This window comes from Lathamus discolor, chromosome 5 (assembly GCF_037157495.1).
Source record: "Lathamus discolor isolate bLatDis1 chromosome 5, bLatDis1.hap1, whole genome shotgun sequence".
NCBI lineage: Eukaryota > Metazoa > Chordata > Aves > Psittaciformes > Psittacidae > Lathamus > Lathamus discolor.
This window is the reverse complement of record NC_088888.1, coordinates 31,496,693-31,568,781: the sequence shown is the minus strand read 5'-3', so window position 1 is coordinate 31,568,781 and position 72,089 is coordinate 31,496,693. Positions and strand designations below refer to the sequence as shown.

The window sequence follows — 72,089 nt, the reverse complement described above, 5'->3', positions numbered from 1 at the left end:
GATGCAGCTACATACCTGTCCCCTGTACAGCCTCCCTTTTAGGCAGTCTAGCCTTCCACATCTCAAAGTGGTCCTCATTCAGCAGAGCAAAGCAACAGAACAGATTGACTGGCTCAATACCTATTTAGAAAAACCCAAGCTGATCTATTTATTTGTCATGAGCTTCAGTATCTGGATAGTTTTATCTTTTTAATGCTTCATTGACTTTCATATAGTAGCAAAACAATTTGCGAAAGAAATGCACCAAAAGCAGAATTTGGTACATAAGAAGAACAGAAAATATGGTCAAGGACTAAGATAGCTGAGGATACCACCTTAATTGATGACTGCTTTCAGCTGAGCCACATTAGCTTGAAAAACACTGAACTGAACAAAACACACTATCTACTTTTCATTTTGTCCAAATGCTCTTCAAGGTCTTACCCGCATTTCTACATTCTGACCAGGTACTAGAATAAATGAGAAATTACTCCGAAGAAATCAACAGATATTAACTGGAATAGGCAAAACAAGAACTAAGTTCCAAAAAAACAGTAGCTGTATATATCTTTAGAGCATCTCTGACACAAGAACCTACGGTGTCCTTCCAAACACTGCTCACGGGCAACAGTTCTATTCCCATTTCGTCACAGACCTGCAATCCAGCAAATACAGAAAAGCATTTTCCACTTCCAGTAAACTCCCTAGTTTGCGCAGGTTTGGGTACAATCTAAATCTGGCTTCTCCTTTAAATAACATTAGTAGGCCTAACATTGTAATTTTAAAAGATTCTAGAATGACAGTTTCATTCTGCACTGCGTAGAAGGGATCCGAGACCCTTTGTTATATTTGTTACTGCTTACCCAACCCATGTGCCTCAAAACTACCTGGAAAAGCATTGGCATCAGACATTATCTGGCCGAACTGGAAGAACTCCAAGTCATGTCAAACATACAGAACTGGCTGCACCTGGTATTTTGTGACTGTGTTTATAGAACAGGGATATGGAAATATTCAATAAAGGATAAAACACCCTCTTATTATGGGTGACCAAATCAGAAATTATAGAGTCTATACTCGCACTGCTTGAAGCATTGTCTGACGTGGCCTGTCTAGGGGAAGATGACTGGAGCTGAATTTCCCTGTAAGTCCCAGTTCTTTTAATTTTATTTCTTTTTTCTGCCTCTAGCTTGCTTCCTCAATGGAGAGGATGTAATGACATAGGACACTCGCCTGGGCTGGGCAGGGCATGCCAGGGATGATGGATGATGGGACTAGTTGCCAAAAGCTTGCATGCACTTCAGTAACCCCGTAGAAAAGCCCTGTGTGCAAATTCCATGGTGTGAGGCACTGCCTGGTTGAGGTTTTTCCAGAACAAAGTACAGCATCGTGCCCCCCCCCCTTGTTCAGGAAGAATGAATTCATGCTGGAAGGGGTGCAGAGAAAGACATGAGGAATCTCAAACTATCTCATAAGAGGCAACTAAAACAGCTAAGCTTGTTTCATCTAACAAAGTTTGGGAGGGCATTTCCAGCTTCTTGTAAAATCACTGGAAAGAAACACGAAGAAAGAAAAAGAGCAATTTAGACAGGAGTTAGAGAATTATTTCTACCCATCAATAAAGTGATGCTCTGGAGCAGACTTCCAGGCAGGAACAATGGCTGCAAGAGGCCTAATCAGTTTTAAGATGAGGCTTTATAAATCTGATAAAAGGATAATAAGACAAGGCTGCCTGCAACAGCAGACAACTAGACTGTCTGTTTTAGAAGATCCCTCCAAGCACTAAGCTCCCAGGCAAATGTGGCGGTAATTTCTCATGCTAGGAATACTTGCTATAAAATATATTGACTCCACTAAACTCTGTGCAGTATTTGGCCTGGAAATGTATACTTAATTCAGGTCTTGGCTTAAAACATTGCTATTTCAAAGTGCCATATATAAAAGGCCTTTTGTGTAGAGAAGAGAATTGAATGGCACATTAGTACTGACATAGAATTAGCTCAGATTTTCTCCATTTGTATCATCCCTTATTTTGAGATACTCAGATGACCCTATTACTGTAGTTTATCCTCCCATTATTATTTTGCAAGGTGCTTTTTGTGCCTTTAACACAAAACTTTCAGAACCTTTCCCACAAAGGGGTCAGTTTATTCATTAATTAATAAAGTATGCTGAAATGCACAAAATTACTCTGTAGGAAAGATCTTTGAAATCAGGAACAGAGTACTACACTCAGAATTTGGAACCTCTCCCTGAAACACTGGAGTGGAAAACAGCTAGGCCAGCTATCTCAGCACTGTTCATCTCTGGCCCAAGGACTGCTCTGGGGTGACCAAGTACTCCCTGCTTGACTGAAGCTGTGGAGCATGTTGGTAAGCCTGGCATGGCAGCTGATCCCAGCGGGCTGTCAGGCAGATGGACTGACTGACAGGTGGGAGAGTGTACTAGAAGAAAAATCAACCTATTGGGAGAATTAATATTTTCAAAACACATTGTTTCATTGGAACTTGTTTCCATAGGGAACTATTGCATGAGAAGATCGCTGACCAGCCCCAGTATTACTGCGGGCTATTGCCAGTACAGAGCAGAACGGAGGTTAATTCACAGCTTCTCTCTGCCTGCACTGTCTGAGTCCCTCAAACTGAACCTTAACATTGACTTTCATAATGCCTTAGTTCTAGAAAAACTACGTCAATTGCCAAGATATATATTACTGATAGAAATGAACTTAACTCTATTTCGGCTCAGCTTTTTGGGAGATTTGCTGTGAAGCATAGTACTGCCCAGGAACCCATAAACTAAAGATTGCCTAGGCCTAGGTGCTTTAATGCAGAGTCATCTCAGTAGCACGATAAGAGCTCTAAGACAGTTTAATGAAATTATAGCAGCTTCCTTAGAATAGCTGTTTTCCAGTAACCCAGAAAGTCTGTTTGGCACAGTGCCACCCCAAAGGGTCTGCCTCACCCTGTCTGGGCGGATTATGGTTTGTCTCTGCTTTTTCTGCTCTTTTATTTTAAATGGGAAGAACAGAAATCCACTCGCAGAGCTGTTTGCTTATCTTTTTTGTTCCGTTTTCTGCTAACATTTTATTGTCTGTACCTTCTGTACTTCCTGGTGCTACCGTTCAAGTCCCCAGTCACCACAGGCTTTGCAGGAAGGTGCAGTTACACCGCTTGGTAGTCTGGGCATCCCAGCTCTGCAGCTCCCAGCCTCGCCCAGCGTCTCCCTGAGTGCCCCTGCCTCAGCCCCGACAGGCTCAGAGCCGCGGAAAACCCATGCTGTGTTGGCACACTGCCACCTAGTGGCGAGGACTGCTCCCACCCGGGCCGCCGTGCGGGACGTTCCCCGTAGCGCGCTGGGCTCCCAGGCACCTGGCCTTTATCCCACGGTTTCAGGATTAAGTCCTGAGAAATACCATTGCTTATGCTGTGCCAGTCATTGCTTATGCAGCACCTTTGGGCTACTGATACTGCTCTCTCACTAAGCCACCATGAACAACAGCGTTGATTCTCACCATCACTTTATTGCAAACTGGCTGTCCACCCAGCAGTGAGCCCTGCCCAAACCATCAGTGCTTCCACTACGGACCTGCAGCACACAGGGCAAAAATCTGTGTGAGCAGAGGTGTTTTAAGTACTACCTCAATACTGTCTGAGGTACTACTTCTTTCTGTCTGGAGCTCAGGTCTCCCTCCCCAGGGTTAAGCAGGCAGCTGGGCTGGTGATTGTCCACATGGATCCAATGTTTCAAAGTAGCTCTGGTTCTTTTGGGCAAACTCCAGCTACCATCACCTGCTTCCCATACAGACAGCTTGTGCCTGCCCTCAGGAACAGGACCCTTCAGCCCCTGGCTCAAAACCAACACCACCCAGCTTCAGAGGGCAAAAGCAGACAGTAGGAAACACCTTCAGCTGAAGGAGGACTCTATCTAGCACAATACTCTCAAAAGCAGTTCTGCTTTTCTTCTCAGGCCTTGCTCCAGAGGGTGTGCAAAACCTATGAAGCTAAACACACTGTAACATTTTAACCATTGCCAGTTTTTGAAGATCTGAGAATGCTATGCCATACTCTGATGCTGTGAAGGCCCTGAGAAACCAGAGAGCAGGGGGTGTATAAAAACACCCTTCCAAAACACACAAGTTAAGAACATCCCACAAACCCCAAGGGCTGCAGACGACATCCTGCTCCCCTGGTTGATCAGTGTGAATATGCAGTTGCAGGGCAGTCACATTTGTTATTTGTTTGCTAGTTAGCAGATTTTAAAACTGAGCTGCAGACGCATTAACTCTCCCACTGGCTAAAATATGTGGTGAAAACATACAAGAGTGCAGAGCTCTAACCTCGGCATTCTTTGGAAGGAAAGTAGAGAATTCTTTGCAGAAGCCCTTGACATTTTGTTTCAGCTGATTTTGCAAGTTGGCAATTTTTCTTCATGCTTTATCCAAGGATCACAGTCACTACTTGAGAATTGTAGTGAAGTATGAGACAATTATTGTTTAGCAGCTCTCTATGTAAAATAGTCCTAAAACTGATGGACTGCCTTTTGACCATATAGGAAGGGTTCCTTTTGTGGAACCCTTTACAGAGGTGAATCCTTTTCCAGCTCCCAGAGTTTGGTTGCACAGAAGTGGAGGAGAAGAGAAACAGCACTTCACATTAGAAATTCTGTATTGACCTTATTTACAATGCATTCTAAACACATTAACAGGTAGCTTTCTCTGTCACTTATGATGGATTAAGTCAAATTACTTTGAATTCTAGATTGAACCTATTATTTATGTCTTTGTGCATGTTATCTTTCAAGCCTTTTGTTCTTCTTCTCATAGAAGAATTCCATTAACTTCCCTGACATGCTTATGTCATTTTTACTGTTGCATTCAGGTAATCTCACAATGCTTAGCCTTGCCTGCTATGAAAACCATGTCGGCAGACCTTCACACGAAGCACAAAACACTGGTTACAGAGATGTGTTAACCCCCTTCCACTTCGTCCTACAGGGTCAGACCACAACACCCAGCCTCCCTTCTGAAACCTTCCCCTTTTTCTGTCCAGACACTCCTTCCAGCCAGCCAAATCACCATTCAAGTCCATAATTAGTGCTGCTAAACTTGTCATTCAAACCTGTTAACCTCTTGCTTTGGCAGCTCACCTACTTGCTGATCCAGATGCCTCTTCCTCTGAGGCATCCAAACTGTCATGATTCTTCCTCTTAACATCCTCGACTTTAACCTTCTCCTGTTGTCTCCAGTACTGATTTCTTGTCCATTCTTCAAAAACTTTTACAGTCTAGCTCTACCCTAGCCAAAGGGTAGATTTTCTTCTTCTCTTCTTGCACTTTCACAGTGCCTGCTATGTTACCTCTGAAAAACCTTCCTCTTGCAAGTCACGGCAGAGGGTTTAGTACAGAGGGTACACTACACGGAGTTCTTCTTCAAAAGCATGCACTTCCCTAATGCAGCCTGGTAACTCTAGCATGGTAACAGAGGTAAGCAGTGTACTAAATTTTTACCTGTCTGTTTCTGTTCATTTACCCCAGATTCAGCCTGCTTTTTGGTCTCTGCTACCTAGCACATACCTTGTTTCAGCCTGTAAACCTCCATGGATGGGGCTGCCATTTTTCTGAATGCATTTGTTTTCTCTCACATGCATATACACATGGGACGGAATTTAAATCGAACCAAATCAGCAAAAGCTCCTCATTGCCTTAAGTCTGATACTCTCTTTATAGGCAGTAAATTTATGCTGACAAAGCATTTTCTCAATCTTTGCTTTAGAGAAGGTTTGTGAAGAGTTCCACTTGTTTAAAAATGCAAGTGGGCTCAGAATTTCCACCATCTGCTCCTCCCTCATCTCCATGAATCTGGCTTTACCGCTCATTTAAGATACCTTAATGAACAGCTCACACACAGGAACAAAAAGTCTCGCAGTGTGGTGTGAGGAACTCGGTGACTTACTGAGTGGGCAGCAGAGCTGTGACCTGCTACTGTCACTGCCAGTGGAGCAGTAAATATGGTCAGACCTACACAGCCTTTCTCCTCATCCATCTCCCCACATTAAACCAAGGCTGTATGTGCCCCAGTTCTGTCAAATGACAATTCTGTAGCTGGACCGATACTCATGGTTTAAAGCTGATCCTGACAGTAAAACCACAAGGTGAGAAGCTATTATCTCCTCTATTTTAAAGCAAAAAAAGTGAGCAAGCCATATTGTCTTTCTGTCATAAAACTGCCAACAGAAAAGGTTAGAACATAAAGCCTTGTGTCCAAGCTGGGAATATGAGATGTTCTGTGCTCCCTTCCACATCTGATTTACACAAGAACTAAGACATGTAATATTTCTGAAATTACCAGTTATCTCTTCTCAGGCCTGTTGAAGTTCTACCATGCACAGCTTGCCATTCTGCAGACTATTCAAGCAGAATGTGCACCCACAGAAGCAAAGCAGAGACATCAGACAGACCTCTCTACCAACCCCCAGCAAGTGCTACAAAACTTTAACCAACTCCACAACCACCCAACCTCTCACCTTTCCTGCTCTCTAACAACCTCTGCTCAGTAGCTGCCAAACACTCTTTTTAAATGCAGACTGGCGGCTTTTAATCTACAGTGAAGTATGTTACTTCTATTTCACACCTGTGCTTAAAACAAATTCCCCCCAGCTGTTTGCTGTAATAAATCACAGCTTCACACTAATCTGACTTCTTTCAAGCAACAGGGACGTCAGCAATTTCATTTCTGTATCAGATCAGCCTGTTCATTGAGTTCTTCAGCCAAAAGCAGCACCAAAGACAACTTGTTGGAGTTGTACAAAACCAGTCAGCTGCCAGTGAGACTTTGAAAAGAGGAGGCGTCTGGGGCAAGCTTCCTGATTTTAGACTAGGGAGAACGAGCTGATGGTTGCTGGGTAGGTGAAAACCTGCAGGTGTTGGGGCTGTGTAAGGCTGATCATGCATTGATGCTCAATTCTTAAGAAGGTAGAAAAGGTAATTCAAAGTGCTGTCAGCAAGTCTGGATGCAGTGTTGAAGTGGTTGTGTTCCCACAGGAAGTGGCTTTCATGGATGCCTCTTAGAAAAAAGAAAGAGACTGTGGTATCAGCATCGGGCTGTTTGCTACTTGATGCTTCAGACATTTTACCTAGTGGTAATGGGACTGATTAATAACAGGATTTAAGATATCCTATTCATGTTTCCTATATCAAAGAATTCAGAGTCGATATTGTAAGAGTTTTCCTAGTAAAAATATGCTTGAGCTTGAGGCTTTAAACTTACTCCGCTGTTTACATTGAACCCAGCTTTTCATGTGGTTCATTGGAGACACCAGATAAAGCAGGACTACATCTACAGGGTTTTCTCATATATGACTGTTAGTGCAAGATCTCTCATTTCTTCTGCCTTTTTGTGTACAACCTATATGTTTTAACACATTTACTTCAAGGCAGAAGTTCACCCCTCAAGTTTTCTGTGCACAGCCTAAAGCTCTGGTAAAATGTGAGTCTTTTCATAAAAGAGAATGAGACCCAGCTGCAAAGTTTCGAATTTCAGCCCCTCTCCAATTCCTAAACTCCGCTTTCCTCTTTGGATGCTGTAAAAACCCAGCTGGTTTGTTCTTGGGGACAGCTCTGTTTTGTTCTCAGCAGCTCATATTAGATGCCAGTTTAAGACTTTTGGGCTTCAAAACAGTGACCTTGTCTTCCACTTAGCTATTGAGGAGTGAATGATTGTCAAAAAATGAAGTGAAAGGAATTGAAATGCACCGCTAACAGGTGACATCTATTTGTGTTTGGAGACAGCTCCAGCGAGCAGGATGTAAACTCCATATCAGCTTCCTGTGCTTGAAAGAAATATGCATTTTAGAGGAGGGGATTAATTTCAAATTTGCAGTTCTTCAGAGATTTACCTTCTTTTGACAAATGTTCATTCCCACCTGAGAGGCCGTGCAGGCTTCAGGAAAAGAAAATACCTAGCACTGTTCTGAGGTTTAGTACCTCTAACAACATGCAACAGGCCTGTATTAACGTGGTTGAGACTTGTTCATTATTTTTCAAGTTGGCTTTATTCTGCTAAGAAAAGAATCTGTACTATCAGCTGAGAGCCTCCACAACTCATCCATCATGCTGTGCTTGCCAACACAAAATTAGTTACTCAACATCCTGTTTGCAGCACACAAGCAAGCAGAACTCAGAAAAAAGTAATACCTTATTTACAAAAAAACAACAAAAAAAGGGGCAAAACATGAAAGCCTTAACACGTTTGTTTGTAGAAACAGCATCCAAACCCAACACTGCATTGTCTTTCACATTTTTTACACTGCATTCTCCAGTTGAATGTGTGAAGTTTGACGCAAATATTAGGGAAAACCCATGTCACGACTATTAAGCAGTACTTTACTTGCAAAGTTGTTCTAAAGCACTGCGCTCAAGTAATTCATGCTTTTAAATCAGAGCAGAAAAAAAACCCTGAACAGCCAACTTGCAACCAAAGAAAAACCCATGCATGTCTAGGAACCAACGAGTTTCAAATGCATTACTGAATTTTATGTATCAGACTACTCCTAAACTGACTGATCATACTGGTTGGAAAATAACTTCAAATTATAAATACACTGGTGCTGTTTGCAAACTGGTAATAGATGATTTGACAAGAAGCTGACTTTTAATTTCCTGAGTATATGAATCACTACTACAAGTAAGGTTTTGGTCTGTGATCACAGAAAGATCTTAAGCGAGAAGACTCAACATATTGCCCACCGTAAGCTTTTGGATAAACCCCAGAGAATGGATCAACACATGATTGCAATCAGATTATTTCTGATCTTGTGCCACTAGATGGTGTCCAGTTACATGAGCTGTAACCACACCTGCATTAATCAAAACACAGCCTTCTGAACTGCTGAATGCTCACTCTTAACAGTTTTTGCTGATATTCTGGGAAAGTGATTTTCCAGGGAGCTTTGGCTTTTTAAGTCTTACTTTTGATCTCTGTGTAGTCCTTTAAACGGGGAATGATAAAGTCTTTGATGTGGATTCTTGCATAAACAGAAGCAATGAACTACAGAGCACCTAACTGCAACCAAAGAAATGTGAGCCAGAGTTGAAGTACTGCAAAATATCCTCTCTAAAAGTAGGAGGGAGGGTGGAGGGAACAGAAAAGAGAGATGGAAAGGGGAGTCCAGAGAGCAAACACTAACACCACTGTCCAACCAGCAAGGAAAAGAGATTATAAACGCCAGTCTGAAAACAAACTAAACCCTTCCTGTGTGTTGGGGAGCTTGGTATGTGGTCTTTCACCTCTCGTTTGAGAGCTGCTGTAGAACCATGCTGTTATGAGGCAAACTGCGAGAGAAAGAAAGGCTACGACAGCAGTAAAGAAATAGGAGCTCCAGACACGAATGTGTACTGAAAGTGCATTTTCTCCTCCGCCTTTATTCTACTTTTACCCGTATAATTAAACACAAGGACAAACGGAAAACTTAGTTACTGCAATGTTTCACTCTGTTCCCTGCCCTTCTGATAAATAAGGCACCAGGGGGCCTCAGTAATTCACTAGCAAGAAACCCAGGGCACATTAACTCTTTACTTGCTGAATTAGTACACCTAAGTTTTCATTTAGCAAGACTGAAAACAGCTTCTGCAAGGCAAAAGGGAAGGAGCAACAGAAAAGGAGCATTAAAACGCATTTATCCAGAGATTTGCAGTGAAATGACTAGAAAATGTGGCTTGAACTCACTTTTACTGTTTGCAGAGCAAGTCTCTGAAAGCATGGTTTCCTAGTGGAAAAGCAACAAACCCCCTTACTTACCAGTATCACAGTGGGGGATGGGGTGATTAAAAACTAAATAAAAGAATTCATTTGAGACCTTTTGATCAGCTCTAGCGATTGGTAATGAGAGATGTTTAGAGCTACCTATGCTGTTTATGGAGACAGCCAAGCCAGGGGAAGAACTCACAAATTGAGGGCTGTTTAGCTGTAATTTAAGAGAATTCTCTTTTTCAGCCTTTCCACAGAGTGATACCTGCACATACAATTGGACTCTTACTCTATAAGAGTGTTAGAAGCCAGTGCGTCCACCACACGCAGACATCACTGATGTCAGTCAGGTTACATGTAGTCTTTGTAACTGCTAGCTTACTCTAAACCATTCAATACCCATTTTCTATGGAATTACATTCATTTCACTTTTCCCCTTCCCCTACCCCTTCCCCCCCCCCCCCAGAACCCACTACAATTACAGCCATCTGAGTTGCTGTAAGAGGACTGCACAGCAAAATAATAGGCTCTGGGTTCCAGACAATTACAAGCAACCTAAAAAAAAGTCTCTAACGCTCAATCTATTTCCCATGTGAAGCAGCTGCAGCTGGATGCATCTCGGAGCTCCAGGCAGCACACAGATCCAAGATACAAAGAACAAAAGATCATTCTCTTGCACAACTTTGGGAAGCCTCTCATGGAAATAGACAAGCGCCTACCAAAACTACTTGTGAAGCTTCTTGCTTTGGAATTAGTGATTTACCTAGCCACCTGAAATGCTGAATTGGAAATTACTGTAACTTCAGTGATACTGGGCAATTTTGTGTTACGATAATGATACCTGATCCATATGCAATGCTATAGTTAACTTTAAAAAGATAAACTGTGCAGTTAGGTGGCTAAACATTGGTAGTTAGAGTGTTTAAAACATTGTGTTATGCAACTTATTGATATACCTTGACATCAAGTATTAAATTCTGTGACTTGCCTGAAAGTATATTGTACTCAGCTGTATTTGCTCCTGAATACTTTGGTATCTTGTGACTAGACTAACTGTCTTTTAAATATCTCATGAGCTCATGAAAGCACTGGCAACTCAGAGTGGAGCAAACGCAGAACCTGAAATACAGACAAATACAGAAAATAAGCGATCTCATAGCTTTCTGTGACACACAATTGTTTCACATTCTCCAAGCCCATTATTGTATTTCAGACTGTTATATTAGAACCATTATTTTGTTAGTAACTGAAGTAAAAAAATCTTTAATTAAAACGTGTTCCAGAAGGCTCCCTTTCCTATGACAGCATCTATCATGACTTCAGTATAATATGAATGAGTTAAATGAGGGTCCTTCTTGCCCTACTGATCTTTTGAGATAATACTTAGCTTCCTCCCGTCCTCATACACCTCCTCCCTCCCATTTGCAGCACATGTATCTTTGCAGATAAGTCTGAGGGCTGTGCTCCTGAACTTCATGGTTTAAGACTACAGTCTGATAGATAGGAATCATGTCAGCAGCTCTGACTATGTTCAGACATACATGTCAGCATGACATGTCAGCATGACAGTTCTGCTATGTTAATAATCTTTCTTTTACCCACCTACAGTTTGGAAATTTTCACATCCCACTAGTGAGTTTGAAGCAGTTGATATCACTTTGTGGCAAATACTTACAAGCAAACAGTAATTTGTTGCAGAAAACCCCTTGACACTGGAACACCACCAGTAGCCATCACTGCTCAGTGAATCACACGAAAAGAATGAGGAGCAGACCCAGAAGGGGTCATACTCATCATCATAGGTGCAGCACTGAGACCCTCACACCCCCTTCTGCACAGTCACTGTAAGATCAAAATTGTAGCTGGTGCGTATCCTGCCTTATAGCTTGAACCTGCCCAGTGCCTAGGCCCCAGCAGAACTTTAAATGAGATGTTTCTTTGCCTCATGCCACCCTTCCCAGTGAAGCTCCCTCCAAGCACTCCTGCCCTTCTATACCCCAAACTCTTCTGGCTGCATTTTGACAGAAGCCTCCTGTGTTTACACCAGTCCTTCTAAAATTGCAGTTTGATGGATTATCTCCTCTCAGACATGGAGAACATATAGAGCACTCCCATTTTCTGGGACTTCTGTCTGTTCCAGGGCTTTCAGTGAAGAGGGGTAGTGGCTCAGGCCCGTGTCCTGGTTTCAGCTGGGGTAGATTTAATTGTTTTTCTTAGCAGTTAGTACAGTGCTGTGTTTTGATTTCAGTATGAGAATAGTATTGATAGCACACTGATGTTTTCGTTATTGCCAAGTTGTGCTTCTGAAGTCAAAGACTTCTCAGTTTCCCATGCTCTGCCAGTGAGCAGCTGCACAAGGAGCTGGGAGGGAGCACAGCCAGCACAGCTGACCCAAAGTAGTCAAAGGGATATTCCATACCATGGAATGTCATGCTCCTTATAGAAATTGGGAGGAGTCGGCTGGGAGCCATCAATCGCTTCTCAGGGATTGGCTGGGCATCAGTCAGCAGCTGGCGAGCAATTCTATTGTGCATCACTTTGGTTTTATTCTGCCCGCCCTCTCTCTCCTTTTTGTTATTATCATTAGTATTACTAACAATTTTACTTTGTTTTGTTTCAATTCTTAAACCATTCTTATCTCAACCCACAAGTTTTACCTTTTCCCAATTCTCCCCCCCCTCCTGGGGGTGGCTATGTGGTACTTAGTTGCTGGCAGGGGTTAAACCATGGCACCCCTCCATGTTAGCTCTAAGAATTGAAAACAGAACCAACAAATGGCTAAATACCTATTCTGTGTGCTGGAATAAGGCTCCTACAAGACAGAAATACAGAGCCATGGAGATTAACCTGCTTTCAGAATGACCAGGGAAAACCAACCAGCATGACCAGCTCTCCCCCCCTCAAAGGTAAGCTTAGTGTAAGAAACCAAAGTCTCTACAGACAGTTCTTAAGAACTGCATTCACTATTGACACCCTAAGCATTAGAGTCAAAGCCCTGGTCAGGTACCAAGACAATTACATCCATCTACTCGGGACTCACAAGAGGATGTCTAGAGTATACATGTGTCATGCCTGCCCCTAAGCATGGGGGGCACAAACTGGAGAAGGTCCACTGAAGCCCACTAGGATGGTTTGAGGGCTAGACTATGTGGCATATGAGGAAAGGATGAAGCAACTGCTGTCTTTTGCTACCTAGAGAAAAAAGCTAGTGCCAAACCCTCCACAAAGGTATACAGGGAAAGGACAAGAAGCAATGTCCACTAATCGCATCAAAGGGAATTCCAATTGGACTTGAGGACTTCCAACACCAAAGTGGTTTGGTAGTGAGGGAGGATGTAACACCTCCATCTTTGGAGATTTCAAAAGTCGAGCAGACAAGGTCCTGAGCAATCCGCTCTTGCGTGGAAGCTGTCTCAGCTTTGAGCAGGACATTGGGCTTGACACATTCCAGAGGTTCCTTCCAATCTAAATTTCTCTATGAATTTTCTAAGAAGGCAGACAGTTAAAATACATTTGGGAAAAGCTAGCATCACGTTGTTAGCTTTTTTATTTGCTTTTTGCAGTCAGGGTTATTCAGGGTCATGCATAAGAGCTGAGGCTCCAGGAAAAAAAGCTTTTGATAAAAATCTGTGAACACACTCATATTGTGTATCTCTTTGCTGTTGTACATTTGTTGCTCATTAAAACAATGTCCTATGGAGTTGGCTTTTTTTTTATGCATAAGAAAACACTCCTCCTCCCTTTGTGATTCTTCATTCAAGTAAAAAAAATCAAGTTGAAATTGAAACAATAAAAAATAAAAACCCTGCATAATCGCAGGAACATAAATGTGTCACAGAACTAGAGAACAAAAACGAAGCTGCAGTTTCTTGCCCCATTAGTGATAAACCACTGTATCAGAACAAAAGTGTAATTTGCAGAGGTTTTCAGACTCTAATGTCATTTCTCACAAGGAGCCAATCTAGCACACAAACTAAGAAACAGTTAGACAAGTATGAGTACTGCCAACTGGTCCTCAAAGAACTCTGGGAACACCCAGAGTGGACTGAGCCTTCGCAGGGAGCACATAAATCTGTGGCAACATCTCCCCTGAGAGAAACAATTTCCTCCTCTCTGTCTTAATCAATGGGTAACATAAAAACCATCTTTACTGGCAAAGGCCAGACTCTCAAGTTCATAACTAATCAATCAGTAAGACCTACCAGGTAAAGGAATACAAGTCACAGACAGGTAAAGCACACAAAGACCACAGCCATCTAACACTGCTGGAAGTTGCTCCTGCCATGACAGAGCATGGACACATCTATCTGGAGAAGATACATCCCACATCAGACTTCATACTCTGCCTTACTGGTTGAGTGTAAAAGCACAGGATCTATCGCAGACATGTCAGGATTTAGGCTGAAACAAATATGAAGCAAAATTCTATGTTGTGCTGGTGAAGGTCAGCAGAAAATGTCTGTGTGGCACATCAGCATGCATACATTTGAGTTACAAAGCATATAAGCACAAAAGCCAGTTATCACCACATCAGGCTTTTACTGTTGTGAAGAAATCAGTGTCAGGGTTGCACTGTCACTTGGGAGCCAAGATCCTAGAAGGTTACGCTGCCTGGAAGAGAACGAAATTAGCTGTGTGGCTTGCCATTTCCCATATGTGTATGTCTGAAAGGACAACAGGCTTCTAGGATAAATCATTAATTACAGTGCAATCACTTAAAATTACATGAGATACATCTGCTCAAAGGTTAATAACCAGTAAGATAGCCTGTAATACAATGCAAGGAGAAAAAAAAAAATCTTATGCTTACAGATGTGTCAACAGGGACCTTTGGATTCAAGCTGCTGAATTAGGTTTAACATCTTGTTAGCAGACTAGTTTTTTGTCCTTGTTTATTATTAAAGAGCCCTGTGACACACTTTGAGCACTGTTAATGTGCACAGCAAGTCATAGCTAGATTATCCAGTCCTGAAAGGGGTGGTGCAAGTGGGGATTAGAAACCATTTGGGGAGTACCAATGTGGAAGAGCAGCTGCACCATGAAATGCCAGCAGTGGCTCACCGGAGTATTCCGGGGCAGTGTCAGAAATGAGGGAAGCCATGCTTGGCAGCATGCCCTCCCTCTGGTAGGAAGCTGGATGGACTGTATTTTTACTCTCTTCTGGCTTATCCGCTTGGGTTCCTCATCTGCATAAAGTAGGGAAGAGAGGTAGTAAGAACTTGTGCTCTTGGGTTTTGTCCTTAAACCGAATTGGATCTGGGATCCCACAGTTCATCTCACAGTGCCTGAAGACATGGCTGTAGTCAGTGCAATACTATGGTAGTACTGGGAAAAGAAGAGACTGGAAAGGTTTCCAAAACCTACTGTAGCTTAACAGCTCTGCATCTTGGTCTCCTTCACCCCTTCCCTGTATCATACTGCTGAACTAACTGAAGGCCACAAAAGCACAGTATCACCACCATCATGCTAGCTGCTTCCCCCACCTCCCAAACTTCACACACATCTGCAACCACTGCCATAAAATCTTGCCCTTCAGTTGCCTTCCAACACATTTCCCCTTTCTCCAAAATACTACACAGCTCCTGGAAAGATTTCCACTGTCATCCCCAATGCTCCTGTGCAAGTTACTGGGTCAGATCCACAGCTGCCACTTGGCATGCCCCACAAACATCTGTACACCACCCCATTTTCCTCAAGTTGAAGGCCCTGCACTAAGCAGCTGCTCTATGTGCTTCCTGTGTGTTCCAGACACCCCACTGGGTAGGAAACACTTCCTGCCCAGAGCAAGCAACACCACCACAGACTGAATGGACTCTGGTGAATACTTAAGACAAAGAAGCTAAAGGCTCAAATATACCATCCTGATTACTTTGCAGGAATGGCAGTCTGTCCCCATTCATCAACTCCAGAATCCTTCTGGAAAAAGAAGGACATTAAGTTACTGCTTTGCCACAAAGCAACAGGGAAGCCCACACACCACATTCAACTGGCAGCTGAACCTTTTGTTAGTGAAACAAAGCTCCGGAGTCAACAATATGCACATCTGTAGGATACAATATACTGACCTGTCACCTATAGTGGTGGCATGCTGTTCTAAACTTATCCTAAGATATAGGACAGATTTCAAGTAGAGTAGAATTTAACAAAGGAGGTGATTCAACCGCATTATGACCAGGCTGCTGCCAGATCCCCAGCTAGGGACTCAGATAGGAACGGGACTTTCTGGAGGTAATATTTAGTTCTTGCAGACTGGCCAAGCAGGGGGCTTCTCACAGCTGTATTCTGTATAGCCATGTGTGTTTCACATCCTGCCTTTTTTTTATTAATCCCCAGCAAGATGTCCAAGCAATACACTATGAAATACTACACAGAAAGGTTTGCATCTAACCATAGGTTCAACTGATGCATTGTGACACTACCATTGAAAGGCCATTATCCTCTAGCATTCATCTGTCATTCTTGATTATATGCCTGCAAGTTAAAAATCCAATATGTTGTGACAAAACTGTGCAATTGAAGAACTGCAGAGTAAGCAGTTTGCCAACTTGGAACAACACTGGTCGGGATGCTGTGTTTCAGAAAGCCACACTGAATTTCCACCATGAGGAAAGAATGCTTTACAGGTTAAAAAGTGGGTAAAGTAGGGGTTTTCTAACACGCTTTGGATGGAAAGGTAGCTGAACCACCCCATTAAGTCACCAGGAAGCCAGGTACTACTTTAAGTAATTTCACTGTTTTGCAACTTATTACATCGTTGTTAAACATCACCAATGGTCTTACCATCAAGTATTTCCATGTGTGCTGGAAGATCTGAATGGAGGCATTTAAGGAAACACTTAGCTTGCCTCTGGAATAAATCTAAGTTGTATTTTGTCTTTTGTTTAACCATGGAGGCTACTGTTCTCCTTTCCTGGAAATCTACTATTTTTTGTAGCAAAACAAGGGAGCTGTAGTCACACTGGATCTTTACTTCGACCAGAGACTGATGTGATTGCCAGTCCCAGCCTATTATAATACTAAAAGAAAATGTTAATAATGAAATAAAACACAACCCATTTTCCATTATGCTTTTAGACCAAAATACAATGTAAAAATATAACTGAAATATACTTGCTCCCAAACAAATCTACAATAGGCAGACACTAATAAGCAAGCCAGGAAAATGAGAGGGTAGATGAATTAGACATGTCAGCATGAAAAAACTCTGTATTATAAAAAGGTACCATTAACTCTTTAGGGGTGAAAGAAGGAACGAGAAAATTCACGTTTGCAGCATTCAAAACATTTCTGAACATTTAACTGAAAAAATACAATAGGCATAGGACAGATATCCTGGAATGGCTAATGCCATATCTCATCAAAGGATGAGATTCTTGCCCAAGCTGTAATAAAAATAAGGAACTCAACACCACAGATCATTTTGGAGAACAAAGATTGAGCAAGATTCAATGAGAAAGCAAATTTATACAGGAATAAAGAACTCCAGAGAGTCAAGACCTGGAGCACACTCCAACCACTAGCAGCTTAGCTGACTGTACAAGGCCAGCAGGTTGATAGAAGGTATGAAGAAAACTTGAAGGAACTTCAGCAGAGGCTCACCCTCAAACAGTCTGTTGGGTTGCCTCTATAAGGGCAGCGCTCTTTTGCTTAAAGGCTGCTATAAAGCTGAAGCTCTCACCCTGCTATTGCCTGAGCTGTGCTATGGCCATGCCCCTCATTTTGATCCAGATCCACACCACCTTCCCATCTTTGACTACAGGCCTGCCTCACCACTATGGACTTGTCTGGAAATCACTGATCCTGGTCACTCTGTCCAGACCTGATTGTGATCCTGACTCAATTTCCCAACTTGACTTTGGACCTACCCTGTCACTACAGAACTGCCTGATGTTCTGGCCCCTGGGCTTAACCAACTACTCTCATGGCATTGTCTGCCTCACTTGGGATACAGCGGGATTGGTTCCTTGCAGGTGAAGCCACTGCTTCTGCTGGTCTCCATTCCCTGAAGGAACAGCTTAGCCCTTGCTGCACTCAGACATAGAGCTACGACAGCTAAAGTGATCAACAAGTATTTGCTGAGAAACAAAACCTGTTGAAGCCTTTAAAAATGTTCCTTATTTTTAGGGACCAGAATGCTGAAGGTTGGATCAAAGTTGTGTAAACTGCCACATCTACACTGCTGACACAGATCTGCTGAAGTTTCCCCAATATAGGTGTTACCTACTGCCAGACGTGATACCAGAATTGAGTCACTCAGTTCAAAAACTGAGCCCATAGTAATATAATTTCTCTCCTTGTCCTACAGACTATGTAAGAGCTCACATATTAACGCTAGAAGTTCTGCTGAGGTGTATTTTCTTTGGCATCTGTCATTGTTCATTGATAAGCACAGAATTAGCCGACTGGGGTTTAGTAAATTAGCAATTGCCATAATGCACAAAAAGAAATATTGTGTTGGTCCCTATACAAAGCAGGCAATCATCAATTTTGAAGGATCAAAATAAAACAAAATAAAATCAAAGCACAGAGTGAATAATAAACTAAAGACCCAATTTCCACCAACCATGTGTAGTCCCCACTGTGGATAAACACCAATCTCCTCCTGTAATTCCACACACCACCCTTTAGATCTCAATAGCACTCTTTGTGACTCGCTGTCTGCCTTTCCAACAGCTCACTTGACAGGCATGCTCCAGCTGTCTATCTACACAGTACTACAGAGCCTTTTGCCACCCTCCTTGAGGCACAGACAGGCTGTAGCCATAAAAGTTGAGTTTAAATCTCAGCATCACCACCTCCAGCAGACCACGCTTCAATGAGCTTGCATCCAGTACACATGCTTAATGTAGTCCTTGCCCTATATTTCCACTAGCATGTAAGTCTGAAGTGTGATATAACTGAATTATGCTTACTTGAAAGTTCAACAACCATTAGCAATCAGTGTCCTGTGTCAGAGCAGAGGGAGCTGTCTGTTTAAGCACTCTCCCATACTTGTTTTGAATAAAAGTATCCTATGGGTTTCAACATACAAAAACCCCAACAGCAGTTTTTCCCCTATGGTGTTGCATCTTACAAGAGAAATATCATCACCAGATAAAAGAGTTAGCTAAAACTCAGAACTCAACAGGAAAAGAGATTTGAGGCACCACATATCACTTCCTTCTGCAGGCATAACTTTCTTTTTTACAGAAAATAAAACCCAAACATTTTTATTGACTGTACTGTAGATGCCTGTACAGAGTGTAAACTTTAATATTTCACCAGATATGTGAATAATTCTGGAGAAAGAATTATTAAGCACCTTCATTTCAACACATTTTTGATATTTACAGTAAAACATACCTGATTAAGTGTATGAATAAAATGAATTAAAAGTTATAAAAAGTTATTAAAAAATCTTTAAAATGTTTATATGCTTTGTTATTTTATGATAAATATACAATTAAAGAGGAAGTTGTCACACAGTTAAGACTCGCTTGGCTCTGTTTAAAACTGTTACTGTTGTGTCCGAAGAGGGAGTGAGGAAATGAGGATGTCAGCTTACTACTCTGATCATGACATTGTGAAATGTGCTCTGGCAGAAGCTTCACAAGCCCCATTCTGTTCTGCTGCTGCAGGCTGGCTTGTGGGTAAGCTTCCTTCCTTCACAGTGTGGAAGTCAAACTTCACTCCCAGATTTGTACTGCTAATTCAACATAAGAATGTGCATTTTGATGTTCCCTACCTGCTCTGAACTCACTGGTGATGATTACATCAACTTTGCTTTGATTTTCAGCACACTTTTTGCTGTTACTAAACACTGGCACACAAATAGCGGATTACTGTCTTTTTTTCTTTTAAGCACCAAGACATAGGTGACCTTTCTGGAAACCAGATTTTTAACTGCCATGTTTTCTCATGGTCTACAAAAAGGGATAGCACAGTTTGCAAAAGGAGGAAGACTTCTAGGCTAGAATTTAAAGACCACTTTCAGGCTAATAGAATCAAGCACAGAAATGTTATTTTAAAAGCTCTCAGGAAACAAATGTGACTGTGTGTCGCTAAAACCGAATGTCTCCAAATGAATCAACATCCATTCTTTGATGAGCTCTCAGCAACTGAGATCTGTATCTGAAGTTTGTTTAGTGGATTTTAGGAAACTGCTCAGGAATTCACCTCAGAAGAAAAATAAATCTCTTAAAGTCTAACAAAAACTTCAAATACATCCACTAAGCAGTGTTGATCACCTATAAATAATCACTGTGTGAAAGGATCACATGAGCTACTGTCTCCACATTTACCTTTAAGAGCAACTAGATAATATTACAAGGAACAAGATGATACAGTTGGACCCAACCTGGGCAGCTCGGTCTTGCTCAACTGCTACAAAACAGTTATTGCCTGTGTGTGTGCTTGCATATGTGCATCATGGCTTGCTCTCAGCAGCAGGAAGCACTCATCTTTAGGGCCTGATTGTGTTGATTGGAGTGAATTGTTTACAGCACATTTCCAAAAGGCGTCTGCTGCCCTAATATACTTTAATGCTCAGTTTCTTTCTATACAATCCACTCCCACTGTGTTGTCAGGGCAGCGGCAAGAACGGCCTCCTGGGGTAGCCAAGCAGAGGTGAGTACAGCCACCATTGTTCACTGTACAGTAGTTATGTCCTGGAAAAGAACAGAGATATAAAATGTTAAAGAAAAAAAAAAAACCACAAAAAACCCACAAAACCTCAATAAATGCAATCCACATAATACAAAAGAAGTGCAGATTACACTGCTACACTGGGAAAACAAGCCAAAACAAGACTGAGAGTGAAACAAAAGTATGCTTTAGGGAGAGGAGAGTCATCATACCCCTGTTTCTGATATTCACCCCAAAGAAAGATCATAATATAAGGACAGAGCAGGAGAGGCAACATGAAAAAAATGAGCTGTTCCTGAAATGCTTTTCATAAATTGGCCGAGTGGTCACAGACATTAGAATGAAGACACAGTGAGTGAGGAAATATAAGTGCAACACATGGGGACAAAATCCAAAATACTACATGACATCATCCCTGGATGCCACCCACTACAAAAACATGGAGGGGTGACCCACAAAACCAAATAAAATTAAGTGGGTGGGCAGGAGCATATTAATGTTGAAGGGTAAAATGAAAGAGAAGCCAGTGCCAGAAGTAATGGATCTGAGGGGTAAAGCATCTGTTCCAGAAAAAAACACTTGAAATGGATATATGATGAGAAAGAAATGATGCCAAGGTTCTGAATATTATAAACATAAGCGTTTACTCAGAGCATACAATGGTTTTTTGTCTTACACGGCCTACCAAAATGGAACAGTTAATTAACTAGTAAAAACAATGTAACTGATTTCTTAATTATGACATTTATATGTGCTTTTAAGCCATGAACAAAGCTTTCAAATAAGTTTTTAACTATATATATTGAATCATTTGAAGAGAAATGATCTTAGTTGTTTTTAGTCCTAAGGTAGAAGCACCACAAACTCCTTTATTTCCAGCCGTGTTGTAATAATGAGAAAAGTGAACTCTTCTGTGATTTCCTAAGAACAACATAACTGAACAGTGATATTGCTTCCCAAGGACAAATTGTTATTCCAAGGGTATCAACTTCCTCTCTTCCAAGTTTCACAAGGGGCTTTTCAATAAAGTATATGAAAAATTTAACATTCAACAGAGCAGAAAGATCAGAGCAGCCACTCTACCACCCGCTGTGTTCTCAACATTCCCTTTTTAAAAACCCTGGATCTCATTAAGGCCATCTGGAAGACCATGATATTTCTGTAGTTTAAAGTTAAAAATCATAGAGTCACAGAAACCCTTCCAATGGGTTGGAAGGGACCTTAAAGATCATTTAGTTCCAACCCCCCTAGCACAGACAGGGACATCTTCCACCAGGTCTGGTTGCTCAAAGCACACTGCCAGGATGGGGCATAATAACAAATAAGTAAATAAGGCCCTAACCATGAAAACAGCATTCAATTTAGATAATGACTAGACAGCAGCTTTTGCCACGTCAGATCCTTCTATTGATCATACACTTGTTCTTTCAAGAAGAACAGAACAGGTCCCTTCTTCCCTCTCTATACTAGTTTCATACGGAAACCATAACTACTGCTTTTACAGGGAAAAAGAAATAGGAAAAAAAATTAGGTGGCTTTTAATTTCTGAGTAAACAGAAATCTAAGCACTGACCAGCTCTTCACTAGCTACCTAGATCAGTTGGCAGGTAGTCAATGGGAGCTACTACTACATTCATTTATCTGCCAAGGTGCTGCATAGCTGTAAAAACTTGAGAATTATCTGGATTACCTCCTGGGCACTGAGCAAAGGCAGTAGTGATTCCATAGAGACGGGAGCGCTTGTGAGGCTGGAAGTTATCATTTTCTGTTGAAATTGTGCGATCCACTGCTACAACAGCATCCCTGCCATATGCAGAACAGAACATACAGAAGTGAGATGAAGGTGGACGCACAGGGGAAAACAAAACAAAATAAACAGAAAGAAAGGAAGGCTTTTGAAGTTGCTAGTTTACAATTAGAAAGTGATGCCAGAGAAAAATCCTCCAAGACATCATCTTTCCTGGACAACTCACGTAAGTCATAACCTTCATTCTATGCAGCTAAGAAATTTTAGACAGAGCCACCTTACTAAGTTTGAAGGTAATTCCAACACTGGACAATGTCCCTCTACAGGAACACATTCAACACATTCTCTGTATTCTGCTTCTCTGATGTTTTCTGTGATAGAGCAGACACTGCAGCTATTATACATAATGATCATGGACAATGTTGTATTTCAGTTGGCGCTTGATATCTGGAAGGAATACAGCTAGTCATAAACAATCTTATCTTCCTGAAAATAAAAGGGCGTTCTACTGAGAGACCTGTAACAGTTTCCCATTTCACAAGCCTATTTTAGAAGAGCATTTCCCAGCTGTTAGGTTCTAGCCTGGAAATCCTTACACATATTAATAGCTGTTCCTGGTGCAGTTGATGAAGTCATTTGTGTAAGAGTTTGCTGATAGAGCCCACACAACCATTTACGTCAAGGAAAAATAAATATATTTTTTCTGTAAGATACAGCAAACTCTAAAGTCGTGATCATATGTCAATGGTTTACACAATGCGCCACAAATAAAATGCCAGCAAGACAGCAAAAAAAGTTATTTTTTTCTTATTGCTGGTGGAACATTCAGATAATGTAGGGCATAGAAAGCCATGAGTGACACATTTCCACCCTCTACGACACAGCAAGCACAGCCATAAGGGAAACATGTTAGCTCCCACTCCTTTTCCAAAAATGTTCACTGTTAAAAGTATTTTCTTAGGGGACAAATCACTATGCTGAAAATGAAAACTCAGTTAACTGGCAACATCAATAGGTCAGCCTTACAGATCCACCCCACCCTGAATCATCTTTCACTAGGAAAGCAACAAAACAGGAATGGGTGAGAAGTCAGACACGAAAAATGTAGTATCTACTTCAGTTTCTACCAGGCAGAAGAACAGATTAAAGCAATCCATAATTTGTTTAGCAGATAACATACCTTCTCCAGTCTGTGTAGTATAAGTTCTTCCCAAAGCTTGTAACACTGAAAGGATACTGAATTCCTTCAACAATCTTTCGTCGACCAAGCTGATTAGGGTTCATGCATTCCAGCCTCTTGGTACCTGGGTGTAGTGAAACAATGAAGCCTTTGAACCAGAGCAAGAGAGCTGTCATGAGGGACTAAGGATACGCATAAGCATGCAAGCATGAACTGAGTAAAGTCTCCTGGAAGTCCTTCGGTATGCTGCTTACTCAAAGCACTCCCCCAGGCCACATCTCTGCATGTGCCAAAGACTGGATGGTAAAGCACTTCGGTGCTAATGCTAATCAGCACACTTACAGGAACCCAGATGTCCAGTGAACCCATGGCCATCGTTCACAAGCTGAGATTCCTGCTACAGATATCAGTATCCTGAGGCTGAAGTGGAAGCTGACTCTATTCAGGAGGGAGACTTCAGCCACTAACCAGTTCTACCTCCTTTGGAAGGCATTTTTGCAAAGTTAGTTTGGTGAGAGTGTTCCCAAAATGCTTGCTGGGTTAGGCCATGAAGGCAAGACTGCAGAAAGAACATCTAACTTGCAGATGCAAATAGGGTGTAAAAAGGTCGACCTGCAAGGCTACTACACACAGAGAGCACTGCTAGTGAATGTAAACACCTGCAGGTTTCTCTTAAATAGTTTCAAACCAGGGGAAAAGAAAAAAGAGAAAAAAGAAAATGTGGGAATGAGAGGAAGAGAGAAAAAGAAGAGAAAAATAGCACCAGGAGATACATTTAAAGGTAGGAGAAAGTGTCTTACAGTGAAAAAGAGAGTTTGATCTTTTTAGTTTATCAAAAACTTGAAAGGTGACTTGAAGTGTAAAAGCACTTCCACAGGAAGAGATCTCTGGCAGAGTCTACAGAGTGAAAGAGAGCAAGACACAAAACAAAAGTTTAAATGAGAATTAAAAGCACTTTGTTGTTGTTTTTGACTGGCAGGACACTTGCACACAACTAATAATGGGTTGGTGGCAGAACCTTCACCTCTTGATCTTTAAATCTAGTGTGATCTGCTTTTTCAATGCTTGATTCAGTCAATTATAAGCTGACTTTTGCCTAGGTTACAGGTCTTGCAACAGTGCCACTATGACATTCTGTAGGGCCAGATTAAATGAATCACTGTGTTTTCCTGGTCTTAAGATCACAACTTGTTTTGCAAAGGCCTAAACACTACCTAAAGACATAGTCACACACAAGAAACACATACAAACCTGTTGCATTTCTACAAAGTTTTGTGATCAGAATTGAAATCTTTCAGCTTTCACACAGTCTGATCTAAATACTACAGCGGTAGTAACAATGAAAAAATTGAAAGAATATTAAAGTCAAAAAGAAAGGCAGGAAGTCTGAGATGCAGCCCAAAGAGCTATTAATTGGCTGTGGATAATTCTGCCCAGAATTCTAATAATTGTGGATTGGATATACTTCTATTTGGATATACTTCTATTACTATTATGAAGAAAGACTTTAGCAGCTCTTCACCTGCATCAACCCAGCACAGCATTGAAGAATAAGGATCAAATGTCAGCCCATTTGGTAACCCAAGATCATCTTTAACAAGAATTCTTCTGTTTGTGCCATCCATGTATGAGGTTTCAATTTTAGGAGCTTCTCTGTTCCAGTCAGTCCAGTACAAGTTTCTTAAGAGGAAAAAAAAGGTAAGAATTAAGACAGCGACTGATCTCAGAATATTGTTGTAAGTAAGAAAAATGTTAAGGACATAAAAGTAACATGTGCACACCTTCCGTCATTTAAATAAATAAGGATGACATGTACAGAAAGAAGGGTTGTCATGATGGAAATGAAAATATTAATATTTACATCTAATATTTTAGACCAGTAAACTTGAAAAAGGAAAAAAATATTCTTTTAGGTAAGGGCCACACTTGTCATCCTGCAAACAATGTACCTAAAGTGAGGTACAAATAAGTATTTGACAAACCTCTCAACAAAATATCACAGTATTACCTAGCAGGTATTTTACAAGTTTTACTTCCAGTGTACCACTCAGACAGAGGATGCACATACCATTTCTGTTTGTTTGTTGCTTTAGGAAAAGCTAGTGCTATTATCGTCCACAGACAGCCTAAAAACATATGCCATAGTTAAACAAATAAATAAAAATCAAACTTCGCACACGTCTCTTGACAACATATCCATACCCTCTCATAGGATCCACAACAATTGCTCTGGGGTTCACCAGGCCAGTGTCAAAAAGGATGCGACGCTGGCGCCCATCCAGCCTGGCCACTTCTATTCTATCCAGTTGAGAGTCAGTCCAGAAGATGTTGCGACCCAGATGATCTACAGCTATCCCTTCAGGGCTTCCCAAGTCTGCAGGAAAACAGAATAAAATGTGCCTATTTACTCCTAATACACAATGTCAGTCTCATAAGTGTAACTGTTAACTAGAGATAGATTTTCTTCTGCTTTCTGGCTGTGGTCCAACAAAAGCTACTTCATGTCAGCTGGAAGACAAATATGCAGTTTGCCTTATGAAGTTTAAATGCACAAAATTGTCATAAATACATAGTATAACAGGTTCGATGAGGAAGCAACTAATCATGCATGTGAGCTTTCCTTGGGGGGTGGGCACAGAAAAAAATTGGATAGTAGAGAAATAAATAGAGATTATCAGAATCTTTTTCTATTCTCCATAACAGGCAATGATCTATAGTGGATTTTATAATCCTTAATGTTTCCTCTTCTTTGGTACTGTCATACATGGTCTCTGAAAACTGGATTTATGCTAGATTTAGCAAATGCAATCCTTCAAGATAATCAAGCTCCAAAACACTAGAGATAATGATATTAGTATTTAGCTCCAGTTCTTTGTTTTTGCAGAGCAATTCTTTTTGGAACATATTTTAGTACTGTATGTGCACAGTTTTTCTTGGGCAGTTAGCTGTTCCAAAAGCAACAGGAAATAGCAGATAATGACATTACTAATGTTAAAGCAGTAAGTTCTAGCACAGATGAAAGATGCAGAATAAATATGTAGCTGTAAGGTTTAATTCAGCCACTAGGAAAAACAAGATTCATACATCCATTGAAAAGGAGCAGGCAGGCTGTGCGGGTTATAGTGAAGTCAAAGAAAGGTACAAAGCAAATTCAGTCTGATTTCTGTTCCAAAAGAAAGAGCATTGTACATAATCACTCCCAAAAGAAGGTGAAGTGACACTTCATACCAGCCAGCTGTTGAAAAGAGCCACCTTTCGAATGCAGATCCATACACATCATGTAACTATCCAAGAATGACACAATGTGACCCCGTAGCATGCTATTGATTTTCAAGTTTATTTACTGACAGCCATTAAACAAACAGTATGTGACACAAACACCCTTTGTGGAGAAAAGGCATATGGCCCAGAACACTGGGCAGAGCTGGCTAAAACTTGCTACTGTGACTTCGCTATGAATAATAGTTGCACAATAATAGCTTTAAAATCAACAGAGAGAACTTCTGCTCTTTCACACAGGTAGATTACACTTACCACACTTAACCTGGACACACGACATTTTAAATGTATATTCATTGCTGAAGAGGCAGAAAAGAACAAATAAGATGTACCTCACTGCTTCTGACTCACAATTCTGTATCGGAGTAGGTGCCCAAGAAAGTGAATCAGTTATATCTCTAGTCCTGCAAAGGGCACTTGGCATCCTTTAACTTAGTTACAAGGACTTCACACTATTACTTGTACTTCTCCAACTGCCCCTGTGGAGCTAAACTTGTCATTGCAAGAAACCACCCTCGCCATATATTTCAGACCCTCAAATGTTCCTACTCTTTTCCTGCTCATGGCAGTGGCCTCCTTTTTTAAGGCGCCGTTGGTGATAAACCCCAGTCCACTGAGATCACCGATTGGTGGCAGCAGAGCGCCCAGTCTCTTTTAGGAACAGAAGGAAGTAGCAGGCCAAGGATCTTCTGCAACTTATTTTCAGGAGCCCCTGTTCCTTGACTGGTTTCCTTGCTTCATTTTTCTTGTGTTAGCTATATGCCAGGAGATTTAAAGAAGTCTAATGTAAATACCTTTGTCCAGTTGACAATGAGCCAAGAAAAAACTATCCCCCGCGGAGGGATAAATGAATACACAGGCTTCATGTATCACCAGTCTTTCCTGAGGCATAAATATATTCCTGCTATACTGTCATCAGGCCTGATAGTCACAGGCTGTGTCCCTGGGGACATGCTTGTATAGTCATGTATGGCTGATAAGCTACTAGTACAAAGAGGAAAGCTCTCCTTCCCAACCTGCCTCCACAGCTGCAAAGCTCAGAAAGCCTCCACAGGCTATACAGCTGCAGCGATGGATGAGAACTGGATGAGGCTGCACAATAAAACATGTTTCTGCAAAGTAACACAACTTGGATCACAAGAGTTTTCACAAATAAAAAAAACCAGTGCATTCCACAAAAATACACGAGCACTGAAGAAAGCAGCTGCAGCTCACAGGAGGAGAAGGCAAAGATCAAAACAAGGGATCCTCATGAGTTTTCTGAGAGGGAGGCATTCTCTTATTTCCTGAAATTTTAAAGTTTCGGTTTTGGGCAGCACTGAAGACATCCATTCAAATACTGAATATTCAACCTTCTTTTATTCTGACTCCTTACTGAAGAGCCCATTAACATACGGAAAGTAAAGTGCAACAGTGTTCAACATCTCTTCAGGAATGGCATTCACTTTGTATGCAGACAACAGAACAGAAATCGTGGGATGTCTGTACACGTACAATGTTATTTGTAGCAGATAAAACCTGTGACATTTCCATGTGGCATTGAAGCATCTTGAGTTACCTAAACCAATCAAATTTAGTTGAAAGCCTTCACAAATATTCTAAAAGTATTTTATACATTGCAAGGTTTTTAATGTGTGCTCACACGCATTAAGCTAATTCATATCCACATCCAATTTTCAGCAATAGCAATATCCTTCCCTTTTTAAAGGGCAGAATCTTAGAAAATATTAGTGGAAATCAGAAACCCTTTACCCACAGAAACTGAGATTTCACATTTGTGAATGTACAGGCACAGGCTTACACTACAGGTTAGAGTCCCTTTCAGATTAAATATGCTGGGATGAAAAAAACATCTTTCAAATATCTCAAGCTGGACAGAAATATGAAGCTCTGTAATTGCTGGAATGGTTAGGGATGGCCTTAAGCTCTCCATTCGCAGGACAATAGTAGGATCCAAGCTGCTCCCATTTTCCACTGCCCCTGAGAGCCTGAATGGAGTCCCAGCAAGCTGGCTATTTTGAAGGACAAACTCCAGGCGGAGATACTCGACCCGTCCAAAGAAAAGAGTTTTAAAACTGGTTGATCACTTTTGCTAAAATAATTTCCTAAGTTTTTGTGACAAAGAACCTGTAAAGGATCAAAGCACAGGCAACTTCTTTAGGGGAAGGAGTGTGAGAAGAGGACATAAACCATAAAAGCACTAACTTCACAATACCCTCTAGTCCAATTCTCAAATCCTTGAACAACTCCAAGGGCAAAAACTGAACAAGGTGGCTTTACTCACTTTTATTTTACAGCTTGACTGAGGGGCATGGAAAGTCACAGCTGAAACAGTTTCTAACCACTTTTACAAGTGTTTGACCCCAAGCCCAGGAACAGAGAGCAGGGGTTCCTCTCTTTAGCCTCTGCTCACCAGCCCTTTTTCAGCAGAGCAGGCAGCTGACAGGCAGAGAACAGGAGAGAAACTGACAACCAAATCTCAGCTAGCCAGCATCTGTCTTGCTTGCCAGACAAAAAAAAATGATGCCCACAGATGATATTCCACAGAACATATAAATGCACCTCTACTCACCCTGAGTTCTGATTGCACTTAATACCCATTCAACAGCAAACTGACAATCCGTCATCCCCTTTTGAGATCATAAGTACACTGAATAATGATGGGTCTACTCCAGTACATGACCTAGGTTTTAATGATAACCTTCCTTCTTCACACAGTTACATCTTGTAGCCATTACATGTAAGCAGGAATAACGTCTATCTACAGTAGTATGAATTTAGCCTACCTATGTGTTCCATTCCTCATGGCCAGAAGCATGGAAACTTTCCAGCATGGTTGACAAGACGTGACTACAAAAGAGGTAGGCTACACAAAGGCTGCCAGGCTGAGCACAGCATAGCACAGCCACTCCTCAACGCGGGAAAGTGAGGCCTTGGGTTGCTTTAAAAATCCAGGATGTTGTGACCTGGGGATTTGCCCTGAAAGTACTAGCTGTGCTGCCCCACTTTAGTGGCAGCCCTTAAGATCCCACCACATGTAGAGAGAAGTAAAGGCCACAAAATCCTACCTCAAAATTCCTCCCTGGAAGTGACAAAGCATCCAAAGGAGAACGAGTTTGGGGTTTGGTTTATTTGTTTGTGTTTTTTAACTTTCCTGAATGCAGCAAGAACATAAGCAATACTTAAGACTGTAATTACGTACAGATATCCTCTAACCATTCCTGTGAGGAGCTGAGACACTGTCCAAGGCCCAGACTATGAGACTCTGAACCCTGCACACGTTAGTGCCTTGAGATATGCTTTAAAACCACCAGAGCAGCTTGATTCATCTTTCAAAACTCTCAACCTTTTATTAAAACGTTACCAGTGATGTTCATAAGGTACTCAGTGGTTTGACAGATGCAGTATCCTGCGACTGCAGATAAGGACAGAAACATCTCACTGACATGCTGCTCCACTTCCAGCCTTAAAGTTCGTTTATTTAAAGAGAGCCATCTTGCCTATCTTAGCAGTAGAAAGGCAGTGAAGGCCTATTGCACAGGGAGCAGATCTTTTTTCAGTTTATGTTATCCAGGCTTTTTGGCTATTGTTTATCCAAATAACACCAACATGTCATGCTATATCTCAGGCAATAGCTGGGAAGTACCTATTACTAAATTCATGTCTAATGCCATTCTTAGGGAGTAGCAAGAGGAAGAGTTTTGTGCTGTTACCTGTTTTGATGATGGTTGTTGGCTCCCCACCATTCAGGCTAGCCCTGCTGATTGAAGGGCCACTGATGTCTGTCCAATAAACCATCTTGTCTGAGCAATCATAAGCAACTCCAATAACAACTTTGTCCTGTTGGTCAACAAACAAGTTACATCACCTTATGCTAAACAGCAGTTATTTGCCAGCAGCACTAACTTACGGATCTAAGTCTCAAGCCTGAAAAAAAAATCCCAAATTCTTGAGGAAAGGTGGGAGATCGGGAGGACAGGCAGTGAAAAAGATTGGCTGACAGTCATTGTACTTTCTATTACAAGTCCCTTTTAACTAGCAGACACCATTTACAATTATTTCGTTTCAAAGAAGCATTGTAGGTATCACTACTGAACTGACTTCCACAACTTCACCTGCATATCAGTTTAAGGAAAGTTCATGTTGTTATTTTACTGTTATTCCTCATGTACTTTTTTCTCTCATTCTTTCCCTTCAACAAGGAATAAGGACTTTTATCAAATCCGACTTGTGTTCTGGATATTCATCAACCAATGCATTATGGCTACATTTCAGTAGTGCTACACACATAATAACATTTGGCTCAAAAAAGTTCTAGCAAAGTTAGTCATAAAAATAAAAAATAGCTTAAATACTCCATAAATCATTCTGCTGAAAAGAATATGCTCAGGGACAAAGAACATATAAATATGTATGTATCTGCGATTTGCCAGGCAGAAGGAGATAGAGTTTAAGTTTAGAGTTGAAACTCTTTCCTCTAGGCAAATGAAAGTGACTTTCAGGTGTCCTGGGTTCTGCAGTTGCAGTCATTTTTCTCCTTCTTAGTAGCTGGTGCAGCGCTCTGTTTTTGACTTTTGGCCTGGGAATAACGCTGATAACACCAATGTTTTAGTTACTGCTCAGTAATGTTTAGATTGGCCTTAGGACTTTGTGAGTCTCATGCTCTGCCAGGGAGGAGGGGAAGCTGGGAGGAAGCAGAGACAGGACACCTGACCCAGGCTAGCCGAAGAGGTATTCCATACCACAGCACGTCATGCCCGGGGAGGTAGCTGGCTGTTACCTGGAAGGGTGCTCTCTCTTCTCAGTTGGGCTCATTTCGGCAGGTGGTATCGTATTCTCTTCCCTTGTTATTTCCTTTATCATTATTATTATTGGCGGTAGCAGCAGTGGTTTGTGTTATACCTTAGTTACTGGGCTGCTCTTATCTCAACCCATGGGAGCTACATTCTTTCGATTCTTCTCCGCACCCCTCCAGGAGCTGGGGTGGGGGGGAAGGAAAGTAAGAGGTGGGGGGAGTAGAAACTGTGTGGCTGACTGCGTTTAAACAACGACATCAGGGTAAAACAATAATTTCACATAGATTCTCAGGTCTGTCACCTTTGCTGCTTTTGTAACTCGCAACTTCTTAGAAAGATGGTCAAAAAGCATTAAACAAGATGCTCTTACTCACTGACATTAGTGCCATAGGTTACAAAATCTAAACACCTCTAAGCTGCAAAACACTGCCACTTTACAAGTACACAATGCTGAGACAATACAGAGACAACACTGTCAGAGACAGAAAGTTTCATTTTAATTGAAAGTTCTAAGGAAGATTTAGTTGCATCTTATCTCTTGGAAGCCCTTTCCTGAAATTACTTCAGCTAGATCAGCAAATAATGAGACTATTTGATGAGGATTCAGAATCATGTCTCTATGATGTGCCTAACCCACCAATTTTGCACACTATTTTACTTCATTTTTATATTACTACAACAGCACTTAAGTCTAGAGACAAAAGCTTGATTTTACCTTTACATCACAGCACAGTTTGTGGTACTATTTACTGAAATAAATCTGTGTAATTTAGTCAGTATTTGGACTACTAGATATTCACAAGCAATGTTAAAAGCAGCCAGCATACTACCTGGTATTGCTATCTATTAGAAATACAGTACCACTGGAAAAAAACAGAAATCCCAGGCTTTGGGCAAAACAAATTAATGTGATGAAACTGGAAGCGAGAAGAGTTGGCTTGTGTCACAGGTGATGGGAATGATAGATTCTCAGAAGAAGGGACCCATTCTCAAGGAAAAGGATTCTTAGGACAGTAGTAAGAAATGTGGGAAAAAGATTTGCCACCCACTGGGCCTGCACATGGAGAAGAAAGCAAAAACCAAACAATAATAATCTATATATAACTGTAGCCAAGAAGTGCAGAGAACTGACTGAAAACCAGGAAGAGATCAAGACTTACGAAGAAAGCTGGAAGGACTGAGAAAGAAAAATAGGGTCTCCCCATATACTGGTCTTGTAAGTCTCCTAGACTTTGATATCAGTCAGAAAGCAAATGGAAGTGAGAGTTTATGTGATGAACTGTTGGAAGCATGCGAGATCACAAATATTAGATTTTTGTCTTATGAGCTATTCTTTAAAGGCAAAGCATTTTTTTCTATATCTCAGTTTTAGGCTTTTGACTATTCAGGCCAGGAATTTTCAGTGGCAAAGTGATGGGATACTGAAATTTTAATCAAAGGTAAAAATTGAGTTTGGAACTTAAATTATTAAGTTATACAGATAAGACACTCATCTTTGTTACACATCTTCTTAAAATACATAGATTTAGTGTAGTAGGTTACTTACTGGAATATGCAGGAGTGCTTTTGCACCATTTTTCTTCATATTGTTCCCCTCTAGTGGAACATGTTCGATTTTACCACTTTGGGCAAAAAGCAAGTGTGTTCCTGGCGGCAGAGGTACTGTATCTGGTCGAACAGAGGGCCCAATAACAACAGGAGGAGCAGCTGTGCTCAGACCTTGTTAATAGAGAAGGAAACAGATAGGGATAAAATTAGCTTGTACAGCATAACAAACTTTGTTATTTGCAGAGACACAATTATAGTCAGACTTCATAGAAGGAAACAGTCTTATAAACAGACACTAATAGCTATAATTAGATGCAGAAAGCTTCTGATTTTTTCCCCTTGGCTGACGGAGAAGGCCCAATTGACATAATAGGTCTTTTCATGTTCAGCTCTGTACTTGCTCTTTCCTTCAGCTCTTTAGAAGGATGTATCTTATTTCACAGAAGGATGCATTTCGCATCTGAAGTGAGGAAGATGTAGGAAAGAGCATTCTTAATTTCCTGAGGCAAGTCTGTTACATTCAGATTTGCCACGTCTCCCAGAGGGCAGGAACTACAGGACCCCTCACAGTTTCAAGGCAGAAAAGAAGTTAGAAAACCAAATTTTTATCCAGAAGCTCACCACAGTGGTTCAGGTGCCCTGGCTGAATGAAAAGCATATGCTGCAGTTACTGAATTGCTGCAGCACGATCCGTATTATCACTGGGACAGCAATGATCCGCATTGCTCCAAGCCAGTGCTGCATTTCTCAGAGCCATGACTAAGACCCACATTTGGGGGATAGTGAACCCGGGTTGAAAGACACCTACAAGGAACAAGTGCTTCAGCCACTTACATGGTGGTCGAACTCCTGGGCCACTTCTGGTGCCATCAATCTCATTTCCATCCCTATCCACACACCAACAATATCCACTGCTAGAATGGCACTGGGTAGGCAGGTAATTCCCATGCTCATCGCACTGGGGAATGAAGTGACGAACTCCCATCTCCCTTGGGAAGAACGCGCCTCCACTTCCAAGAGCTGCTTCTCGCTCGTGTTGGCATTTGGTCTTTTCCACTTCGGTGAGGAAGGAAAAAAAACGAAAAAGAAAAAGACCAGTGACTATTTCCATTATAACTATGTTCCATAAACAGTTGATGTATACTGACCACTTATGATGCAAGTATTTTTACTGCTGGAGGAGCATGGCAGTGTTACAAACCTTGAAGGCATATGCCTTCAGTGCACCATCAGGAAGTCTGCCCTGTGTAAATATGACTCATTTGCCCTAAACTGACGTCACTTTATTTTTTGCTGTCTAGTTTAAAACAGAACAAACAGCCCCCCTGTAGCTTCCTACACTGAAGGGTCATAAACAGAAGCTGGAAAACCCAGTCTTTCTCCCTGAGGCACATTAGCAAGAACATTCTGTCCAGCTTGTGAACCCTACATCTACTCACTTGACGATTATCCATGGGCCTTGAAATGTAACTAATCAGCCAGGCCATAGAGTGGATAAAGGATTTTTTGTAGTACTAAAAGTCAAGTTTCCCTTCAGAGCCACAAGAGAAAACCACAACGTGAGACAGATGCTGAGTCCTCTACAGAGCCTAGGAAGTGAAACTCCTCATTGCTTTGATGTATATTAGATTTTTTTAGAGCTCAGTTATCAAGTTTAAGCACTCATTTGATACTTTTGGGCTTAAGAAGGAACTGCAAGGACAGATTACCCGTAAGAGCATAACTAAGGCTACGTAGAAAAAAGGAATACTACTGTGTATGCAGAGAAACACATGCAAACCAGCTACACCACATGCATATGTGTTGTTGTAGAGATTACAGAGGAAAGACTAACTTCACAGATTGTCAGAAGATTCAGGGATTCAGTTATTTTGGTTTCAATTTTACAAAATAGTCTGGACTAAAAGATACATCTTATTGTACTATTTGTTATGTGATAGGGAATGTTATCTGGATCAATATACCCTTTTAGATACAAAACAACATAATGAAATTAAAAGAATACAATAAAAATAACATCTTTCCTTCTCTGACAAAGAAACATGGCTTAGTTTTACCTTACACTTGAGACCTTGAAGAGTTCTGTGCACTGGGAGAGAAAGAGTTCTTGTCAATGATTTCTGCAGACAGTTAGAAATACTTACCACAAACTGCCTGCTGAAGAGGCTTTAACATTACACTTCCATTTATTCCTTCCTTGTTTTTACATTGCCTGGTGGACAGCATTAGCTATGTGTGGTTCAGACTAGACCGAGTCCAGCTGAGCAAAGATAATCCCCCACACCCACAGACTGTTGTTGTGTAAAGCACACAAATAATAAAAAACTATCCTTCTATTTTGTATTAAACTAGTTATGCAAGCAAAAGCTTTGGACAAGTTTCATGCACCTGGACACAATTAGTGAAATATAAATGTCTGGAGAACAGCTCACTCTAAACAACTGAAATATTTGGCACCAGCTTTAATGTGGGTGGTGGAGAGCATTGAATCAACCTACAAAGCCAGAGGCTGAAGGAAAGCCTCTATCTCAAATTTTCTTTTCATGTACCCAATGCACTATGCATATACAGGTAAAAAATGTTGATTCTAGCAACCAGATAATTTTGTGATAGGTTTTGGTTTGTGGGGTTTTTTGGTGTTTTGTTTGTTTGTTTGTTTGTTTTTAAGCTCTAATTATATGCATTTCTCACAAGAGAAAGCAGGAGGAATATAGAATATTGGTAGACTGACCCACCCTATGTTTATTTATCGCAGAACAAAATCTTGACTGCATTCATGTCATCTTTGAGAGACACTATTAGCTCCACCTCAGTGGGATATAAAAACAAACGTAAAAGCTGGTTGGTTTTCCTTCCCATATGAAACTCCTAGAATTAGGGAATACTCAACAGCTTACGTATTTTTTAATCCACAGACTAAATCAACTTTATGAAAATGAGTTAGCAAATATGAATTACACAAAGGAGTATGTACAGGCCCAGACAGGACCCAGTTATAATACAGAAAATATATTAGTATTATAATACTAATACCGGTGTACTTTCCAATTTCAAGACAATATTCACATTTGTATCTGCAGATTTTATACAGGAATATGGATGGAATTTTTGAAGAGTACTGATCTTATAATGACCAAGATGAAGCTCACAAATGGCCTGCTTGTGCATTTAGCCCCACTGAAGTCAAGAGACAAGTCAAGCAGAATGATTTTCAAAATTAGTACTCAGCTTCTAGAAGGCAGAAAATATGATTTGTTCTTTCCAAAAAATCTCATCAACACTGATTTTTCAGTTGCATAAAGAGATGTCAAATACCCTATTGCCACTCACTTTTAGGGATAACTTCTGTGTTTTACGCTTCTGTGCTCCTGAGAGCGTCTTATATTTGCTATATCTTTTTTAACAGTATCAAGTGTGATAAGTAATCCATGCCGAAGAAATACTCTGGAAAGGAACATGGTAGTACTGGCTTTATTTATCTGTGTCAACTCCATCTTTCAACATTAAACTCCTTTCAGCTAACATGAATTTAGCCAATATTAAAATTTATAAATCAAAACAACCCCTAAGCTAGTTATAACAGTCCAAACCAGGCACTTGGAATCCACCCTGTATTTTTTTCTCTTCTAATCTCTGAATCATGAGCAGAATTACTGTGCTTACAGTTTAGAGACACCTAAGGAAAAGCAAGCTGAATCCCAGTCCAGTGCTGTAGCCTATGCAGCAATAAAGGCACAATAATCTGAGATACCAATGACATCTGGTTGGGATAGTCTGCTTATACAGTTAATGCATTTTACTCGGTGTGTTTAAGAGAAGATGGTTCAATTCTGTAAGTTTTAAATTCCAGTTATTAACCATCTGAGATGAGGCTAGCTATGATAGAGTTGGAAAGATGAGATTGACACAGAAAATAAAACACGTTCCCTGCCTTGATGAGCTAACAGCACAAGTTAAAATATCTAACAAGAACTGGCACATATCTAGGTAGTACAAGGGCAAGGCTACTTTGTAAGCCAGCTTTCTAGATACAACCTTTTTTAGTTAGTAACTTTCCTTTCCTTCAGTACAGTAGCCTAAATGAGGTTTCTTGGCGCTCTTCCTTTAGTATAAATACATTAATATTTCATCCAGTCAAGACTTCAAAGATACAGAACAATTAACATAAGGTCAGTTCTCTGATCCCTTAATTGGCATGAAAAAAAACCCACTTCCATCAACTACAGCAGGTAGAGCTAAGAGCAGATAACACCTACTGGGTGTAATGGTGCTGTTAGATCTGCTACTTTACCTGATGGTAACAAATGGAAACCAAGCCAAGCCTATTCCAAGACTCCTTATCTATGAGTTACCAGCCCTGATTTTCAGAGGTTCTTACCAGTCTTGAAGCGCACATTGGAAAGTCAAGCCAAATGATCATGCCAATAATAAGAAAAATGGTATACACTAGGGTTAGTTCATACTGCCAGAGATGAAACAAACAGTAAGAGCAAGACCTGGGTTATCTTCAGTAATGCAGTAAGGTAGTGTTGGCAACAGCCTTTTACGAACAGCAGGACCAAGTTTCAATATTTTTCAGTATCTATGTTTCAACATTACTGATTAGAGGTTGTTAAAAAAGTGAGTAAAAATCCATTCTCACTTTCTTTCAATGCAGTTGATGCTTGGCTGATGAGGGTAACATGCTGATCCAATAGCTTGTGTTTCCCTATGGCACTCTACCTACACCCATAGGACAGTATCATTTTCAAGACAAAGCACCATGGTGTGGGCTACCTTAATTTGATACACAATTAAAAACTGACAAATCACCTGAGACAGTGAATGGATGTCATGAAGTAGTGATATTTCTAGTAAGTTTATTTCTAGTAAGTCTACTAGTGATACTTCTAGTAAGTTTCCATATTAGCTTAGCCTTGGTTTTAAATTTCCTTATCAAGAAATTTGATACCCTCATGAGGACTGCATCATTTCTGGAAGACAAATAGGCCATAAACATGAGAGCAGGACCTCATCACTAGGTAAATTGAGCTTATGAAAATCAACCAGTAGATTCACACAACCAAATGGAAAGTTACACTTCTTAGAATACCTGTGTATTCCATCCTCTAAAGATAGACTCCTCTAGGAAGCCACAACCAAAAAGAGCTATCAGCAGGTAAGTGCAAGCAGATAAGCTGTCAACACCCAGGTCAGTGCTATAGGCATTGTGAGGGGATATAAATAAGAACTCGGCATATACACAGGGAATAACACACAGGTATAGAAAAGCGATTTGGGAGATGATTCTCTGGCAGCCACAGTTCAAAAAGACAATGAAAAACTGAACCAGTGTACAGAAAAGAGCTCGAGAGAGAAACTATAGCATGGAACAGAGAGATTAAAGGCTTGATGAAGAATTTATGTTCCATGGACACCACAGTACACACAAGTCAGATTAGAGATATAGAACGGTGCATCCACTTGCTTCATAGGCTACTAGTAGCAATCTGGAATTTAAAAGTCATGGAAATATATCATGGAACTTGAAAAAAATGAAATGGAAATAGCATGCATATGCAAAGTGAGCCAGATGAAAACCAAACATGTACGCATTTCTCAGGTAAGTGAAGAAATAAACAGAATGAGGAAAAAACCCGCAACTTAAAGCCCTGTAGAAGTACCCAAAATCTTAAAGGAAAGCTCTTGCAGCAGCACTGCAGAAAATGGTTTATGGACTTTGCAGAAAATTATTTATGGACTTTTCCAAAAACAAGGAAGGCTAAGGAAACAGGATGAGAAACGGATATATGGGACATCTTCCATTTCGCAGGGGATTTTAGTCTGAAACCCTAAACCAAATTTAATTAAATTCTGCAACGGCATCTAGAAATTGTTAAAGATCTGACATAGATACCCAAACAGGTTTTCATTCATTCACAAGCTAAAGACAGAAGTCATTCAAAACCATGTCCAGAATCAGTATGTAGTCAGAGAGTACTTTTTAATTTCCTGTGTAGATTACTTAATTCCCCACACACCACAATGAGTTATATTGGCCATATGTAATTGCTGTTCTTAGATTTTGTCTCCCCCCCCAAAAAAAAAAAAAAAAAAAGAAGAGAGGGGTATAAAACTCAAAATTAACAGACTTGCTTTTGTCCCTTCATTTTTCCTTCATAATCTTTCACTGACAGCATTGCCTCGGTAAGTGCATTTCTCATGTGAAGTGGATTATATACAGAGGACCAGCAAATGACACTTAACAATCAGACCCCTAGTTCCAAGAATCTAGATTTGTTTCTGTTTACTAAACAGTGTCTGGGGTCTGTAGGGGTAGAAACACTCAGACATCTGGGTTTTTGAAATGGAAAAATGAAGCGTGAGGAAATAATGAAGTACAGACTTTCTTAATAGCTGTGAGCAGCGGGACATTCCAGCGTCATTAACTCTTTCCTTAACTTACTGGCTCCCTCCTACAGACTTCTCTTGTGCATAATTCAAATCCATTTTACTTGTTAATCTATTTGTTTCAAGAGTTACTGTTCAGCAGTGGTATGATTCAATAGTAGGTTTCATGTAATAATAAAGACACCAAATAAGCAAGGAATTGTATACATGGATTAGAAAAGGGGACTGCAAAAAGAACTGAGTATTTCGATGAATAAAACTTTCCATGCCATTAACAACCAGGAAAGACTTAAATTACTTGACTGAGGCTAATTAGATCAAAGCTTTAGTAGCTAAAAAGGGGAAGAAAGGGTCTCTAATTACAGCTGAATACAGTACAGCCTCATCTGGAGTCTCCATTCTGAAGCAACTTACTTTACAAATTGGGTGCTAAAGTAAACTAAGATGCTTTCTGCTAGGCTTCAGAAAGCGTATTTTGGTTCTGTCTCATGGCAATGATTAACTGTTGGATATATCGTTTAAGAAGTACTAAAGCTTTAGCAACAGATGACATCCCAAGGGCAGCTATGGTTCTATTAACTCTCTTAAGAAGTGAGCAGTAGCTAAGTTTGTTGCAAACACCGCCATTGCTGCAGACTAGGAGAGCAGTACAGCTACTCTCAACTTCAGTCAGGATGCAGCAAAAGTACGACTTTTTAATCTGCACAGTTGTTTTTTTTGCTCAATACCTTTCATGAGGAAAACCAAATTATACAAGTGATTCTAAAGCATGTCTTCTACTAGTAGTACAAGAGTGCTAAAAAAAGAAAGTAATCAGAGAGATATGAACACTAACAAAACCTGGCAGATCCCACCCACTAGAACAGTAGATACAACAAAACTCTCCAAAATATTTTATTACTACCATTAAAGCTTTGCCATAAAAAAAAGAAATAAAACAAACCACAAAAAACCCACCCCAGAACATTCAAGATACAATTGCTTTGCTTGTAGAATGTAAAAAAGCATACAGGATAAGGACAAAAAATAACACAAGGCTACTACAAAACAGTACACTGTGCTTAGCAGTTTAGTAGACACACTAACCACTGCATATGAAAAGGTGGTGTTTTTAACAACAAGAAAACCAAACAAAAGCCCCCCACTAAAGTATGCTATCACATGCACTCAGAAAAAATTGTGCCCTGGTAATAAAGTAAATCGGTTGAATTCAAGTATCAGCCTACCAAAACACCTGTTTCAGCTACAAAGGTGATGTGCCAGCCATGAGAGCACAATTTCTGCCTCTACAATGCTACCTGAAGAACTGGAAGCTTTGAGGTTTGATATTGCTTCATGTTATCCACATCATGTTTCTCCTCTAGGAGGAATAATCCTGCTTTTATCAGCTGGTTAGTTAGCTAAATATTTTGACACAGGTCAGAAATACTAGGTAGTTCTTCATTCATCTGGCATTAAAATGAAAATACACATGGACATTCGTGCATGAAAAGCTAGTTAAACATAATACTGAAGGACTGACAAAGTGGAAAAAGCTAGAGCTTCAGAATTAAATACTGCAAAGCAGCAATGAAAGCATTTGACATTCTGCAAAACCTGAGTGCTGTCCCATGGGTTTGCCATGCTTTTTAATTAAAGCGACCTGAATGATGCTACTTTGTGCTTTCCTTACTTTCTTTTTTTAAGCATACCTTCAAGATCAGAAGTTTTATACTTCAAGGCCCAAAGTACAACACAAGAACAGAAGTGTGGGAGGGTGAAGAACTTTCTGCTAAATACGGAACAAGCTGGGTAAATAGAGAAACAACTGAGTACCATTCTTTTTGGACTCTGGCTGGCTCTACGTGGCATGGTGGCATCTAGATCCCACTTCAGACAACAGTAGGTTGGTCTCATCCTTTACTTTTCTTCTGAAATTGTTGCTTTTCTTTTACAGTGCCAATAATTCCGGATATTTTATTATAAGTAACTACTGGGTAAGCAAACCAAATCAACCTGTGACCAAACTTACTCAAAGCAGCTTCAAAAGACAGTATCAGCTTGGGGCTGAGAACTGCTGAGCATAGAACAACCACAGCATGAAATGGCACATTGAACAGGGTATCATGGAAAAGTCAAGATACAGATTTTGACACAAGTTTGGTGAAGCTCAAAACCTGAAACACTTGAGAAAGAATAAAGACCTCAATAAGACAACACACAATTTGTTCTAGAGAAGAGCCAACTTAACATAGATTCTTCAATTCCCAAATTACATTTCCCATCCAACTTTCAAGAACTGTAAAATTTTACCTCCTAACACACACCGGAAACCATCCCCACGATACCCTGCCTTACACTGGCAGCTGAAGGACCCAGGAGTGTTGTAGCAGAAAGCATCCGGATGACAGTGGCCCTGTTGACATTCATCTATATCTGTAAAAGAAAAGAGCAATCTCAGGTAACTGTTAGTCCTGATGGACAAATGAGAGCCACAAACTAAAGTGCAAACCTGCCATATTATTTTCAGGCTTCTATCTTAGGATATCTGGTTAGAGTTCAGAGACAGTTCTGTGAAAGAAAGTCTATACAGAAATGTAAAGAAGGAGGAAGAGAAAAAAAAGAAAGCAGGAATGTATTTTAGGTTCTGTCTCTCGGCAAACCTGTGCACTCTGCTGTTCTGATGAATAACTAGCATTAACTCACATAGTACTTTAGAAATACACGCCCATGTTCCTCAAGGAAAAGACTTAACACAGCAAGATAAGTGTGATTTAGCCAGCAACATTTCCAACACATAGTTAGGTAAAGCTGCTCCTCTACTGCACTCCAATTGACATGAAACAGAATATATTTTTTTACATAGCTTGAGCATCATGTGTCACTGCCTCATTCGTATACACCAATACGGTGCAAAGGGTCGCATCAAGTGAATATCTAGTTTGCTAACTGCAATACTGCAATTTCTGCATTTAACTCATTTTGGGCCTTCTTTAGCTGAAATACTGAAGAGTGAACTCAAAAATGAGGGGAGGAAAGGACAAAAGCTTAATGCAGCGCCTACCTGAAAGATTTAAACTATGGAATTTCCTGCTTTAAATCCCAAGTAACTATAGGGCATTGCAATAACCAGCCAAGCTGTGCAATAAAGGGTATAAAAACCCCCAACGAATGGTGCTACCCACCCTCACAGGCTCGTCCATCTCCAGAGAAGCCAGGGAGGCATGTGCAGATGTAGGCAGACCCTCCGGTGTACACACACTGGGCACGTTGAGGAATGTCACAGTTGTGTGTGCCTGTCTGGCAATGGTTTATGGCATATTCAACAGCTGCAGGTTAGATATAAAGAGAGGAGATGAAAATCTGAATTTCCCTCTGTGAAGTCTAAAGCTCATGATAAGTTTCTAGGGAGAGAAGACTAGCTGTGAAAGCATACAGAAGAGAAAGGAAACAAGGGAAACTTGCTGTTTGTGAGCTGGTTTGGGGATTGGGATTTTTTTTCTTTTTTCTTTTTTTTTTTTTTTTTTTGGGGTCAATGTCTCCCCTTTCACTGGTGTTAAATCCTCTTATGAATGTTTTACAAGGAACCTAATGTCCCCAGCATCTCCTTGATATTTGTTAATATTGAGCAGGGCAGAAAGGCTACCACAACGACAGATCCTAATATCCATGACAGTTTTGTTTAGAATAAGGGGTCCTGAATAAAGAAATGTAAGGCATCTCGCAGACATACCTCACGTGTCAGCTAGAGTGGCCAGTTCACTTCACTGTGGATTACTGGATATCCCACTACGCTCATCTAGCACTGACCAAGGGCTGTCATCACTTGGCAACAGATAGGAGCTGTGACTCACTCAATAGCAGATAAACACATTTGTCAACTGCTGGGGAGATTTTTGACCAACAGTGGAAGCTGGGACCAATCCTGCAGCTTTTCAGAACTTTCTCATTGTTGACAGCAGTAACTTTGAAGGTATTGCACTGCTTTACACACATATTATTTCAGGTAGTCACTGAAGCCCTGCCTATGCTTACCTGTTATGTCAAAGAAGAGGAAAGGAAACCATAGTATTTAAAATAGGAGGCAAAGTACTATGAAAAGTTGGGCCCAGAAACAGGTGAGTTTGCAGTGTGTACATTTAGGAACAGAATTCCAGCTGCTGTGACAGAGAATCCACTAAGGCTTTCTTTACGTAGTTCTTACAAGGAGTTGACAGGGGTCCAAGACAAGACTCCACAATTCTCCTTTCATCACAGTATGTATACATGAACTGCCACACTATCAGCAGGGAAATAACAAAAATCTACCATCAAAGCCAGATCTGAAAACAGTTGTGTTTTCCATTTCTCTGGAGGAGATTACATCATTGTTAGAATCATTTATATCTCTGTTTGACAAAGCTTTATATTACAAAATAATCTATTCAGAGCTGCACTATAAATGCATAATACTGGGAGTTGGAGCTCAAAGGGAGGGCCCAAATCTTCCTGTTCCTCAGCCTACAAAAAGGAGAACAGGACTGATTTACAACTCTCTTCTAAAGATATCCAGCAAGTCTCACAGCTGGTATGAAAAAGCTGCAGTATCAGAAAAGCTGAATCAGAGTTAGTATCCATTGTAACCTGCAAAAGCACAAAGATGTTAACTGTTGCCCCTTCTGGTGTTCAAGTTGTCTGTAGGTTATAAAATCCTCCCCTGAGGAAAGGGAAAAAGATTACCATGATATTTATTTTCAGTCCATTGGGAAACTAGAGCTCATCTTGGTTCTCTTCAGTCTTACAGATGCAAGGTTTGGTTTTGATAGAAAGAAGGGATCAAACTGAAGTCCTTCAAGCTGGGCAAGGAATTACTTAGTACTTGTTAGAAGTGTGACACATTAACTTCACGAAAAAGTGGTAAAGTGAAGCCAGCATGGTCGTGGCTGGAGGGAGGAATGTTCGCTTTCAGATCCAAGTGACAGAAGTGCAGTGGTGGGCATAACAGAAAGGACATACAGTTGCCCTTACACATCTCACCCTATCCCTTCCACCATCCTGGCAGAAGAAGTTGCTTTTTCCAACTGTTCTGCAACAAAGGGGAAACTTGGGTGCACTGTGAACAGATGTGAATGGTAATTGTTACTGAAGTAGAGAAATGGGGCTTGTGATGGAATGCAATATGCAGCATGTAAAGCCACACTTTAAGGGGAGCAATGCAACTTTCTGCTGAAAGATGAAGGCTTCTCAGTCTTAACTGAAGAACACTCTTGGCTATAATGAGGAAAGAACTGAATGCCTTAGCTTATCAGAGAGTAACTAAACTTCTACCACAAAGCAGTCACAACAGAAGCAAATGTAATCCTCACCTATTATCAGTTATTTCCAAATAAAACAGGAACTGGTCCAATGGTACTGGAAGAGTGTGTATAGGTTTTATCAGTACAGAATTACTATCAGGTTGCAAACAGACAAAAAAGTCTAACAAAAAAAGAAAGAAAACTAATCTATATCCTATCCTGACAGTTGCAGCTGTAGCGGGAGAGTCATTACCCCTCTTCTAGCTGCCATTTGTGGATTATTTTTTTATTTAGCTTTCGATATTTGCAATATAAATGACACCAGAAAGAATCAGATTAATGTTCCAGGGTGTAAAGTTTATGTTTTTTCTTTCTGTATGGAAAATTCACTTTCAATATACACCACACACAATCATCTTGCAATTCTGCCAGACACCAAATGGAATTTCTACAACTTCAGTGAAAAACAGAGCAAACAGGAAAAACTATCCCTTGCTAGGACAACCTTAGTCCAGCAAGTACAGATTAACTCAGGCTCCCTCCAGAAAAAAATGGTTTTTAATTAAATAACTAATTCAGTGACAACTACTGAAGTTTTAATGGCTCATCAACAGACCAGCTAGCTTTCCTCCAAATCACACAAATTTTAACAGTGAAATGACCTGTAGTTGTAATTTCTTTCCAGCATGATTACCTATCACTTCAGAATAAGCCTGCAATAGCCAAGACACACTCACACTGGTTTAGACCTGTGTATTGCCTTGTCAAGGGTTGAATCTGTAACTAAAGTCTAATCTGTTGAATTTAATTTTGGATTAGATAAGGAAAACCAAAACAAAATGAAACAAACAACAAAAAAAGACAAAACAAATAATAAACACCCCCAAAAAACAAACAAACAAAAAAAACAAAAGCAAACTCACCTACCACCCCCCCCAAGAAAAAAACAACCAAAAAACCACAAAGCCCTCAAAAGCCAAAGTGCAGCACTGCAGAAAATGCAGAAAAAGCCCTACCTCATCCTGAATGTGTGATGCTGTGAAATATCAACAAATTAGTAACTGCTCACTTTAATTTTCCTGCTTTTACAAATTTGGATTTTACTTCCATGTGAAATCTGCAGCTAATGGTACAGAAAGGACAGAAGCATTCAATAATTTCCTCCTCCTATTTGGAAACATTAGGAATGGGGAATTTTTATAACATAAAAACAAAGTACTTCGGGCAGCTTCTTCAGTTACTGTTACCTAATAGATTGTACCACTACCTGCAGCATGAGGTCCTAAGTTCAACTCATGTTAAAAGTCCGTGCAGATCCCTGAAGTTGTTTGCTGTCCCTGGGAAATGAATGACAGCCCGAAAGCCCAGTGGGCAGTGCTTTTAAGAAATGTGAAGCTTACCAACACAAGTCCGCCCATCAGCTGCAAACTGGTATCCTTCAACACACTCACAGCGGTAGGTTCCCGGCTGGTTGTTGCAGACTGCATTGTTGCCACATAGAGCTGGTTGCTCTGAACATTCATCAACATCTAGAATATTGTAAGGATTCCAGTTATTACAAGGATACATTTAATACTGCTACCAGAAAAACAGGAACCATGTAACTGTTAGATAACAGCAGACCTGCATATTTAAACCACATCTTTGATAGTGTCCTGGGTTCTGCAGTAGCAGTCATTTTTCTCCTTCTTAGTAGCTGGTGCAGTACTGTGGTTTTGACTTTCGGCCAGGGAAGAGCGCTGATAACACCGATGTTTTTGGTTGCTGCTCAGTAATGTTTAGTCTGACCAAGGACTTTGTGAGTCTCATGCTGTGCCAGGGAGGAGGGGAAGCCGGGAGGAAGCAGAGACAGGACACCTGACCCAAACTGACCAAAGAGGTATTCCATACCACAGCACGTCATGCCCACTATATAAACTGGGGACAATTACCCGGAAAGGCTTGATCACTGCTCGGGTCGGGCTGGGTATCGGTTGGTAGGTGATGAGCGGTTGTATTCTCTTCCCTTGTTATTTCCCTTATCATTATTATCATTGGTGGTAGCAGCAGTGATTTGCGTTATACCTTAGTTACTGGGCTGTTTCTTATCTCAACCTGTGCGAGTTACATTCTCTCAATTCTCCACCCCATCCCTCCAGCAGCTGGGGCTAGAAAGGCGGGGAGTGAGAGAGAGGCTGCGTGGTTCTGATTTACAGCTGGGCTTAAACCGTACCAGATGGACCATACCTCTTAAGAGATATTAGTAACCTGAAAATAAGTTTTCAGAAGACTGTGTCTTCAGCTAATTTGCACCAAAAAAACCAAAACAAAACAAAACAAAAAACAAACCCAAAATGAACCACGCAACAAAACCCCAAAACTGAAACAAAACCACAGAAGAGGTCAGGAAATCAGACAGGAAGAAGGAACCACTGAGAATAAAGATAAAAATAAATGCAGCCTACAAGGTGATCAGAAACAGTGATGACTACCATGGGAACGTGAGCTTCAGGAAATACTTCTCCTTTCGTTATCCATATACACTTCTAATCCACTGCTGCTCAGCTCACAGCACCAGAGGACTGAGAGGGACAATGTGGTGCTGGCATTTTCATTTGCAAGTTGATTTAAGGATTGGAGGGAGGGTTGTGTTTTGGGGAGCTTTATTAAACAAACACACAAAACCACCTAGAATGACTCAGTTAATAAAATATGCACCATCCCTATTGGTTAATTAATACGCAATTTCACCTCTTGAAAACAAGTATTTGTGCTGTGCCTTGACTATAAAACAAACCCCAAATGCATTAAGAATACAGAGCTGGGAAATAAAAGTCTCCTTCAACAAAAAGGATTTTCAAAGCAGATCTTGAAATAGATGATTTCAATTGGTTCCACATATCTGTATGTATGCCATTCTTCATCTCCCTCAAGAGCTCGTAACCTTGTTGACTCATTTTAACCAGAACTTGTAGTAAATGTCTCAAAACTTAGTTCCTAGAGGTTTTATGAAAAGTAACCTTGTTGATCCATTTTAACCAGAACTTGTAGTAAATGTCTCAAAACTTAGTTCCTAGAGATTTTATAAGAAGACAAGCTGGGTAGGAAAGATGTTTTGCAAGCTAGAAAAACATACCCAAGTTTGACCCTTCAGGAGAGTCAAATGCATACTTTGGTTATTGAATTACACCAGCTACTCCAGCATCCCTCTAACCTATCTTAGAATCATAGAATCAACTAGGTTGGAAAAGATCAGCAAGTCCAACCTTGACCCCAGACTGCCAAGTCCACCATTAGTCATGTCACTTTCCCCAGAACAGCCTTTCAGGACATTTTCACTTTGCTGGAATGGCTAGTCCTAAGGGTCAATACACCCAAGCAAAATAAATTCTACATTAGCTGTCATTTTGTAAGGAAAGCTTTCTGATACCGTAACAAACGCTTCCATCTCCACGGAAGCCAATTGAACATTCACAGAAGAAATGATTTCCAGTTCCTGGACGACAGATTGCATTGGTGTCACAGTTATGGGTACCAGTGTAGCAAGGATTCCGGTTAATGTCAGCAGAGCCATCTGGGAAGAGAGACCATATTTAACCATGACAACTCTACCCAAGTGATAGCACTCAGCTAAAGCCCAGAAGGAGGTTGCTTGTAGAGCACATGAAACAAGGAAAGAAAATACTTTTTGCACCAGGAAGAGGACTTTGCAGGTGATACACAGGACATGAATGTTAGACATGGCAACTGCACCCTGTATTCCCTGTTACTTGTGCAAAGGACTGCTGAGTTAAAAAATAGAGAAGCCACACGAAACTCTCTAAAGAGTAAGACTGACAAAGATAATGCATCTCCCTGTCACTGCCACTAGACTCAAAGTGTGATTCTTAACAGCTTGGTTTATTCATTTTAATTAGTAGAACTTTATTTTGCAACCAACAGAAGTGTCTTTTCTTGTACTCAGCCGGTGTTCATTTTCAAATTGCTTTTTTTTTCTGATTTTAGGGCAAACAGACAAACTTGAATAGCTCAAACAGAATATACACTTCATAGGCTGCCTACTTTCCTAGACAGTGCCATGTTTGAAGATCAATTATAGAAATGAGCTGTTTCACTGGCAAAATTTTATTTCACTCTTTTGCCCTTTGGTCTGACAATAAAAAAAAAATTCATTAATAGAGGAACTATAAATTAGGTAAATGATACACTCCGTGTGTTTGGGCAGCAACAGAATTAAGGTGGCATATTGAGATTATTTCAAGCAATCAGACACAAACTCCACTGAATTGCAAGAGGAGATAATCCCTTAAATATTCTTCTCCAAGTGAAAATACAAACTTTCAGAGGTCACATTTTTCATCTTAATTGATGGACCCAGACTTCTACTGACTAATATAACAAATTAATTCAACTCATTAATACCCAACTAACGCACTCTAAAATAATATAGAAGCCTGCTCTTAATTACTCAAAAAAGAGAAAAAGAAAGATTTCCAATTCATACATACCACTGATTGGGCCAATGGAATTACTCGTAGCATATCGCAGAATCTGCTCATCTCTGTTATACAAGACAAATACACCATCCACTGAGAGCTGCTGAGTAGCAGAAGTAGCATGGTAAGAGTCATCATGAATGCATTCATCAAACGAGATTGTCTGTCGCCACTGATAAGCGCCTGTGTATGTGGAAGCAACCCCATCCCTTTCTGGCTCTGTCACTGTGTACTCCCTCGTGGATGATGAAGTGATCACTGGAACATGGCAACAAAAGGGCTGAGCAGAACAGGAAATAAAAATACTATGCCAAATGCTATCTGTAGACTTAAGATACAGGCTGAGCAGTGTAATTTGAAATTTCAAAGTCAAGAAGCTATGACAGCAGACGTATTTGCGTGCAAAGGAATAGGCACTTGACTAGGCTTACCCTGTTCGCAGGTACAGCTTTGATGAATGAGTCACATAATTTATCTTTACCTTTCAAAAACTTAACTTTACTTTATGAGTTGCCAGGTAAAGGAAGGCAAATTCAACTCAGAAAACTCAGAGGTTTCTTTAGATGAATTTAATACTGGATCTGTAAGTGAAAGACAAGAGCCATCCCATCACCACTAAACTACACCTACTTTTAGTTCATTGTAGGATACTGGCCTTGGATTTCAACACAGCCCTGAAGAAGATGCGTGTCTGAGAGCTCTGGAATGCTTCACAAGTTTTCTACATCGTGCAAAATTGTGACCAAAACTCTTCAAAGCAAATTTGGGCTAGTGGATTCTCCCACCAACAGAAAAGCTCCTCAATACTCCACTATTCCTGGGCATTCCACAGACTGCTTTCTCTTTATTGCTCTTTGCTGCGGCCAGCCGGCCTAGCAGTCTACGCCGCAGCCTCACTTTAATTTTGATGTGTTGAAATACCCATAATTTTATCCAGGAAGAGGAAAGCAAAAGAAGGGAGATTTCCCTGTAAATGGTGAAATGAAGAATGTCTCTCTTACCAAATCTCAGAGTCTGGGGTAAGGAAAAGAGAGGAGGAAAGTACTGAAGAGATAACAGATGAAACCGAACAGGGAATAAAAAGGTTCCTAATTATCTGGTCAGTTCAAATTGAGCTCAAATAATACTGACAAATGCACATCACTACCGCAAAGCAGTTACTGCAATGTAGTTTACATGGCACATACTGGTAAACAGCTGGTTTGCACACTCTCAGACAAGACCAAAGCCCACTTAATTACATTACCACAAAAAGGTATACACCAGCACAGCTCCTACTGAATTGTTGTGGACCCTACAAAAAGCTTTGCAACTTGTATGACTGCCATCAGCAATGTAAATATAAAGCCAACAAAAAGGGAAATCGGGAGTATTTTACAAACATCAGTCCATAGACAGTTAAACAATTTTTTTTTTCAATAAAAAGTGTTAGAAACATTTGCATTGCCCCACGCAAAATCCACTTTCTTTTGAGACCTGTTCCTAAGAAGCAAAAATCAACCTTCTGTAAATCAAAGGCATCTAAATACACTTGCTAAGAAGGGAATAAAATAATGGTTTTCTAATTGTCTTACTGTAGGATTGTTTACTTTCTTATCATTTCATGCTTATGGAACCTTACCAGAACTGGAAGTATGATAGAGTTCAGTATATGGTTCTATATGGACTGATGCACCAGATGGGATCTCAGGTATTCTGCCCTCCATTTCTGTGCTGATTGTAAGGTGACCATGCTCATCAATTCCACTGAATTTCTGCTTGATAACAAGCTTCTCGTTGTTGCCAAGAAAAGTGACTTCAGTTTGCCGTGTAAACTCACCACCTAAAGAAATGGTATTAGTTAAACCACTTGACGTCATATTTTGAAGCATATGCCAAATCATAATTATACTTTCTATTCAAAGTATTGCTTCTAGTAGATAAAATATAAATAAGTACTTTCTGCAAGCTTTGAGGCAGCATAATTGCTTATGTTTTGGGTTTCTACAGAAATAACTTTCAGAGGTATACTAAATATAGAATCATAGAATAGTTAGGGTTGGAAAGGACCTTAAGATCATCAAGTTCCAAACCCCCTGCCATGGGCAGGGACACCTCACACTAAACCGTGTCACCCAAGGCTCTGTCCAACCTGGCCTTGAACATCACCAGGGATGGAGCATTTACAACTTCCTTGGGCAACCCATTCCTGTCTCACCACCCTCACAGTAAAGAACTTCCTCCTTATATCTAATCTAAACTTCCCCTGTTCAAGTTTGAACCCATTACCCCTTGTCCTATCACTACAGTCCCTAAAGAAGAGTCCCTCTCTAGTGTCCTCATAGGCCCCCTTCAGATACTGGAAGGCTGCTATGGGGTCTCCACGCAGCCTTCTCTTCTCCAGGCTGAACAGCCCCAACTTCCTCAGCCTGTCTTCATACGGGAGGTGCTCCAGTCCCCTGATCATCCTCGTGGCCCTCCTCTGGACTTGTTCCAGCAGTTCCATGTCCTTTTTATGTTGAGGACACCAGAATTGTAGACAATACTCCAAGTGAGGTGCCATGAGAGAATAGGGTCTTTACAGATCAGATATCTCCACAGATCTGAATAAATGACATCAAGTGCAAAGATACAAAGTGCTGCAGATAAAACCAGACAAAAATATTTGTCTGATATTTCTTTCATAGGGTTGTTACTGAATTGAGCAAGTAGCTGGGTGGTGTCTGTCACCAATGATCTGATTCTACATCACTAACGGCTGGGAAATTTTCTCAGGGCAGATATGATTGGATGCTGCATGGAAACTACCTTTTCTTAAGCACTGAACACACTAAATTGCAAGAAAGCCTAAGAAGCAGTTTGGGTTTTTTGAATTTAAAACAAACAAACAAACAATGTTCCAACAAAACTACCAACAGTAGGTCTTATCGTAACAGTGAAATGTCAAATGAGTTGTACACTTTAGAGAAAAACCCTCATTAGGAATACAGGGAGCTAAAAATTAAAGAGATTAAAAATCTGGTCCAACAGTTTCCAAATCAAAACCAGGCAAAATGTATGTTGTAAATTCCAGAACAAACTTAAAACATACCAAATCCAAGAACCCCTCCCAAAACAAACGGTTATGTGCAACTAAATTCATAGTAAAGGGCTGTACAGGATAAATGTTTATAAAGAAACACATGTTCTTGTAGAACAGACGGGATCTACAGCTTGAATTCTTGTGCAAAACCAACCAGATTTGGCCTCAAACTCTTATGAAAAGATGTGATTGTGAACTGGGGTTTCCCTCCGAAAAGTTAACTGAATCATTTGCACCATAAAGCAATTGCTTCTGTTCAGAATTTCAGACCTTCAGGAGGTCAGATATTCATTTCTCTTTTGCTCTGTCAGTACAATCAGGCAATTAACATGTCAGACCTTTTGCCCTCTTGCAGATAAAGGGTCAGCTTTCTCCAGTAGCTCTGTAAACTCTAGTACCAAAAATCAGATCCTTTATAATAATTACTTTCTTGCAAAGGAACTGGAAAAGACATTCTTCTTCCCAAAAGACTTACACGCTTGTGCACCAATAGTAAGTTAAAAAGCCCAGTATTTATACACTCTAAAAAAATATAGTGAGGCTGGTTAAGAAAAATCTATTTTCAGCTCAGAATAAACATGTTTTCATCTTATATTGCTTCTGAATATACACTTATTTTCTCTCAAGACAGGGGAAAGCATAGCACAGGGGTTTTTTTGAACATTATTTTAATTCTAGAAATTACCAGTAATGCTGAATCCATTTTTATATCCTTGCTGTTCCACAGCAAACATCCATCCTATGATACCTCCAATAGAGGCAAGAGGCAGCAAAGAATACCCCAAAGTCTCTGGTATTGTGCTGATAGCAGTGTAGGCACGCCCTTGGTTCATCACAACATAGGAGTGGAGATCAGTGTTCTCAAATATAATTGGAACAGGGTTATTTCCTACAAAGATTCTTCCTTTGACCTTCCCGTTGACTCTCTGAGGGGAACCTGGCAAATCAATACAATCCATCAGAACAAAATGACAGTTCTCACATACCTTCTAAGGAACACGTTCAGAGTGTTCACTGTGTTAAAAGATATTAGTGTTGAAATAAAAGGCAAACAAACACTCACAGAATTCAAACAGGAAACTGCCCACAAGCAGTGCGTTAATTTGCTTACGCATGTACATATATGCCTCTGTGTGTGTTGTCATTATACAGATGACTAAGTGGCCAAAACTGCCAGAAGAAATGCCCTCATTAACGGTTTTAACTGTTAATTAACAGATAATCCTCATTAACAGTTTTGTCTGCAAGAATAACTCCGTAATGCTGGTACAGTATCTCTGACAGTAAATGGCATACAGAAACTTCCTTTGAAGATCACTTCATATCAAAAGCTAATGAATGTCAATTTGTTCATTCCCTATTAGAATGTTAACACAATTAGATATTAGAATAATAGACCTATTATTCTAACCTATTTTTTGACTCAGTGGTCAAAACTATTGGCCATTTTAAAGACTGTCAGTGTTTTACACAAGCAGCTATTCTGTATTGCTAGTTTTCTTCTGTATATAATTTCCTACATGCAAATTCAAGTTCTGTTATCACCAGATCCTTCTCTTTCTCTGGAAAATAGAGTTTCATGGACTGAAAGCTAAGTAGTAGCTTTTGCTTTCCTGTCTTACAAAGCACAAAGTCTGCAGTCAGCTATTTTGCTTGTTGAAATGTATCTATACTGTGAGTCATGTCACTGAGGATTACAAGTGTATACATAAGGAATTCCTTTATGGATTTTACACAGGAACAAAGTTTAAATGGGTATCTAACAAAAACCTGGCAGATTAGCCCATTAGTAAAGAAGTTTAAGAGTCAGACAAAGAGGAGCCATGCTCTTTAGTTTAACAATCAAAGTAAATTTGTTCATCCTCTTTGAACTGTCCATTTCTAGAGTGAGGACCGTATCAGATTATAACACATTGGACTTTCATGACTAAATCTAGCAAAATAAAATAAAAATAAAAGAAAACCCCGAACAAAAAAAGCCAAACCACCAAATGTTACTCTATTTAATAGAGCCAGTTACAGAAGAGTTTATTTTAGGCAATTACATGCATGAGGCATTTTAACATGACTTTCTAGAAACAATAATCTGCTTCATTCAAAAAACCACACCATTTTCGAAAGTGTAGCTCACTTCCTAAGGTATCTTTCAATACATCTCAGTGATAAGTCCTTCAAAACGTAGGTAACCACATATGTTCTTGTACTGAACAGGTCACCTCATGCAAGAATGCCATGTGTAATTGCTGCTTATGTACCCCATTTTCGAAAACATTACCTTCTGCTATGCACTGTCTGCCATTTCCTTTGTAACCAGCAATACAACTGCAACAAAATCCATTGGGATAATCTTTGCAGATGGCATGAACAGAGCACTGGTGGCGGTTGTTAGCACAGGTCTGTTGGACATCTGTGTTGTAGCGAAACACTGTAGAAAGAAAGACCAGACACTTATACTTCATGTAATTACTATAGTGTTCACATATCCCTGCTTTAGTTTAAAATCTCTCTAGACTAACTTGATCAGGGATTTTTCATTTTCTTTGAAAGGAAAACAAACAATTGCAATTGGTTTTTGCTAACCTTGCAATATGCAAGTAACATTCTACTATTTTGGAGAAAACATCAGGGCTTCCATGTGTTAGAAAACCATTTAATTCTATTGACTTCAGCCAATATGTTGAACTGTCTTTGTGAAATTAAAACACACAATTTTAACCCGTCCTTGCTTCCAAAACAAGGTAAAAAGGAGAATTTCCAACCTCAAAATAAAACATCAGTACAGTACCCAGGACCATTCACCAGCTGATGCACCCTGTAATCCTAACTGCTTTACCCTTTCATTTCGTGGAGAAAGCAATTCTCACATCTGCTTCGAGAAACACGTAACACCTGGACAGTCAGTCACACAGTTTTGAATTTTCTATAAACACCTGCTCGGAAGTTAGAATTGCTAACCCCAGCCTGTAAAACTTGAGGCCATGAAGCCCTAACAACATTTTTTACAAGAGTTACTATTCCTAACCTTTATTAAATAACCTGTATTCAGTAACACATATGTGAAAGGAGAAAAAAAAAGCTAGATTTCAGTACATCTGATCAACTAATTCTTACCAAGAACAGCCACTTAATGCAGCTGTTAAGATCATACATTTAACAGTAGACCTGGGCAAAAGAGATGGGGAAATCAGTTCTCACCAAGAACGTGTCATCTTTATGAATACGATATCTCTGTAGGAGGAATCTTTCCTTCAGAGGGATTCAGATTCCACAGACACACTATAAATGTGCTGTCCTGTGAGCTCAGCAGGGAAACTAGTTTACCAGACTGGCAACATTTGAGTCTAAGATGACATCCAAGTTAAGTAGCTCGATGAATAACACAAACTTATTAAACATGTCTAGATTTTCAGATATGACGGTAGTGAAAAGGAAACAGATTATTTCTTTAGTACTTCAATTTTTTGCATGCCTCTGTGTTTTCACAGCCTATACATCTCAGAAGGACCCAAGCGGTACAAAAGACCTTACCTATACCAGTTTCATCAAATTCTTCCACATCTATGACTTGGGGTTGCTGTGGGGGAAACTGCTGGACCTGGAACTGGCGAGGTGGGGCTTTTGCTGTTGGGAAAATTTGATGACTGTAAAAAGACTCAGTTGAAGGTGTTCCAGTTACATCTTGGTATGAAGTCAGAAAGTCTTCTTCAGCCAGCTGAGGAACGCTATACGTAACGTAGTGCTGATCCTCCTCTGTGCTATCCGTACTACTGGTGACATACTGCTGTTGTAATTCAGTGGAGCCATAATCTGACATAAATGGTTTTGAATTCATGTCCTGGTCTTGTTCATTGGACTCTAGGCTCTCCAAAATGTTGCTTATCTTGGCAGGCACAATACTGTCAGATGAGCTACTAATCTCGAACACCCAGATACCTCGCCTCCCAGCATTGCTGCTTCTATCAAAGACAAGCACACACCAAATCAAAAAGATCAAGTACAAGTTGTGTTGTATTTCTAGCCTACACAAAATGCTATCCTTCACTGACAAGTATCAGGACGCAACTGTTGAATTATTTTATCCACATATTTATCTACAGGTACAGTTTCTTCAGCTATAAAAATCCCTGACAGTTTGGATGGCATTTTTCTCTCCACACCCAGAGCTCTCTTTGGAGACAAGAAGGCTAGAATGCTAACAAAGTGATGGGAACAGGAGAGAGTTGGGCCACAGAGATCTTGCTAATACTTACTAAAACTTCCTAACTCATTCCCTTTCCTTCTTGTTCACCCTTTCTTTCGAAAGAGAAGACCGTCCAGGATAGACTATGAAAAGTTAAAAGTCTAAGTGGCCTTATTTTTAGAAGGGACAGCTAAACAGCAGTTCCTGCCACTGACAATGCAACCATGGACTTTCAACAAATTAGACCAAAGACCTCATATTTCTCATGAGGGTGGCTATTTATCAATGACAGCCTTTGCAATTTCTCATGCAATGACTAACGAGATCTTATTATTTCTCATTGGCTCATACTACAATTAAGAAAAACATGGAACTCCTCGATATTTTCTTGAGGAGTTTAAACAAACAAAAAAAGCATACTTGTGCAGGTTTCTAATGCTCTCTTCATCGTTAGCAATGACATTGTAGGATCCCGGCTTTTCCCAGAAGTAGTAGTTTGTAGAGGCTTGACTAAAGCCAACCATAGCAGGAATCTTTTCATCATCTTTCTTGGAGTATGTGCTATAGAACTGCAAACTATCTTCTGGATACAGGAAAATAGCATAGGAACTGGAGTCAGAGGAGGCTAAAACAGCCTGGAATGTGTTTCTCTGTTGGGGGGGGGGGGGGGGAATGAAAAAGAAAAAGGGAAAGAAAAGGCATCCATTTACTTATGAAAAGAAAGCCATGATCGACAACAGAATAACTTCTTTTTTAATACTAAGTCAAAATCAGAATTTCCACCACACATAATGCATCATGTTTTTCCTAGGAGAAATAAGTATTACACATGCTTAAGTATTGCTAAGGCAGTTTTAGCTTTAGCATGCATAAACATTAAAAAGAAACCATTATCAAAGGTAAGTTAAATCTATTAGAACATAGCCAGAGAGGCTGCCTAAAACACAACAGTTCTAAGTTCTATAACTTGCATAGGATTCTATATCACGTCCTTAAAATAAAGGATGTGCTAGACTAAAGAGAAAAATTCTGTAAACAGGATATTTAAAGAAGAGTTCAAGTTTAACGCTGCTGCAAATATCTTGTCTTGGAACCATCAAGACAGCACCTCAGACATCATTTATTTGTTGCTACCTGAGTGCAGAGCCATTACTATAAACACAATGGTTGTGCCTAACTTGACACAAGAAATTAATCTCTGACAAAATAAGGGTTTTGAAGTTGTGGTAATGTTCTCAACTTTAAACACTGTGAGCAGAATCATCAGATGGGGTAATTATGGTGCATAAAGTGACATGTTTTTGCAGGATAGTACCTAACATGGTTTTAAAAGGGAAAACTGTTTGCAAGTAATAAAAAAATAGCCCAAAATAACCTCAAACTGCTTCTTCATTCAGTACTAGCTACAAAGCATTTCTGTAAATGCAGTGTCACCTGTCTGAAAGAGTGCCACAGTTTCAAGTTCCTATTAGTCCACATAGTTAGAGAGTTTGTTGTCAAAAAGACTTAAGAGCCTATTAAAAAATGCAAACAGACTTCATAAAATTGCACAGATGGAGAGCAGGATATCCTACAATTTCAGCTATTACCACAACAAACTTAACATTGAGAGTAAGAATTGTCAGGGAATACAAAGAAATCAGCTATGTAGATTCAAGGATTTTCTTTTGAATTAATACAATACTGTAAATTAAAAATGAAGTAAAAGTTCTAGAAACTCCTATTTTGCTACAGTTTTTTCAACAATAAAATACATTCTGAACCGTACAAGATTCCTTTAAACACAAAGGAACTCAAGCCACCAAGACAACAGCTTATGGTGTTCAGCTGACCATGTGTGCAACATGTCTTAAAACTCACCTTTTCTTCCAAAGCATGACCTTCTCTCAGTGCCTGGTAGGGAGCCATGAGCTTCCAGGTAACAATGACAACACTGGTGGGATCAAAAGTAGTCTCTGGAAAACCTCTTTTGATATAGTCTGATGCAAGTTGCAAGACATCTGAGGATGAATCTTCTCTGTAATACACATTTCCACGTTCATCTGTTGTGTCCAGGTCAGCCATAAAAGGAGCAATAGCCCCAAAACTGACTGGGAATTGACCGAGATATTTTTCTTCACTTGAAGGTTCATTCACTGCAATAATCCCATTAGTGGTAATCTAGTAAAAGATGGAAATTATAAGATAGATACTGTCCATATGGCTGTCTCCCACACCTATGTGCTTTAAAACACAACATTTTGATTGCATTTCCAAAAGAAATTGAGTCAAAAGTCAGTCTTGTACTTGAAAAGTAACGGAATTTTTTCAAGTATTTTTTTTTATCCTGTTTTGTCAGGAGTCCTGGGATTTCAGGCGTCCAAAACCAGATGTCTACTTTACAGGTAGACCAACCTTTTTTTCCTTAGATAAAGGTTCTAGCTGTTTAAATGTCAGACACTTATTGCCTCTCCTAACAAAGATTTACGCCACCACCACATTTCGCAAGCTTCCAAGTCTTTCTCAGGCTGAGACCCAGCACAACCCCCCTGTGAGTCTGTCAATAATTGTATACAGATGAGTGTCAGCATCACTGGGCATGGAAAGGACAAAACAAGTATTTGTAAACAACTACTTGCTTGGTTAACCACCTAGCTAGATTCTTACCTGGTGTAAAGCAATGTAGACTACAGAGATGCTCTATCAAAGCAATAGCATACCCTCTAGGAATCTGGACTTCTACCATGAAGGCAGAGGAGGACACTCAATCTGGACAGTTTAGAAAGCTGTCAATTTCTGAGAAAGTCTGATGTCCATAAAAACAAACCACAAATGGGTAGGGGGAGGAGAAACTGAAGATCTTTGTCTTGTCCCACACAACAGGCCATATCATTCCCATGAAAACCTCATTAGGAAGTCAGCATGCAAGTGGATCAGCTGAGCTTTCATTGCTACTACAGCACTGCCTCAGAAGCTGATAGAACGTCTGAGCAAAGAACTAATTTATACATAGATGCCTACCCAAAAAAACTGTTCCACACTTAAGTACTGTAATAGTTTAGGTGAAAGTCTTCTGGGAAGATGTACAGATTTCCATTTGCCTGGCCAGGACTTCTTTAATCTTCATTTCAACCATCCTTCTAGGAACTTCTCTGCTACCATGCAAGGTTGATTGCAATAAGCTGTTGCTCACTCTTAAGACATACTGTGAGCTCAGCTCCTATACCAGAGGCTATAGAGGCTAGGAGACAGGCTTCCTACAGCAGATACAGGCTACCCTGTAAATTCCCTTACAGCTGAGTACCCTGACACTGTCCTGTGGCAAACTGGCTCTATTACTTGGGGGAGGAAAAGGAGAGGAAAGACAACACACAGGGGACAGACAATGTACAACAACATATTAACATATATAAGTGAAATCTTGGTATGAAAATGCATATATGCTAGCTCAGTGAGATTTAGCTGGTTTGTGAGATGACAACTTGCAGCCAACCACCTGACTAAAAATAACACACATACAGGTAGATGCTGGGGCCTGTCCAAGCATGACATCCGAACTCACTTGGCAAAGCAGAGCTCACTCTCACACCCACAGAAGCAGCAAGCAAGACTACAGGTGTCAGGCCTTGAGGCAGCACGCTAACTGCTCACACACAAGTCCTGGGCCCTTCTTCCAAACATGTATGACACTGTATGGATCAGCCACTTAGAAATGTATTCCCAAGTGCTTGACTACCTAATAATAGGCCATATCTGACTACCTGCAGGCAGCCAGGCACTCATCATTCTAGAGCTGCTGCCACACACACAGATGACTCCGAAAGGGACGGAAGTCCCAGAACTGGCACCATAAGCAGTGAAACTAAACTGCAATTTCTCACAGATTTATCTGAGTCACAGGGGTTCTTGTGAGTCCAAGAAGAACAAACTGCTGCTGGATCTTCTCACACGGTCAAGACATTTACAATATTACACAATCTCTATTAGTGCTTGAAAATGGCTCAGAATGTCCACTGTGACTCAGGCTGCAAGACATTCTAGCCCAGTAGCCTGTCCGCAGTTCTATCGGCCACTTACAGATGCAGCAGAACAAGAGAAGGACATGTGCTTGCAGCCCAGAAAGCCAACCATATCCTGGGCTGCATCAAAACAAGCGTGACCAGCAGGTCGAAGAAAGTGATCCTGCCCCTCTGCTCACTTGGAGCATTGTGTGCAGTTCTGGTGTCCCCAACATAAAAAGGACATGGAACTGCTGGAACAAGTCCAGAGGAGGGCCACGAGGATGATCAGGGGACTGGAGCACCTCCCGTATGAAGACAGGCTGAGGAAGTTGGGGCTGTTCAGCCTGGAGAAGAGAAGGCTGCGTGGGGACCTAATAGCAGCCTTCCAGTACCTGAAGGGGGGCTATAGGGATGCTGGGGAGGGACTCTTCGTCAGGGACTGTAGTGACAGGACAAGGGGTAACGGGTTAAAACTTAAACAGGGGAAGTTTAGATTGGATATAAGGAGGAAATTCTTTCCTGTTAGGGTGGTGAGGCACTGGAATGGGTTGCCCAGGGAAGTTGTGAATGCTCCATCCCTGGCAGTGTTCAAGGCCAGGTTGGACAGAGCCTTGGGTGAGATGGTTTAGTGTGAGGTGTCCCTGCCCATGGCAGGGAGGTTGGAACTTGATGATCTTAATGTCCTTTCCAACCCTAACTGTTCTATGATTCGATGCACACACTCCTCCAACCAGCCTCCAACCACATTCAGCTCGCCAGATTCCCTGTGGTTTGACTGGTCAACCTCAGTGGATCTCCTTCACATACTTGTTAACTCCTCATATTCTTCATATTTCTTTTCCCTTTTCAACTGTATACATTTGGAAAGAAGGAGGCCAGTACTACATATACTCTTCAAGACACAGAAAAACTGTGGGCTGTGCAAACATGTCAGAGCTGTTGACTACATGTGTCTTGGCAACAGTCTTTAAAATTTGGTCCACCCTCACTACTACTACATACAGCAAATAAAAAAAAGGTCTAGTACAGAAACTCGTGCTACAAATCACCCTTTCATATGCAATACACACCTATATCTTGGAACACTCACCCTTTGGCTACCCATGGTGTCAGAGAATGCCCCCTGCCACAGGCAAGTGGTCAGTCAGCTTGGCGCATAACTGGGTAATGGTTAGCATGAACCATTAGCTAACCTTTGCAAATAGCTCACATGGTATATCAGACTACTTTAAAAATGGCTTGATATATGATGACTGCATTGTCTGCAGATGTATAATTTCATTACCTGCTACAGTGAAAAATGCTAAAAACGTTAAGATCATGTTAAAAAAAGGAAGTTGGCTTTATGCATGAACAGCATATCTAAGATATATAAGCAGTACATAATCTGCATAAGCATGATGTGGACACAGGTCATGTCAGAAAGTGAGAGAAGCAGCTGAATATTGTGATCGGTTTTCCTCTAATCATTTGTGACTAAACAGTAGCCACAGATCCTAAGGTGATCTGTGAATTTCTGGAACGCAGAACTAAAAAGACTGGGTTTCCCCAGTCTAGGCCCTGCAATTGCAGGCAGATGTGCATCAGAGACCCAGATAGGTTCCCAAAACTCCTATGACATGTTAGAAAATGCCTCAAAACCCTGTAAAGCAAAGCTGAAACCCTACTATATTATTATACTATACCACTGGAAAGCAGTAGGGAAGATGGGGGCGGGGAGGGGGGGTGCATATCAGTCTGCTTGCCAAGACCTTTTAGCAAGGAGTTGCACTCCACCTTTAAAGTAATATATTTATGAGTAAATAAGAAGTTCTTCCCTTCCTTCTCCTTGCTTACACTTTTCATACACAAGCACCCCCTACTCCCACTCTAATTCCTCTTATGAGAGATGACTGATGTTTGAAGTATTTTAAACAAATTCCATGCTCTCCATCAGATTTGGTGTGTGCAGACTTTGTGGCTGCATGATCCCCCATTTATGGCAGAGATTAAAATAACATTAAGAGAAAACACACTTAGTACTAGTTAATACTACAGAACAAAGTAGAGAGCCGAAGAAATGACCCAACATTAGGCCCTTCTCTTTTCACCTGTCAGGGGCATGCTTCTGAATATTCATTTCCTATCTTGCTAAAAACTTATATGCAACAAGCAATTTCATTAAGGAGATGCAAAAACGCCAGCCCCATTTTCATTTGTTTGTAATTCATAAACGAGGCAGTTCAGTTTTAAATATGAAGGGAATGCTTGGTTGCAAGTACTCAATGACCCAGAAAATGTTTGCAATCCATTAAATGAAAATACACACACAAACTGCTCACTTTGCAAAGGGATTTTTAGTGTAGAGAAAGAACATCCATTATTACTGAAAAAAAAGGTGCTTTTAGTTTTCAGATTTAACAATGCATTTATTTTGACAGAGATGGCGAATACTATGATTTAACTTTACCATGTTCCTTTTAAGGACACACAGATAGGTTGAAGTGTGAAGCCCAAAATAAAGATAAGTAACTCAGGGTAAGTAACTGGTTTCATTAAAGTGTCATTCCTGTCAAAAGAGAAGAGGAAGGGGGCGTTGTCTAAAGACCAGCTGTACGGTACATCTTTCCTTTTAGGGTATTATACTATGGAACTTGACAAGAACTAACACAGATATATTTTTAGCATGTTAAACTTCTGGATTACATGCATAGTTATCATACATTCGTGGTTTGTAGCAGAGCAAATCACGCATCATGACAGGTCAACATTGCCAAACAAAGTGAGGAGAAGCAAGTACAAAGTAACAAAGTACTTCAATTGAAAGAAAAAGAGTATCTGTGTGTGTATAATAGTAACTAAAGCTTCAAACATATGAGGTACTTTCCCTGTTCAATGACAAGGCATTTGGAGGACTCGAGTATTTCTGCATAAGAGAGTTTAGAAAAAATGTCATTTATTTGTATAATGAAGTGCCAGTTGACTTAAAGCAGAAAAAGACTTCCTAATGCTAACATGACCAGCTCTTAATTTAGGAAGTTAGTAAAAGTACTGATCAAAAAATTGATCCAAGCTTGCCTTAAAGGACTCTGATTCTTCCCTAAAAGGAAGTTATCCCTAGTCTTTTAACTTTTCCACACCAGTGAGCCCTAGTGTAAACTGCTAAAAGCTTAATAAAAGCGTGCTATTAAAACAAATAGACAGTATGGGTTAGTGAAACGATTCAGTGCTATAAATCTTGCCTAGGAAAACACCACCTCAAAGATCATAGTATGTCAAAGTCTGTTTCCACTTATATTAAATAAAAGTTTTGTTGCCAAGAATTTTATGACAAGTTGACATTAAACAATCATTGCCCAGAATTCCTTGCCTTTTTATTCATGTGTAGAGCTAACTCAAACAACTCAGCTTCTCAAATGCTGGGAAAATAAAAAAAAAAAAAAAATAGAGAACCCACACAGATTTGCAACTGACTGAAGGCAAAAAATTGCAAAAATCAAGCACTGGAAAATTAAGATAAACTTATCACATTATCCTGATGAATCTGATTCAGGAACTCCTTTCTGTATTATGAGGTGTCTCTACCAACAGCACTCCTCAGTGGTATCAGCTTGATAATATTTACCATTAACTAGTAATACTGTGGTAAATTCTGCTTACTGAATAACATCAGAGAGCTTAATAAGTACTTGCTGCTAATATACAGTAAAGCTGTGTACTGTGAAGGAGCAGTTAAGACTGCTCAATACATTTCCTTAACAGGTATGCTGAGACCCAGCATCTCCTTTTCCTATCCTGATATAGTTTGTACTGTTCTGTTTTGCAATACTTGCGACAGATGAAATGCAAGATAAAAAGCCTCTGTATACTATGTAGACTAATACTAAAATACCTTTCATTATCAGATTTTGCATTAAAAATCACCCTTACTTAGTACTGAGTAATGCTGAAGAGAGCCCTGAAAGTGATTCTGGAACACAGCCTCTATACGGATATTCCTCCAGACAAACACTAACTAGAACTGTTCCTGTTTTATGACACAGACAAGTAATAAGATCATTAAACTAAAGAAACCTAGTGTGGTTAACCAATTTACTGCTCTTTGAAATCACTGTCCCCTTTCTGTCACTTATCTGACACCTTACTGGTTATCTTTGCTTCTCAGTGACAAGATACAGAGCCTGCTATCTTTCAAGAATATGCCTGTGCTTCAAAAAGTGTGGTTTTTACTTGGGCTGGCTAATCAGTGACCAAACTTAGAGTATGGAAGACAAGACAATGAACTAAGGGTCACACCAAAGTCTGAACTCCACTTAATACTTCTGAATTACTTTGTCTTCACTGCCAGCCAGTGAAGACATCCATTTTCCACACAGGCATAACTTGAATCCCTCAAAACTCTGGATTTTAGATGTAATGCCAGGATTTATATAGGAACAGGCAGGGTGGAAGATGAAAGAATATAACTTAAGTGGCAGCAGTAATGCATGTTAAATCTTTGGTGAATGCCCATAAAACTGACTCAAGTACCTGGGAACTACATCACATTTTGAATAACTGTGACCACATGAAGGTTTAGTTTTCCAAGTGTTTTCACTTAGATAATTCCACAGAGCTGCATCTTAGACCCACGATACCTAAAGCATGTTGTTTTTTCCAGACAGCAAGGTGGGTTTTAACTCGATCAGATAAACACACACTGGGCCTTCCTTACTAAGATCAGTCAGTACTCTTGCACTATTTTGAAAACGTGTGCCACTATAAGCGGGTTGGGTTTTTTTCCTAGCTACTTTTGAGCAGCTTTGTTCCAGACAATCTGTTTTCAATCCCACCTTCATATACTAAATGTCTGCCATTAGCTATAAACATGCGCACACACCTCTGGGATGCAGATCCTGCTATGAGGCACGCACACGTCTGAGCTCTGCCTGCAGCTCAAAGCCTGCAATTGCTCTGGGTGTGGATTTCCCCACCCCAAAGACCATTGAGCAATGAACATCCGAGAGTGCCCAAGGCATTAATGGGCAGAAAGCTCTCCTTGCTCTGAGATGCAAGTCTTGGATATGTCAGGCTGCTGGTTAGAAATTCATGGTTTCAGTTTGTGACTTTGGCATGGTGAAGCACACAAAACATAGACCACGACGAGGATGTTCCTTAACTGGACGTACACCCTATGAGTGAGCACAAAAAACGCCTGGGGACGGTGCTCACTCAGGACAACCGATTACATTCTCTTTGTCCTCTTACTGTCTGTTGTATCGCCTCCCAGTACAGGCTGCCGTGCACTGCAAAGAATCAGCAACAGCCACACTGCGAGAGCTAACACGGCCCTGATACCTAACTGAACACAGATGAAACAACGAAGCTGTTTGGACCGACCTCTGATCACGGAGCTCACACAACCGACGTGAAACCCAACGAGTACCATCAACCCCAAACCAGGCAACATCACGGCAAGAAGGGACAAGCCCTCCAGGGAGACCCCAACAGCCTTCCGACCCCTCCGGCAGCCGGAGAGGGGCCCCGCGCCCCCTCGGTCCCACACTCACGTAGAGGGAGCGGACGGCAGCGCCGTAGAACCGCAGCGGCATGCTCAGCTCCAGCGCCGCAGAGCGCACGTCGTCCCCGTGCGCCAGGGCGGTATCACCGCGCTCCTCGCCATGGGGCAGCAGCACCAGGCACTGGGCAGGCAGCGCCAACTGCAACGCCAGCGCCAGCAGCGCCCAGCGCGGGCAGCTCCGCACGGCGCGCATCCCGCCGGGTCCGGGCGCGGCGGCGCCGTCCCGCCGATATAACGGCGAGAGGCCGGGCCCGGCCGGCTCTGCGGCCAATGGCCGCGCTGGGGGCCAGGGGCGGGCAGGACTCATACGCCCCCAGGAGCGACCCGGACCCAGCTTCGTCCGCCACAGCGACCCCCGGGGTCTGCTCCCGTAGGCGGGGGCACCCCGCGGGACGTAGTGGCGTTAGCTCCGGCACGGAGGGGCGGTCTCCGGGGGGCGCTGAGGGGTGAGGCTCAGCCGCTGTCGGGGTCAGAGCGTGCCTCTTGAGGGGTGAGGAACTCGGGAAGCTGAGTGCGGGGAGGCAGGAGTTCGAGAGCTGCTTTCAGACTGTGGCTCTTCTCCCAGGGCCGCTGCGGTTTCCGAGTTAGGGAAATGCAGACTCCAAGGTACTCCAGCAGCTGCAGGGTCTTCCACCAGTGTGGCAACAGCTAACGCACAGAAACAAAGTACCAGAATCAATGTGGAACGAACGTATGAGCTCCTCTGCTGTATTCTGAAATCATTTTGATGCCAGCTGCTTATTACGGCGGGGGAAAACTAAGAAATACACTGAAATGTATTTCATAAATTAATATCATCAATGACAGACGCGCACCTGGTTGTAAAAAAAAAAAAAAAATATCTGTAAATGAAAACTCACTGTTGATACGAGATACACAGAAAAGAAATAAGGGGTATCTAAGTATATTCTTTCTGACTATGTCTTCTTAGTTTATAGCTTAGTAAAACTCTGAAGCAACTGAAGAATTGGGTACAATTCATATATCTTTGCTGAAGTTTCCAAGTGAAGACAGCAGTGTTTAAGCCTCAATATTTCCACAGAATGTTTATAGCAGAAGATCACCGGAGGGAAAGCAGCTGAAATGCCACCCACATGCTTTGTACATGGCTTTTTTTACAGTTATTTACAATTGACTTCCATATTTTGGTATAACAGAAGCAAGCAGCATGGTGCTCTGGGAAGAAGGCAAGTCACACAATTCACTTCTTGCTGTACTTGCACCTGCAACTTCCCTCCATAGTGTCAGAGCTCCTAAGCCAGTAACTGGTGGATTCAGGGATAGCTGGCTAATCACTGCTGCAAAAGCAGCCTCTTGGCTGGATCACCACTCTGAGCACAGTCACATTCACAAAGACAGCTCAAGATACCTGGCTGAGGTATCTTTCTCTTCATTTGACAAATGGATACCTAAACTACAAGCAGTTAAACAAACTGTAACTTCTTGCCCACATTAAATGTATACAGTGGAACACTACTGCCTTCACCATTCATCCTCCTGTTACAACCTCGCCTCTCCAGCATAAGCCCATTCCCAAACCTGCAGAACCCAAAGGCAAGATGTGCTTGTGCAGTGTAGCAAAGAGAAAGCCTAATCCAAACTCCTTAACACCTCCAGGATCCCATACACACATTTGCACATTCACAACATAAAAATGTCATTCCTATTAGGCTTGAAGTTTTCCATAGCCACATTTCCCTTCAGTATAAAAGTCAATGTGAACAAAAGATATAAGCACAAGAAGAAAAATGAGAAGGTAACATTTTCCTGTCAGATCCACATGATTTCCTATTATTATGTCCAGAATTCAGGGGATAAGGACAACTGGGAAGCCAGAAACTTACTGTAATAAATTTTAAATTGATTCGAAAGCCAAAGAGTTAAGTATCTTCATCTGCATGTTTGAAACAGAGTAACAGCAATGTCATGGTAAATCCTTTGTCCATTAGCCAGTATATTGTGATTGTTTGTTCTGTTTTTAAGAGGATTACAGTGTTTCTGTTGTAGCTGAATAATTTGAGCTTGCAGCTGCCACTGTTAGGAGTAATGAGAAATGTTAGTTCTAAAACTAAGAAAATATTTTCAGTTGTCCTTTCTAGCATCTTCAGTAATGACCTGAAAAAGGATGGAAAAGCATGCTTACATAATATGTAATTATTTGGGAGATTCTAATTGCTAACACCAACCAAAATGGAGAATGTGAAAGACTTTAGTAAGATTTGAGAAGGAAGAAATATATTCAAGCGCAAACTGTAATATCATCAGCTGACACACCACCAAGAAAAATCTTCCAAAACATAGCTAGTGAATGCCAAGATGACCATCACATTTTCAATAGATCATAAACCAGATATGACAGCAGTTTACACAGCATTCCCAGAGCAGCTACTGAGATCCTGTAGAACAAATGAGCAGGTTTTATTGTGTTTCAAGTGACGTTTTCTAAAGGGAGAGAATGATGCTCTTTTTCCAGAGATTGCTTGTGAGATCAGTGATGTCACAGAAAATTCACCACTCGAGAGACTTCAGAGTGGAACACTAAAAAAGATCAGAGGACCAGAGGGAGTGGCATGAAAGGAATTGTTCAAGAACCAAATATGTGTACTTGGCTTAATGTCAATGTGGAGGACGCTTGATTAACATCTTCCACCAAAGCTACAGAGTGTCTTCAAATATCTGAAGAGTGCTACCAAACAGACAAATTACATGGGTAAGTCTGAGAAGTACAGATAACCGGGAGAACACAGTAACTAAAAGAAGCCATGGAAGTGTCAGAAAATGCTCCTTTACAGTGGTCTATTTTCAGAAAAATTATAGATTAGGCATAATAGAAGCAGAACGACAGAAAGCTCCAAGTGTCCAACACTAGGTTTGGTTGGGTTACTAAAGAATAAAACTTAAGAGAGAATTCTGTGTTTGATCATGAGAGAATACGACTCAACTGATTTTGACCTGAGTTTCTATGTTCATACAGTACTAAAATAGCTCACAGGCATACACATACATACACATATTTGAAAACTTCCACTGTCCACATGTGAGGAGATTTGGAAAAGCAGATTGCAGATACTGTGACTCTCCTGAGCTCTTCAAGCCCCACCGCCAGGTTCTATTAACAGAGAGAAGAGAGTTAGTGACCCCTTTGGTGGCATGACTGGAGGAAGGAAATGATGGGCCTCTCATGATGATCTTCTGCTATCCAAAGATGACAAAGCATTCTAGAGGATAGATCATCAAAGGAGAGAGTAACCATGTGGTAATAAACTGGAGAGAACTGAGCATCTGGGGTAATGACAGGAAAGAATAGGACTGAGGTCTGCTGAGAAGGAGAATTTTTTAGAGGGACAAGGTCATGGGAATCAGGGTCAAAGGCAAGGCTTGCAGGAAGATCATGGAGTGAGCACCATAAATTTATATCACTCTGCCTTGGAACTTAATGTTCATTAGGGTGGAAAACAATGAGATTCCATCTGTGACTCTACATGAGCCATGTCACATCTCAGGATCAACTGCAAAAAGATTGTATTTTGCAGCAGAACTCCCTACAGAAAGAGACTAATTTTGAAGCACTCTTAAATGCCCTTGAGAGGAGATGTACATGAAGGGTAATATTGCATCTCATCCTCTGCATTAATGTAGGGTACAGAAGATTGTAGAATTCCTTCTTTTTCTCTCATGTAGAGATCTTGCAGGCAACAAAAGGACAAGCTCCTTGTGAACTCACATCCAGTTCTAAGGAACAGCTTGGCAAGAATAGGGAAGTGTTCACACTTGGTCAACGACCTGGTCACTACAGAAGACATACCCTGCTGTGATGTAATGGTCCATGGCAGTAATGGATTAGTAGCTGCCTGGAGCAGGGCAAAAAGCATGGGAGAAACAGTATCTCTCAGGCTCTTCCTAGGTCTGATGCTAGAAGAGACTGTTTACATTTCTAGGGCTACCTCCACCTCTTTCCCCATGTAGAATTATTAGAACAGATAACTATATTAATAAGAGAACAACAACAACAAAAAATTGTCATGGAAGAATTTATGCACTGGAGTTATGTTTATACAGAATCATGAACACTGTTCTTCATCCCAGTTTGTAACTGAGGGAAAATGAGATGGAAAACAGAGCAGAAAAATATCAACATCACAGAAACTGGCTAGATAAAAAACAAGTCTTACAATCCTCTCATCTGTCATGTAGCCACATGAAAAATATGATGCTTTTTATCTTTTTATATGTTTTAATCAAAATACCTTTCTTATATCCTAATGTTTGTTGTCCTTCAAGAGTCTCTAATCCAGTAAGAATACTAGACCTCTCTAAGACAGAATTGTAATAGTGCAAGAAGGTATGTAATTAATCTTCTATTTCAATACTCAGCACAACACTAACTAGTACACCTACACCGAATCAGCTACTACTCCTAGTCCTACTGTTATTATCTAAGATTTCTAGCTTTGTGCAACAGAAGACTCCAAAGAGAAAATAACTACTGACTTTTAAAAAACACACAGAAGACAGGAAGACAAAATATATGACCAGTTTCTCATACATGCAAAAAACAATCACAAATGAAGGAACATTGTTTTTTAAACAATGGAAATGACACGTGGAAAAGCAGTTTAAATATGACAGGAAGACAGACATGGAAAAGGTATCCTTTACTTCTTATCTACTCTGAGACTAGAAAAAATAACGACTCTGACCCACTGGTATCTTATTGTGTCAGATTTCAGAACAGAGGTAATATAGACAGGGAATATACATTTCCTTATACTCTGGTGATGAGATGATATGTAATGCATCTGAAGTTAAGCTATCACTTCAGATTGAATGTGCACCCAAATCAAAAGCATTGCTAAATTTTGTATTCTCTTTTACTTGGAACCCAGACTGCGACTGCAATGACTGTGAATTTCGGTTGTGCGTGGAACACACAAGAAAGATATTGCATTGAGTCCCAGCAGCAAAGCTTCTACAGGACAATCTGGAAGAAAAGAGAGGCAAAGCATTGGTCTGATGCTAGTGGCAGCTAGAAATTCAGTAACAAATGATTACAAGAGAAGCTTAGCCTCAACTTTTCTACAAACATTCACAAGGGCAAATAAAGCTTGAAACATTGGCACAGTCTTTCCTGTGACAGCCAAGCTCATGTCTGCTCCCCGTGCCTACAGAGCACCCAACCTCACAGTGCCTGGCCCGGCCCAGATTCTCTGCCTTCTAAAATATTACAACTTGCAACAGCTGTCATTTAGAAAAAGAATACATGATTTCTCAGGTGAGTCTGGATAACCATGGTCATATAGAGAAGACACTTAACTCTTTTTCCTCCATCATGATCGGACAATCGTTTTTACAAGGAAAAAGACTATTTCTGAAACTAATTTTCTGAAGTGGAATCCATTGCCTAAGCCTATGAAATTTACCCAGGAGAATATATCATCACCTTGAGCAACTGCAAGCAAGACAGAGAAACTGAATCTGGTTCATGGTTGGTGATGCTATAGTGCAGCAAAGGCCAATAATTTTAATTACTCTCTTTTTTTACAACAGGACTGGATAAAGGAAGAAATATTTAATAAATATAACATCTATTCTTATTAATTATATGGTCTCAGGCTTTGGTTCATCTTTACCTGTAGATGTGTGAAAGCCCTGCACAGAGGGAGAACAAAGTTCCCTGTATCAGTCCATGCTTGGCCAGATTGAACGCTAGGTTTTAATATTTCCTTTAAGGAGGCTGCTTGAAAATATTTTCTTTTTGAACAAGGTCTACTAAGAAAAAAAATCCTCCACCCTAAAAAAAGATGTAAGTGCTTCCTGAGCTCTCCTACCTTTGGGAATTCGCTCAGCACACACCAAAGTTTCCTGCACGTTACTGAAATATATTTGTGAGCTTAAGACAATTTGCTGAGTGAGATTGATATAAGTGTGTGCTCAAAGGCTAAAACGTTTCTTTGCAAAACCTTGCCTGAGGATGGCTGAATCATAATCTGAAGACTCCAAGAATGTTGTGAAGAGGCAAAACTTTGGAGTGACAATTCTGCTGATCATTACACACAAACTGCTAGTAAAAACTGCTGCATAGAAACTCAGTACTGGCACTGGGGCTCTAATTTCTTTTTCTTTTCTTCATGGCATTTCTACTACCTGGAGTTGAAAATGCAGCTATGAGGTCCAATTAATTTAATCATTAATTCTTAGCTTAGACATATGTAAGTTTAAAAACCCACAGTACATTTTTAATCTGAAGGCTTAATTTGTGTGCTTAGAGATATGTTTAAAATGTTGGACATAACGCATCTAGCTGGCTCTAAC

General features: G+C 40.6%; 1 protein-coding gene across 1 annotated transcript; it reads right to left on the bottom strand.

The window, feature by feature from the left end:
- Positions 1-18,876: 18,876 nt before the first annotated feature.
- Positions 18,877-66,121, bottom strand: NID1 (nidogen 1). The gene is made up of 20 exons (XM_065680234.1): positions 65,767-66,121; positions 58,119-58,418; positions 56,679-56,908; positions 55,607-56,034; positions 54,354-54,503; positions 52,764-53,015; positions 50,639-50,839; positions 49,030-49,275; positions 47,952-48,095; positions 45,943-46,071; positions 42,452-42,595; positions 41,580-41,702; positions 33,732-33,953; positions 32,896-33,068; positions 30,267-30,393; positions 25,477-25,648; positions 24,797-24,954; positions 23,275-23,398; positions 22,038-22,150; positions 18,877-20,370 (listed from the first exon to the last, which is right to left on the bottom strand). Exons 1-20 carry the CDS (start codon positions 66,082-66,084, stop codon positions 20,249-20,251), a joined length of 3,876 nt encoding a protein of 1,291 aa, XP_065536306.1. The 5' UTR covers positions 66,085-66,121; the 3' UTR covers positions 18,877-20,248.
- Between the last annotated feature and the right edge of the window lie 5,968 nt (positions 66,122-72,089).

Coding starts and splice junctions, on each gene's coding strand:
- NID1 (XM_065680234.1), bottom strand. CDS start 66,084: ATGAGTCCTGCCCGCCCCTGGCCCCCAGCGCGGCCATTGGCCGCAGAG. Junction 56,909..58,118: donor GTCATGCTTTGGAAGAAAAG/GTGAGTTTTAAG, acceptor CCCCCCCAACAG/AGAAACACATTCCAGGCTGT. Junction 48,096..49,029: donor TTCCATTGGCCCAATCAGTG/GTATGTATGAAT, acceptor CTCTCTTCCCAG/ATGGCTCTGCTGACATTAAC.